Source organism: Plecotus auritus (genome assembly GCF_963455305.1).
Source record: "Plecotus auritus genome assembly, chromosome: 2".
In the NCBI taxonomy this organism is placed as follows: domain Eukaryota; kingdom Metazoa; phylum Chordata; class Mammalia; order Chiroptera; family Vespertilionidae; genus Plecotus; species Plecotus auritus.
Genome location: NC_137771.1, coordinates 146,036,210 through 146,108,298, shown reverse-complemented (window position 1 = coordinate 146,108,298; position 72,089 = coordinate 146,036,210). Strand labels below are relative to the sequence as shown.

At 40.5% G+C, this 72,089-nt stretch overlaps 2 protein-coding genes across 2 annotated transcripts in view; both read left to right on the top strand.

Annotated features, from left to right (window-relative positions):
- Window positions 1-18,080: 18,080 nt before the first annotated feature.
- On the top strand, window positions 18,081-39,189 carry TMEM45A (transmembrane protein 45A; the record flags this gene model as incomplete). The annotated part of the gene is made up of 5 exons (XM_080655172.1): window positions 18,081-18,270; window positions 19,566-19,778; window positions 22,135-22,319; window positions 30,395-30,540; window positions 39,096-39,189. The coding sequence occupies 5 exons, from the start codon at window positions 18,081-18,083 to the stop codon at window positions 39,187-39,189; spliced, it is 828 nt and encodes a 275-aa protein (XP_080511298.1).
- A 14,081-nt stretch (window positions 39,190-53,270) lies between these two features.
- The window catches only part of ADGRG7 (adhesion G protein-coupled receptor G7), a gene marked incomplete at both ends in the record, with an annotated part of 61,357 nt that continues 42,538 nt past the window's right edge, over window positions 53,271-72,089 (top strand). The window contains 2 exons of the mRNA XM_080654289.1: window positions 53,271-53,385; window positions 71,911-72,024. Of these exons, the coding sequence (XP_080510415.1) occupies window positions 53,271-53,385; window positions 71,911-72,024 (229 nt within the window). The remainder of the gene's footprint in view (window positions 53,386-71,910; window positions 72,025-72,089) is intronic.

Below are 72,089 nucleotides of genomic sequence, written 5' to 3'. Positions count from 1 at the left end.
GAATAGAGTCGTTTATAGTATTTTTTAACAATCCTTTTTATTTCTGTGGGGTCTGTTGTTATTTCACCTCTTTCATTTCTGATTTTGTTTATTTGGGTCCTCTCTCTTTGCTTCTTGGTGAGCCTGGCTAGAGGTTCATCGATCTTGTTTATCCTTTTGAAGAACCAGCTCTTGGTTTCATTGATCTTTTGTATTGTTTTTTTTTCTCTATGTCATTCATTTCTGCTCTGATCTTTATTATTTCCTTCCTTCTGCTCACTGTGGGCTTTTCTTGTTGCTCTCTTTCTAATGCTTTGAGTTGTTGAGTTAGATGATTTATTACCATTTTGTCTTGTTTTTTGAGGTAGGCCTGTAGAGCTATAAACTTCCCTCTCAGGACTGCTTTCATTGTGTCCCATAGGATATGCAATGTTGTGTTTTTATTGTCATTAGTCTCCAGGATGTTTTTAATTTCTTCTTTGATCTTATTGATAACCCAATCATTGTTTAATAGCATGCTATTCAGCTTCCAAGTGTTTGAATTTTTTGGAATGTTTTTATTGTAGTTTATTTCTAATATTATACCATTGTGGTCTGAGAAAATGCTTGATATGATTTCAATCTTTTTTAATTTAGGGAGACTTTGCTTGTGACCCAATATGTGGTCTATTTTTTGAAAATGTCCCATGTGCACTTGAGAAGAACGTATATTCCATGGCTTTGGGGTGAAATGCTCTGAAGATGTCAATTTGGTCCATCTGATCTAGTGTGTCATTTAGAATTGCTGTTTCTTTGCTGATTTTTGTCTAGAGGATTGATCCAGTGATGTCAGTGGTGTATTAATGTCTCCTGCTATGATGGTATTGTTGTCAATCTCTCCCTTGATATCTTCCAGGAGATTTTTTATGTATTTGGGTGCTCCTGCATTGGATGCATATATGTTTACCAGAGTTATATCTTCTTGTTGAATTGCTCCCTTTAGTATTATGTAGTGGCTTTCCTTATCTGTTATTATGGCCTTTACTTTGAGGTCTATTTTATCAGATATAAGTATCGCAACCCCAGCTTTTTTCTCATTTCCATTTGCCTGAAAAATGTTTTTCCATCCCTTTGCTCTCAGTCTGTGTGAATCCTTTGCTCTGAGGTGTGTCTCTTGTAGACAGCAAATATATGGGTCATGTTTTCTTATCCATTCAGCTATCCTATGTCTTTTGATTGGTGCATTTAATCCATTTACGTTTAATGTTATTATTGACAAGTACACGTTTGTTGTTATATTTTCCCTTAGTGTTTGTGTTTCTTCTTGCCTTTCTCTTTCTTCTTTTTACAGCAGTCCCTTTAGCATTTCTTGCATTGCTGACTTGGTAGTGATAAACTCTCTTAGCCCTTTTTTGTCTGTGAAACTCCTGATTCCACCTTCAATCTTGAATGATAGCCTTGCCGGGTATAGTATTCTTGGATTCTTTCCCTTGCTTTGCATCACTTTGTATATTTCATTCTATTCCCTTCTGGCCTGGTGTGTTTCTGTTGAGAAATCAGTTGATATTCTGATAGGAGATCCCTTGTAAGTAACTTTCTGTCTCTCTCTGGCAGCCTTTAAGATTCTTACTTTGTTGTTGGTGTTCACCATTCTAATTATGATGTGTCTTGGTGTCGGTCTTTGGGGGTTCAACTTGTTTGGGACTCTATGTACTTCTTGGACTTGCATAGTTTTTTTTCTTGCCAATATCAGGGAAGTTTTCTGTCATTATTTCTTCAAACAGGTTTTCTATTCCTTGCTTCTCTTCCTCTCCTTCTGGTATCCCTATTAAGTGAATGTTGTTTCATTTTGTGTTGTCCCAAAGCTCCCTTAGGCTCTCCTCTTGCTTTTTAAGTCTTCTTTCCAGTTGCTGCTGTGTTTGTGTGTTTTTTCCTACCTTGTCTTCTAATTCTCTGATGCGGTCCTCAGCCTCTTCTGGTCTACTGTTTAGGCCTTCCATTGTGTTCTTTATTGCAGCTATGTCGTTCTTCATCTCCTCTTGGTTTCTTTTCATGTTGGTAACATTCTCATTCAGCTCCTTATAGTTCTCATTGAGTTGTGTGTACTTGTCATTGAGTTGTGTGTATTTGTCATCCATCCGTTTAAACATCCTTATAACCATTACTCTGAATTCTATCTCTGATAAGCTGCTAGCCTCGAATTCATTTAACTCCCTTTCTGGTGGTTCCTCTTTTTCTTTCCTTTGGGGATTTCTTTTTTGTCTTCCCATGTTTTCCTGTAATGTTTTAATTGTAGATCCAATTGCTTTGCTACCAAGGTTCTTTTGGGGATGGTACTACTGGCATAATCTCTCAGTTTTCCTGGGCTTGTTAATCTAGTGTAGCTCCCTACTTGAGCAATTTGGGTTCTCTTGATCTAGGCCTGCGAGCTTGAGAGGCACAACTGTGGTGTCTAGAAGTCAGCCGCCATGGAGGGGAGTGTCCCAATTTTTGCTGTCTTGCACCCTTAATTGAAATCACGTGTGCCCAGCAGGGACTCACAGTGGCACCCAGGAACCGTCTATTGGGGTGATGGGGCTCAGAGGGCCTGCTCTCTGGAAAGGCGTGACTGTGGTGCCCAGAGTTCTGCAGTATTGGGGTGGGCAGACCCAGCTTTTGCTGTTGCACCTGTGGTGGATAGGCGCTTACTCCCAGTGGTGGCTCACAGGAGCACCCACGGTATATTTGCCAGTGAGGCACACTGAAGGACTCTGAAGGGCCCTGGCAGTGTAGCCACGCAATTGAGGTGCCTGTGGGTTGATATCCAGGATGAGTGAATTTAAAACTTCTACTGCTGGGGGGAGTGCACCCCCGCTTGTTCAAGATCGCACCCACGGAGAGATCACAGTGGCTCCCACTAGCACCCTGTGGGTAGATGGGCTCAGGGTGCCTGCCTGTTGGAACTTCACATCTGTGGAGGTGCGCTTGCTGGGCACAGAGTTCTGATGCACTCTGAGGGGTCCTGGCACTGCAGTTGAGCCGCTGGGGTGAATGTGGGCAGTTATCCAGGAAGAGGGAATTCAGAATTTCTGTTGCGGGGCTGCGCACCCTTGTCTGTGCAGAATCACACCCTCGGGGGCTCTCAGCAGCTCCCAAGTGCTGCCTAAGGAGTGGAGTGCCCAGCATGGCTGGAAATGCGTGAATCTGCCTGCGGGGCTGGATACTCACGAATCCGGAGTTCTGCCGCTGTGGAGGGGGAGGTTGCACTTACTGCTGCCGAGTGGTGCACCTTTGGAGGTGGAGGTCCCAGGGTCCGCAGGTCTGTGGGTGGGGCAGCAGGATTTTGGCTGGAGTGGCTGCTGGGTTGCAGGGCAGTTCCAAGGCCTGTCTGGTTGGTGGTATTGATGAGTTCCTAAAAAAGGCCGTTCTCCCCTTCAAGATGGCATGGGCTCCGTGCTGGAGTCCCGCCATCCAGGGAGTGCCCACAGTGGTAGTAGTCTCTCCTTGTCAAGAAGAGCCTGTCTGCCAGCCCCTGCTGCTCCTGTGAGATTTAACTTTCCCTCACTCACTCACACACACAACATGCACATCCACACACTCTCCTTTCGTACCCTCACTCTCTCACTTCCTCTCCCTCATCTCTATCCTGCCAGCCACCATCTTTTTCTCTCTAAAATGATTTTTTTTGCCTATTACTCTTTTATTAGATAGGATATAAAGGTTAAGTTGACTTGCACATGTGCCCTACACATAAAGCTCTCACTGGTGCCAATTGCACACATGTGTTTCAATCTGTCATTGCCGATGGTGAATTTGGTTGACACTTCTAGTTTAGAGAAAGGGAAAAATAGCAATATTAAAATATTTATTCTAATTAATTTCCTTTCAATGTGCACGAATTCATGCACCTGGCCACTAGTTGCTTAATAAAGTTATATGGGTTTCGTAGAATTGAATGTTGTTTATTGATAAAAATGAATAAACTACATGCAACAAGATGTATTCTCACAAACAGTTATATGGAATATATAAAACACATATAAGAATTCCTATAAAATATATATTAAGTTTAAAACTGGGTAAAACTAATATATAGAAATAAAAATCAGGATAGTGCTTAATTTGGTGAGAAGTATTGGTAACTGGGAGAGATCTCAAGGAGAAATTTTGATTTTCTTGTGATATTTAATTTATTAAAGTTTTCTATATGCGTGTTATATTTTACTAACAAGTAATTAAAATAAAAGATTATTTTAAGTGTACCATTCTATAATGCATTGTCTGTCATTGTGTGTTCACTATCCAAAGTCAAGTTTCCTTCATCACCATATATTTGACCCCCTTTACTCTCTTTTACCACTTTCCACCCCCCTTTCCCTCTGGTAACCACCATGCTGTTGTCTATGTCTTTGAGTTCTTGTTTGTCTTGTTTGTTAATTTGTTGCTTTCAGTTTTATATCCCACATATGCCTAACATCATATGTTCTTGACATTTTCCATCTGACTTATTTCGCTTAGGATGATATTTTCAAGACCCATCCATGTGTTGTAAATGCCAGTATTTCATCTTTTCTCTATGGCTGAGTAATATTCCATTGTATGTATGTACCATATCTTTATCCAATCATCTATTGAAAGACACTTTGACCACTGTGAATAATGCTGTAATGAACATAGGGATATATATATTTTTAAGAATAAATGTTTTAAAAACTTTCAGGTAGGTTGCTGGGTCATATGGTAACTCTATTCTTCGTTTTTTTGAGGAACCTCTATACTATTTTCCATAGTGGCTGCACCAATTTACATTACCACCAGCAATGTATGAGGTTCCTTTTTCTCCACCTCTCCAGCACTTTTTATTTCTTTTCTTGTTGATGACAGCCATTCAAACAGGTGTGAGGTGGTATTTCATTGTGGTTTTCCTTTGCATTTCACTAAACTAGCACTTCCTACGTGGGGAAGGAAATGTGATTTTGCTCCTTGGAACATTTATTAATATGTGTAGATATTATTGATCATTACAACTGGAGGAAAGTGCTGCCAGAATCTAGTATGTGGAGGCCAGAGATGTTGCTAAACTTCTTGGTACAGATAGTCCCACACAACAAATAATTCTTGGGCCTGAGATGTCAATAGTGCTGTTGAGAAATTCTGCCCTTGACCAGTGTTTCTCAAACTTTAATATGCATTTGAATCACCTGGGATCTGGTTAAAATGAGGATTCTGACTTGATCTCATGTCCCTAATGGACAGAACTGTACCTGGCACATCATGGTTGTTTCATAAATATTTGTTGAAAACATGGATAAATATTTAGAGGAAATGAATGATACAACAGGCAGCCAAGAGCACTTGCAGTCATTCCCATACATATCTCTGAGTAATCTTAGAGGCACTTATTCCAAAGAAAACTGAATTTCCTCTCAACAAGCCAGAAACTTGTCAAAAGTTTTCCTCAGGGAATCACAGCTGTCTTCAGGTAAAAAAAATGACTTCCTTTCTCTGATGTTTCACACTGTCCCTTCTGACACAGGGTGAGGATTCAATGATGAGTTATTTTGGGTGGTTGCCAAGGCTGGATGTGTGTTAGATGGATACAGTGGAAAAAAAAAATGTGGAGGCCCTAAACCTGGCCCCACACCTGAGCCTTCCCCAAGGGAAAAGGACTCAAATCAAATAAAATTGATGTGTGTTGGTGGCAGGAGGGAAGGAAGAAGTAGAGAACCAGAATAGGTTTTCAGAGGAAAATCAGATTAGAATGAATTTCACGGAGTAGCCTGCTGGGGAAAAGACATCCACCCATAGGCAATATGAAGCTGAAGGGTGGGGGAACTGGATGCTTATGTAGATTATAAGCCTATGAGCTTCAGAAATCAGAGATTTATTAGCCCTTGTTGGCAAATCATTTCTTTTCCCCTTATCCTTGACTCTCTGGGCTTCTATCAATTATCTTCTGTCTACCACCCCTCCACACACAGATGTCCAAGCCAAGCCTAAATTTGGAATTTGGCCCAGCAGTGTCTTTCTTTCCCAAGATAGTCCTCGTGGTCTTGGAAGCAATTTGCTTAGACTCTTGATACTTCTCTACTGCCTACTGAGAATGGGTTGTGGCAGGCAGAAGGGAGAAAAGGAAGGGGGAGGAGCAGGATGCAAGAAAGTGGGTAAAGAGAGGTGAGTCAGCCAAGGCCATGAGAACTGGGCTACAGAAGTTCTCTGTAGCTAGGACAAGGATTTATCCAGATGCCATTATAAATAGAGCTTCTGACAACAGCACTCCCCTGTTAGAAGGTATGATGTAAATGACTGTGTCAACACTGTTGATTCAGGTGTGGTCACTGCATTTTGCCCATACATTGCTTAGTAAGCTAGTGTGGGCCACTGGTTGCCTATGCCCCAAACCTAGACCACAATTACACAGATTTCTCCTCTGGACAGAGAGTGGGGACTGAGTTTGGGGGTCATGTCTCTGAGGAAACAGTTCATCAAGAATGATGACTATTCTGCATCTTCCCTGGGACCTCCAAGGAATTCAAGTTTGCTATGAGGCTAACAGAGTGATATCTGTATGTCACCAGGATGGGTAACTAAAGGGGTTAGAGGAGTCCCCTTTTCTGGACATCTTTAAATAGAAACTAGATTTTTGTATTATGGAATGGTTTTAAGGGTTCTGATACATATCACTGTTACATCTCTTCTTTGCTCAAAACATTGAGTTGCTTCTTATTGTCCATAGAATAAAGTTTAAACTTCTTAACTTGGCATTTTTTAAGTCCTCTATTATCTGGCTCTAAACCACCTTCCTAGGTTTTGTTTGAAAAGAAATTAAAAACAACTCAAAAAGCAGCAAACTAGAAATAGAATGAAACTTCCCCCATTTGATAAAGAATAGCTACACAAAACCCACAGCTAACATTGTACTGAATGGTAAGAAACTAGATGATTTCTCTTTAAGATTGGGAACAAGGCAATTATGTCTCCTTTAACCATTCCTATTTACATTATACTATAAGTCCTAGCCAATGCAGAAAGATAAGAAAAAGAAATGTAAAGTATACAGCTAGAGAAAGAAGAAATAAAACTATCCTTGTTTGCAGATAACATAATTGTCTATGTAGGAAACCCAAAGAATCAACAACAACAACAAAAACCTACTGTTGACCATAAGATATTATCACAAGGTTGCAGATTATAAGGTCAATATCTAAAAGTCAACTGCTCTTCTATATATCAGCAATGAACAGTTGGAATTTGAAATTAAAAACATAACACTGTATTAACACCACCCCAAAAAAAGAAAAGGAGAGAAAAGAAATACTTAGGTATAAGTTTAACAAAAATAGGTACAAGATCTATATAAGGAAAGCTATAAACCTTTAATGAGAGAAATAAAAGAAGATCTACATGAATGAGGAGAGGGTTCATGTTTATGGATAGAAAGAGTTGATATTGTTAGAATGTCAGTTTTTTCCACAACCTGATGTACAGACTTGATGCAATCCCAACCAAAATTCCAGCAAGGGGTGCGTGTGTGTGTGTGTGTGTGTGTGTGTGTTGACAAACTGGTTTATATGGAAAGGCAAAGACTCAGAATAGCCAACACAATATTGAAGAACAAAATAAGAGGACTGACACTACTCAGTTTCAAGAATTACTATAAAGCTACAGTAATCAGGACAGTTAGCCATTAGGGAAAGAAAAGACATTCATTTAGAACAGTGAAACAGAATAAAGAATCCATAAATAGACCCACATAAATATAGTCAAGCAATTTTTGACAAAGGGGCAAAAGCAAATCTGTAAAGAGAAAGGATAATCTTTTCAACAAATGATGCTGAAACAACTGTATATTCACATGTAAAATAAATGAATTAGACACAGTTCTTCTATCAATATTTTCACAAAAATTAAGTTAAAATGGATCACAGACCTAAATGTAAAATACAAAAGCTATAACATGTCTAGACGATAATATAGAAGAAAATTAGGATGACCTTGGGTATAATGATGAGTTTTTAGATAAAACATCAAGTACACAATCTATGAAAGAAAAAAAATGTAACTACATTATAATTAAAAACTGCTCTGTGAAAGACGCTTTTAAGAGAATGAAAAGACAAGCTACAGACTGGGGAAAAATATTGCAAATTATATCTGACAAAGGACTGACATCCAAACTATACAAAGAACTCTTAAAAATCAACAGTAAGAAAGCAAATATCCCAATTGAAAAATGAGCAAAAGGTCTGAACAGATACCTCACCAAAGAAGATAAACAGATGGAAAATTATCATATGTCAATCAAGGAACATCAAATTAAAACAATCAATGAAAAGTCACTGCACACACATTAGAATGGTGAGAATCCTGAACACTGACAACACCAAATGCTTGAGAGGATTTGGAACAATAAGAACTCTCTCTTTTTCATTGCTGGCAGGAATGCAAAATGGTACAGCCTTTTTGGAAGGCACTTTGGCAGCTTCTTACAAAATTATTCATACTCTTATTATATGATCCAGGCTTGTGCTCTTAGGCATTTATTCAAATGAGTTGGGAACTTACATACATGTAAAAACCTGCATATGAATATTAATAGAAGTCTTACTCATAATTGCCAAATCTTGGAATCAACTAAGATGTTATTCAAGCCCTGGCCAATGTAGCTCAGTGGATAGAGTGTTCGCCCATGCACCCAAGGGCCACGGGTTTGATTCCCGATCAAGGGCATGTGCCTGGGTTGCAGGTTCGATCCCAGGTTATATGCTGGAGGCAACCAATCTCTGTGTCTATCTCAGATCAATGTTTCTCTCTCTCTTTCTCTTTCTCTCTCTCTCTCTCTCTCTTTCTTTCTCTCTCCCTCTCTCTTCCCTCCCTTCTTCCTGTCCACTCTCTCTAAAAATCAATGGAAAAATATCCAAAACAAACAAACAAACAAACAAACAAACAAACAAACAAACAAACGGTCCAGTTATTCCCTATCCTTGCTAATACTTGATATTGTCAGTCTTCCAAAATTTTGCCATTCTAGAGAATGGTATTTGTTATTTTAATTAACATCTCCCAAATAACTAATTAGGTTGAATATTTTTCCCTGTGCTTCCTTGCCATTCATGTGTAAAAGTTTTAATTTTTGATGTGCTCAAATTTATTAGTTCTTTGTTTCATTATTTTGCTTTTTGTATCTTCTTTAAAAAATCTTTCCTATCCCAAGGTCAATAGGAACTTTTCCATATTTTCTTCTAAAAAACTTTATAATTTGATTTCTCACAATTAGGTTTTTAATTCACCGAAAATTGAATTTAGAATCTGGTGTGAGGTAGAGGTCTACTTTAATTTTTATCTATAACTAGAGACTTAATTGCAAAAGCACTTTTTTCCATTGAGTGGTTATTTGTATGTGTTTTTTTTTTTCTGCCACTTACCAACTTCTCCGAAATGTTGGGATTCCAGCTGTATTTTCTTTAGTCTCCTACTTCTGTGGTAGAAATGACTTCAACACCTCCTGTATGTTTCTGCTACCATGAGTTTATTCATGTTGTTCCTTATGTCTGGAGTGCTGTTCCCTTTTACCTCCACCTTTCAAAAGGTCCAGCTCAATGGCCCTTATAGTCTTCCAAGGTCCTATCGTATGTCTCTCTCCTGCCCCTAAATTAAAAGAAGGGGCTCAACACATAAAAATATTATTTCTATTAAACTTATTGGAGTGACATTGGTCAACTTGATCATATAGGTTTCAGGTGTGGGTTTCTATGTTACAAGATCTGTATATTGCACCATGTGCCCACCATGCAAAGTCAAATCTCCTGTTACCATATATTAGGATCCCCGTCTCCTCTCATCCCCTCCCCTTTTGCAACCACCACACTTTTATTTGTGTTCATGGGTTTTAGTTTTATATTCCACATATGAGTGAAATCATATGGTTCTTAGTTTTTTCTGACTGACTTGTTTCACTTAGCATATTTTCAAGGTTCATCCATGTTGTTGCATATGGCAGTATTTCATCCTTTCTTATGGCTGAGTAGTATTCCATTGTGTATATGTACCACATCTTTGTCCAATCCTCTATCGCAGGACACTTTGGTTGTTTCCATGTCTTGGCCACTGTGAATAATGTTGCAATGAACATTATTGCATATATATTTGCAAACACATGATTTTGAGGTTTTTAGGTATATACCCAAAAGAGGGATTGCTGGGTTGTATGGCAGCTCTATTCTTAATTTTTTGAGGAATCACCAGATTGCATTCCATAGTGGTTGTACTAATCTACATTCCCATCAGCAGTGAATGAGCACACCTCTAGTATTTTATTCCTTTATCATAAATCGTAGTTCATCTCTTTGGTATCACAGTCCTATGTGTTTGTCTTCTTTATCTGGACACACTGTTAACCCTTCCATGTTGCAATGGTAGACAGAATAATGTCCCATTCTACCTGCCATGTTCTAATTTTTAGAACTTGTGATGTATTACCTTACATGGCAAAAGGGATTATTTTGCAGATGTGATTAAATTAATCACCTGTCCCCTTAAAATTGGAGAACATTTCCCAGCTGAGTTACAGAAGCAATAGAAAATGAACATACTTGCTCACCATGGAGTCCCCAATAACTTGAAGCAGATCCTTAGATATATATGAAAAACTCAATCATTGTTCATTGACTTGAACCTGTGAAGCAGTATCAAGTGGAACTCTAGAATGACTTCTTTAGATTCTTACCACATCACTGATACTCATAGCATCTAGACTGCTGTCAAATGAAGTCCCTGCCGACGACTCAGCTCAGCTTTCCCTTTTGTTGGCAGCCCAGTCCACTCTGACTTTGATCATAGCATCCTATATAATAATCCTATATAATAAAGAGGTAATATGCAAATTGACCATCACTCCAACACACAAGATGGCTGCCCCCATGTGGACACAAGATGGCCACCACAAGATGGCCGGCAGGGGAAGGCAGTTGGGAGAAACCAGGCCTGCAAGGGAGGGCAGTTGGGGGCAATCAGGCCTGCAGGGGAGGGCAGTTAGGGGTGACCGGGACAGCAGTGGAGGGCAGTTGGGGCAACCAGGCTGGCAAGGGAGGGAAGTTAAGGGTGACCAGACCAGCAGGGGAGGGCAGTTGGGGCGACCAGGCTGGCAAGGGAGGGAAGTTAAGGGTGACCGGACCAGCAGGGGAGGGCAGTTGGGGATGACCAGGCTGGCAGGGGATGGCAGTTAGGCAGGGGAGTGGTTAGGGGGTGATCAGGCTGGCAGGCAGAAGTGGTTAGGGGCAATCAGGCAGGCAAGGCAGGCAGGCAGGCGAGCGGTTGGGAGCCAGCAGTCCCGGATTGTGAGAGAGATCCCAGGTTGGAGAGAGTGCAGGCTGGGCTGAGGGACACCTCCCCCCCCCCCCCCCCGCCCAGTGCACAAATTTTGTGCACTGGGCTTCTAATGGTAAATAAATACTCAGGCTACATACAAAGCTTCACCTCCTTTACATGTGCTGATGACTCAATGATAGAGAGTCCCAGAAGGAGAAGCCTTTTTCCTACAGTGTTTAACTTATTCAAAGGTTATTGATAAAAATTGTTTGATGGGCTAATCACAGATGTTTCCTAGTGTTTGCCTTTATAGGGGAACGGTTTGAGATTTGGAATCAGATATATAAGGGTTTTGGAATCTTAGCTCTGGTCTATACTAACTCTGTGACTTAGAGTAAGTTAGTAAATCTCTTGGCATCTCAGCTGCCACATACCTATGGTGAAAATAATACTTTCTTGAGTTGTGTCAAAGATAGAATAACTGAAAAGTTATTAGCACATACCAGATGTTTAATGAATGCTAGCTTCCTTCCCATCTCAGGTGCAACACTACTAACAGAACGTCCAGGCTCCTATTTACATTGAAGAGTTGATTACAGGCAGGTGATGCAACATAACATTTGTTCTTACTTTCTATTTGCCTCACCATCCATCATATTTTCAAGTTTACAGTTCTGTTTGTCATTCTGGATGTTTGGTTAAGAATTGTCCATGTGACATAGATGGTCTTAGTTATTTAAAGATTGAGATGGGTATGGTAATAAAAGACAGGATATAGAAGAGATCAAAATAAAATAAGACCTTAATTACATATGATAAAATAAAATAACTGGAATGGCGGTACCCTAGAATTGTTACTGTCTTGGGACAGAATCATATTATTACTCTGGCCTCAGGAGCAGCTGTTGAACCACTCACCTCCACCCAATATGAGCAAACACATCAGGTGCCAGGGTTTATGACACTGGACAGCTGACAAATGTCCTCTGGGGGATGGTGGTGGGGAGGTTACATTTAAATTTTTCTGTCATAGTGCTACTCTGCTTGTTTTCATATACTCTAAGACTTTGGTTCTCAAAACTCAAGAATACATAAAAATTAATTGGTGAGTGCTTGTTGAAATTTAGACTCCTGGGCCTCCCCCCTGCTGATGGATTCAGTAGATCTGAAGTGGGGCCCAGGAATCTGCATTTAAATAGCACTACAGCTGTTTTTTATACTGGTTGCCACCCAAGTCAGTGTTGTAGGGAGATCAGGTCCATGCAGGAGGTCATTATTCACTGACTATTTATTGAGTACTAACTAAGTGCAAAACATTATATGGGAGGGGCATGGCCCTAGCTCACCAAGCATTTAACAGACAGGATAACAGCTGCCTATTCTCAAGGTTAGTCATATTGTTCCTTTCTTCTTATTCCCAGTTCTCATTGTGCAAACCTCACATTGGCTTAGAATAATTTGTTCACTTATGTCTCTACCAGATTGTATATTCCTTGGGAGCAAGTGAACTTAATTATTGACCTATCACAATCTTTCCACCATCTTTTGTTATTCCTATAACTTTGGTTTTGGTCATGACTCCAGCCCGGGCACCTGTGGCAATCTCTTGCTTGAGGTACTGTACATTAGGAAATGGATTGTCTTTATAGGACTTGTCTAACAGGCTCTAGTATGTTCCCACTGCCATAACCATTTCCTTTGTCTTATGTTCATCTTGATGGCCTGGAGAAGAGAGCAATGATCACACATGCCCCACTGGCTTTCCTTCTCATAGCAGGTGGTACTTGCCTGAAACTAGTGGTCATGTGGGCGGGGTAACAAGGTGAGCCTCGTTGGGAAATACTATGGCACAAGTTTAGACAGAAAGGTATGATGCTCAAAAGGGTGTGGTCCCTGGATCCCCATTTATGCAGGAATTGTGACATTCTGAAGGCTCATTTGCTCAACTTCATTCCTGGAGACATGAGCACATTGGTTTAATCTCTAAGGAAGAAGAGCTTTAGATTGAGAACATTCAGTATCTGCTTTTCCTTCTTGAGACCAGAACCATTACAAATTCTGGGAAGAAGAGAATTGAGTTGAACTTGACATTGAGAAAAGTGTGAAGGTAAGAATAGTTTAACTAAGAAAACCTCAAAACAGTTGAAATTTGGGAGAGAAAGTGCTAGTATGAAATGCTTGAGAATCAAAAATATTTAAAGCTACATATGCTTACACACAATTTGCTTTGAGTGTTAAGGCAAATAGTAAAGTGAAGCTCAAGAAGTAGTTCAAATTGTTTTGGTGTATTAGAATTTACAGATGTGTTTTGGAGTATGAGTCATTAATTAAGATTTAGGAATACTTTATTTTAGTGGTGGCTCAAGGTGAAATTTTGGTTTAAGTTTTTCTCCATGGTATTTATTTTATGTTGAAGTAAGCTACTTGGTTAATTTCACCAAGAAAACTCTAGAATATTTTTTCTCAGATCTACTTTTCTCTTTCTGTGCACAGGCCTAGTCTGAACTTCATGTGACTGTAATACTGAGAATTAACACCTAACACCCAATTTAGATCTTGGGATTTAACCAATATTATCTCTAAGTGCCAGAGTTTTAAAATATTTCCCTTTTGGTATTGAATGAGGGTGTGTGTGTGTGTGTGTGTGTGTGTGTGTGTGTGTGTGTGTGTTGGAGGGGGGCAGTCAGAAGAAAAGGGGCCAATATGGATGGGTGTCAGGAGTTGTATCTCATCTTTAACCCAGAGGATGATGTTTGGTGTCATTAGGAGCAGAGGGGTTTTTGGATGGCAGAGGAGTATGCATTTTTAGGATGAACTGCAGTTAGGAGTCAGGGATTGAATCTTGTACTCTTGTAGGCCTGGAAGAACCATTTTCCCTTTGTGAGATTATAAGTGGTGAGATCAGGCAGTGAGGATGTTGAAAAAGTACCTTTTTGTTTCCTTGCCTGGAGATTTCCCCTGGGGTTTCTGCTGGCTGTCCGGCAGTTATGTTCTGCTTTGTGGGCGAGGTATACCCTTTGTTCTCCTTCCAAGGGGAATGTGTCAGTGCTTTGGATTAGGATCTAATCAAACTCTGGAGTACTTGGATTTTACAAGTAATAAGTTTTGTCTACAGGGAATAATAAAGCAGGGAACAAAAAATAGATATATGGGTAATGGTGTCGTCTAGGAGATGACACGGAAGTGATATTTGAGGAGTTAAGCAACTTTTTCTTTCCACATTGAAAATGAAGTAAAATGAATGTCATTTGCAGTGCCAGGAGCAACTGGGTCTGTTGGGTCAAGCAAATATAGCAAAACTGATATATATATATATATATATATATATATATATATATATATATATATATATATCTATATATCTTGATTTCAGAGAGAAAGGAAAAGGAAGAGATAGATAAAAACATCAATGATAAGAGAGAATCATTGATCGGCTGCCTCCTGCATGCCCCACATTAAGGATCAAGCCCGAAACCCAGGCATGTGCCCTTGACTGGAATTGAACCTGGGACCCTTCAGTCCTCAGGTTGACGCTCAATCCACTGGGCCAAACCAGCTAGGGCTAGCAAACCTGTTTTGACTTCATTTTGTTTGGGTCATTTAAACAGAAAATGATTGAAACCATCATATTGTTTTAGATTAAAAGGTTAAAGATACAGAAGTTTATAACTGAAGTAGAGATAAGAACTAATATCCCCTCTCACTCTGATCACTTCATAGCCCTCTTTAAAAAACCATTCAACTACTTAGTTCCCATTCCCTCCTTATCACATCCTAATGGCTGTGTTGAGATAGACTGGTTCGCTCATTACATTGAGAACTGGGTACCTTGATAGGTATAAGAGGGCCTCTCTCCTATCTTGGCCATCAGGGAGGATCCCCCAAGCGGATACAATTGAAGGGGCTATGGGAAGTCAGCCAAATTTGGGGTATGGGATGGTAAAGCAGTAGAGGCAATAGGTCTCAATAACTAATTCATTTTCAGGGATATAGGTATACTCTATGGTGATTTTCATATTTTGAATTTGAGCAAGTGTGTGAATGGTGGTTAACCAAAATGGTTAACTGGGGAAAAAATGATTATCTGGCAGCGGGTGTGTGGATATTATGATCAGTTCAAATTTGTGGTATGTTGAGTAGGGATATTTTTAAATAAATGACCCACTATCCAGGTCCAACGGGGGAGTAGAAAGAATAGATTTATGGTTCCTGCTTTCAAGAAACATATTCTGTAATTGCAAACAAGAAATTAAATAGCCACAGAAAATTCCAGTAATCCTCTACAGCTGAAGAAATGTTATAGATTGTACATGAATAAGAACCAGGAGAATTTTATGGATGCTTCTTGCTTTTCAGCAGTTAGTATCCAAGTAAAATTTTTTATCTGGGTTTACTTTTGTTTTACTTACGTAGTCTGAGGTGGATTGAGAATAATATGTGCTTGTTTAATAATACTGTGGCTTAGTTGCATTAGAGTAACTCATTTTAATTTTAATTTTACTAGGTAGATTCTGTTATTTGTCCAATGTTACTGAAGAAAAAACTGAGGCACTTAGAGGTTAAATAACTTGCCCAAAGTCAGGTAGCTAGTAAATGATAAAGTTGGGATTCATTTCTATTATGTCTGAATCCAAAGCCTCTTCTCAGTTTTTTTTGAAAATCCTATTTTGATCTGTAACTATATCTCCTGTTGTGTAAGTTATTTGAAAACTTTATTTAATGATAACATTGTTTAGTCATTCTCGTAATTTTGGACATAAATATTGTGTTTAATTTGGTGCCTACATTTCCAGTTATATTTTTAGGATACATTTCTAGAAGTGGGTTCCTGTAAGGCTCCTTAAAAATGTATCAATTTTCCCCAGAAAAGCTCAAATAATTTACAATCTGCATGTATTTTTAAAATTCCACATAGAAGTATGTTTCAGTCCCATAGTGTTGCCTAAACCAAGACAAACAGGAGAACTCAGGAACATTATGATGAAGATGGTGGTTAGGATAATGAATCATAGAGTGTTAGAGCAGGAAGGAACTCCAGGTATTACCTAGGCCAGTGGTCAGCAAACTCATTAGTCAACAGAGTGGCAAACTGCGGCTCGCGAGCCACAGTTTGCCAAACACTGACCTAGGCCATATTTTCTTTTATTAATTAAGAACTAAGGCCCAAAGAGGTTAAGGACATGCCCCAAACCATAGTACTAATTAGAGTCAGAGTTAGGAGAAGAGCCCGTACTATGTGATCTATTGAGTTGGAGTCTCTTGGATGGTTCACATGGCTCAGGATGTGCTGAAATGTCCATTTGGGGTGTTGAGTAGATTTTCAGAGAATTTTATCATCTGAGTCAGTTTCACAGTCCCCCTTGACACGTCACAGTTGTGTCAGGGGGATGTGGAAGTAACCCAAAGGCGTCTGCCCTGAATTAAGAGGCCCAATATCCACCCAGGGAGATAAAGAACTCTGCTGGGTGAGGGGAACACCAAAGTCCCCTTTCATGGTAAGATCTACAAGGCTGAGTCTGGACTCTCTCTTCCTTATTCCATAGATGGTATCATACATTTGAACAAAGGGCTGCCCACATAATTCAAAACTTTCACAATTCAAAACTGATTTTCTATAGCGCTGACCAAGAATGGAGAACATTTCTGTTTATTATTGCTTCAACATGCAGCAATTTACAATGGATTTGCCTTGGTATCTATCTGGGTTAACAGCTGGGTTAAGCTGTTAAGCCTCAAAGTTTCAATGACTTGGCACAATCAAGGGTTGAACAAAATCTGAAGCGGGCTGGTTGGCCACCCTCTATGTTGCAGACATGCCATGTCAAGGTTGCCAAGACAGGAGAAATTAAAGGAGTCAGGTAGGCTCTTACGTGACTCAGCTTGAAGGTGTAAATGCCACAGACCATTGGCCAGAACTAGAAACATGGTTCTGATTGAATTGGAGGAAGGCTGGGAAAAGTGTGGAGGAGCACACAGATGTTTGATGCACACTGATGGTCTCTTCCACACATTTGATTCTTGATACTTTGAAGTTACCTATAAAAAATTTGTAGGCAATTTTATATCATTTCAAGTTTTAAACATTAAAGTAAAACTTTCATATTACTTTACTTCACATATACTTAAGAAATCCTTTTGGGCTTCCTGTTAAAAACCACAAAATTTTTGCTTAATAGTTGTGAGATTTGGGTAAATCTTTTAACTTCTCTAAACCTGTATCCAATTTTTTTGAAGTAAAAGAAATTTTATTTTGAATAAAATACATATCATTAATTTTAATTTTCATAGTGCATAGTGTATGTAAGTATATAAGGAAAAATAAACATTAGGGATACCTATGGATTGAAGTATTTGGGTGAAGAAGACTTTCAATATACCCATGAACAGGCTTAGAAGCATCACAGGACAGTATCCATTAGAATATAATAAAAACCATGCAAAAATATAACCAAATCATGGTGAGTAAGTGCAGTCAGTACAAATTATAGTTTCTTGGGTATAAAAAGTTATATGTTCTTTGGATTGAAAAAAATAATATATAAGTATGTGGTATGGACAATCTCTCATTCATAGGTATATTGTAAATACTAGATTAGAGATCTCATGTAAAACACTTGGCACAAGGCCTAGAACAAGGTAAATGTTCAAAGACTGAGAAATTTTCTTCTTACTGGTATTATTGATATTTCAGTGGATTTATTACTGTTGACAGTAATATCATTTCCTTGGAATTAATGGTGTATCCATAATCATCAAAATATAAGGAATAAGTGATATTTGGCTAAGTTCTGGAAATAAAAGGTTTTCATCTTCTGTATGTTCTTATCTTAGTAATCATGGGGAGTTTCAAGGGTCATGCCCTCCCCGGAACCTTCTTCATCATCATGGGTATTTGGTGGACTCTAAAGTGCATTCTGAAGTATATCTGCAGAAAACACAAGCGGACTTCCTATTTTGGCTCCAAAGCAGTATTCTATCGAATAGATATTGTGGAGGGAATCGTCATAATCGGCATGGCTTTAATTGGTGAGTGGACTATTGCAGTATTCTGTTTTCTCCTTTTGGCTATTTTCACATGCAAAGAGAAGATTTAATATCAAATCAAGAAATTGCTAACAGTGAATTTTTACTTTAAGATATCTCTGAACACATATTCTAATTGTAATTTCTATCTTATATAATTATTAAAAAGGTGATACTTCATATTTATACAAAGGTTTATTCCTTAATAAGTTAGTCATGGTAATTAACTTTCCTCCCCACTCAGGGTTAATTTCCTTTATAGAATTAGCTGGAGCCTCTGAAATAATTTTATACCAAGTATTCTGATGCCTGAGAGAGTAAACTTCATCAGAAAGCATTTTTCAAAATGACCTCAAAGTAATCAAGGGATCATAGGAGAGCTTCAGTAATAATCATTGTTAATAGTATGTACAAAGGGATAGTCTGAAGAAGCCTTGCCTCATGCACTCATTCTTTCTGTGTGATTTCTAAATTAGAGAGGGAGGCTAGGTCTGATGACTTCTAAGGCCTTTCCATTGACTACATGATTCTGTGAAAATGTTCTGTGTTTTTAGAATTTTACTTCAGTTTCTCCTTTATGATGGGCAAAACCTCCTAATATTCCCTTGGTTTTCTTCATGCTTAATTCATGGCCATAGCTCTTTGCTATGGCCATCAAATTCCAGAGCAACCATTTCCCATTAGAGAAATTTCCACATCAAATGCTATAGGTTAAGAAATAAAACAGCATTTTTAAGAAAGTGCAACTGTTTGTATAGCTGACTTGACCATATGCCATGTTTGACTGTGCTTTCTTGGTTATCCTTAATTGGGGGAAAGCTGAACTCTAGCATTTTTATGCTAAACCAAGCACAATTCCCTACTTTGTGGCAGCTACCCAGAGATACAGCGGGTAAGAAGGAAGTAATCAGCCGCTGTGGGACTGATCTTATAAATCGAATCCCAAATCATTCAGGATTCATTTAGTCATCAGGTTAAAGTAGGGACTAAAATTATCAGTGGAGCTGATCATGAAACTAAGTAGAACTAAGATCTTTAGCATTAAAGGTCTGAAATAGCTGTTTGACTGAATTGACTATCTTTAATTAAAAGTGATTATCCAAACCAATATTTGAACCTCTGAAACAAGCCTAAACCACCAGTGCTCAGCTCTTAGGCAACAGCCCAGAAATAGGAATTAATGTCATTTAAAAGAACACTAGATTGGACTAAGCAGTGGGCTAATCCTCCTGCATCTTCCTGCTTTCTCGGTCAAGTTATGAAGAGACTTACTAAAATTTTAATGTGTTCTTCTACAGGTATGCTTGGGGAACAGTTTATTATTGGAGGGCCCCACCTGTCCTTGTATAACTACAAAGAAGGCCGGTGGGTCCAACTCCTGGGTTGGCATCACACCACCATGTATTTCTTCTTTGGGCTGATGGGCGTGATGAACATCCTATGTTCCACCATCCGTTCACTTCCTACCTCTTTAAGCAAGTTAATGTTGTCAAATGCCTTATTTGTGGAGGGTAAGTATGAGTGAGTATTTTTCTATATCTTTAACTACTTTTGGACATTTGACTAGCCCTTTATAATAATACTAGAGGACCGGTGCACAAAATTCATGCACAGGTAGGGTTTCTAGGCCTGGCCGGCGATCAGGGCCAATCGGGGCCTAAAGGTCCCTGCGGGGTCGGGAGAGGAGGCAATGGTTGCCAGGCCAGGCAGGGAAGGAATGGATGCCAGACACTGATCTGCCACTGTGTGGTTCCCCACCTCCCCCACTCCTCCTTCCCTCGCTGCTGCAGTGCCACAGTGGCAGGCGGGTAGCGGGCTGATCGGGGCCTGCTGACTGGGTGGAAGGACAGGGCATGGGAGGTTGGCTGCCGGCCCCAAGGAGGGAGTTGGTCCTTGGTCCCCCCTGGGAAAGGGGCTGCGTCCGCCGCCACTCACACCTGGTTTCCCGTTCCAGCCTGGGGCTTGGCCCCGATCAGGCTATCAGGGCCTGCCCACTGTAGGGAGGGACCACGTGAGGTTGGCCAGCCGGGGAAGGTTAGCTATGGAAGCGCACTGACCACCAGGGGGCAGCTCCTGCATTGAACGTCTGCTCCCTGGTGGTCAGTGTGCATTTTAGCAACTGGCCATTCGGTTGTAACCGTTGTTTAGGCTTTTATATATATAGACTAGAGGCCCGGTGCATGAAATTCGTGCACATGGGAGGGTGTATGTGTCCCTCAGCTCAGCCTGCATCCTCTCCAATCTCGGACATCCCTCTCACAATCTAGGACTGCTGGCTCCCAACTACTCGCCTTCCTGCCTGCCTGATTGCCCCTAACTGCTTCTGCCTACCAGCCTGATCACCCCCTAACCACTCCCCTGCCAGCCTGATCGATGCCTAACTGCTCCCCCGCCAGCCTGATTGCCCCTAACTGCCCTTCCCTGCCAGCCTTGTCACCCCCAACAGCTCTCCCCTTCAGGCCTGGTCCCTCCCAACTGCCCTCCCCTGCAGGCCTGGTCACCCCCAACTGCCCTCCTCTGCAGGCCTGGTCCCCTCCAACTGCCCTCCCCTGCTGATCTGATTGCCCACAACTGCCTTCCCCTGCTGGCCATCTTGTGTGTTGGAGTGATGGTCAATTGCATATCACCCTTTTATTAGATAGGATTCCTTTAGTATCTTGGTGCAGCCTTGGTCCATGGGGTTACCAATTTGGGCCATGGTGAACTATTTGATGTCCTACGTGGGATTTCAAAGATTCTCCCTTTCCACTGACTCAATTAGTAAAGCTGAACAAGCACAATCATTCAAAGTGCTTTATCCACATTTCACATCAAGAACCATCTGCCATAGTTATCTCTGGGTTATCCTGGAGATTATCATTATTTTGGCTTTTAAAAGTGACACTGAGCTCAACGTAGTGAAACATGAATATCCTAAAATGAGGAGGCACAGCAGAGTAGCTTCCACCACCTACTAACTAGCCTTTTTTATATTGGGATAATAACAGTCCACCATTACATGATAAGTAGGGTCCAAAAAACTCAGTCACATAAAAATATGAGGTCCTGTTTTTGATAGATGAATGAAGAACAACATTTTTTGTTCCGTTGGTCACCCTGTTACTGTATGGGGAAAAACTGAAAACAAGTGTTTAGTGATTTGTTTTCATTTATTGTTATTTGTAAAGAATGAATTGATTGTGGAACTAAAAAAAGCCCCAAATTATCAGGAGGCAGTCATTTCCCAACTCCCCACCTTGCCTGCTACACGTGAAGATAACTTTGGTCAACCCCTCTTTGAGAACAAGGGCTAGGTAAAAGGTGGACACCAACAACCTGAGTCTTATTATCTCAGGGTGTTATGATATCTTTAAGAAACATCTTTTCTTCTTCATCGAAATGGAAAAAAGATGATGAAGCTAATCTTTCCATGGGATTAAACAATGTAATTAGCTATTAATTCTTGGGAGCTTCCAGAGCACCTAGTGATTTATGTATGTATTTGCTTCCTCCAATAGACTGAATTCCTTAAAGCTTTGTCTCATTCATCTGTGCACTCATCCTAATTTCTGCTCCCCACACTCAGCATGGTTATTATTCTTCCTCCTGCATTGAAGATGCTTTGAGATATAGTTAGTTGAAAATGTCATGCTGTGTTAGAGGAGAGAATAAAGGCTGGGGAGGGGAAAGGAGTGTTAAATTTAAAAAATTCCATTCTGAAGAGATAGCAATGACTCCTAAAATGCCATTATTATGGGAAGCTGGGAAGCAGCGGGAACCAGATATTTGGAACAAATGTATGTACGTGTAAAATTCTGTGGTGGGGGAGAGGGAGGAGAGAAACTGGTTTCATTAAAAAAGACTAACGATTTTCCCCCTCTCTATCAGCTTTTATTTTCTACAACCACACCCATGGCCGGGAAATACTAGACATCTTCGTGCACCAGCTGTTGTTCTTGGTCATCTTTTTGGCAGGCCTGGCTGCCTTCATGGAGATCTTCTTACGCGCCAATATAACCTTGGAGCTTCTCCGTACGAGCTTTATTCTGCTTCAGGGGAGCTGGTTCTGGCAGGTGAGTTGGAGCCTCCAGTTCATGTACCGGTGTCTCCACTTATGACCTCCTCTCTTTGTTTGGTGGGCATGTCGCTCTGGAACCCAGAGACTTCCTCCTGTGTGCTAGCTGCCCTGAGAATATGGGCCTCCAAGAGCAGCCCTGGTGGGAGCAATGACAGAGCAGCGGGGGCGTCCGTCTTCATCACACACCTGAATATGCACCATGTAGGAACTCTGAGCTGGTGCTTTTAGTTGGAAGCAATTCCTTGATGCTAAAACAACTTACAGCCTGATGGGTAGTAAGCTCTAGAAAAATATGAAAGGCATGAAACAGTTATTTATTGAGAAACAATTAAGGGCCAGCCACTGTACAGGACTTCCACACACATTGTTTCATTATGTCCTTACAATGACTTCTAAGTTAGGTATTACCATTCCCAACGTAATCCGATAAGGGAGGCTCAAAGAGACCAGGTTACTTTCCCAGGATCACAAAATAATGAAACTGGCATCTAAATGTGCGTATCTGACGCCAATCTCAGGTTCTTTCCATTTTACTCTGTCAAACCCCTAACCTTGGTGTGTTGTTGAAAAATTGTATTCCAATCAGTGAATATATATTTTATAGAGAATGAGAAATCATAACCCAATATCTATATAGGGATGTAAAGAAAGTCTGGAATGGATGGTAAATGTAGTTTAATCAGGAAAGACTTCTTCGAAGTGATTTTTAGTCACCAAAGAGCAAGGATTTGGGACCATGAGGTTATTTCAGGAACTTGAATTTCCCACAAGGAATGAGAAAAAGGCACCTCAGGCAAGGGGAGTGGAACATCCTGGTCAAAACAGGGAGTAGGAAAGATGTGATATTTAAGCATGTGGGGGAGTAGAAAGGCTGTTTGAGCAGAAGTTAGTAAAGAGAGGCTACATTTAAATGTTATTTTGAAGAAAGAACTATATAGGAAAAGTAACAAATGTCCTATAATGTGATAAAATTGATAATTGGTGAATTTAACAAGCTTATATACAGAAGTTTGTTTGTTTTTAAGATTATTTATCATCTGTTGGGAATCTAAATAGAATGGGATATAAAACACTATTATGCATTTTAAATCTCCTGGATGGACTGTTGTATCATGTGCATATATTATTACCTATTTACAAATAAAAATAAGTTAAAACAATTTTTTTAATCCTCACCTGAGGATATTTTTCCATTGACTTTTAGAGAGAGTAGAAGGGAGAGAGAGACAGAGAGAAAAAGAAACATCGATTGGTTGCCTTAGTACATGCCCTTGGCCGGAATCAAACCCAGAACCCTTCAGTACGCAGGCTGATGCTCTTTCCACTGTGCCAAACCAGCCAGGGCTAAAAAAAAGTTTTAAAGAGATAACTTCTGGTCAAGATGACACAGTGAGTTTATACGTTAGTGTATTTCTGTTCCAAATAAATAACAATGACAGATGCAATATCAAAACTACTTATAACATAAAAAATAAGTTAAAAGAAGAAAATAAACAAACAAAAAATAAGAAAGTAAAAAAATACCTAGCTGTAATTAAATAGTATGAACAAAAACAGAGCAAGCTCCCTTGTGCACCAGACACAGAACAGAACTGCCCAGCAGGAGAAGTGCTGGGCTGCAGGCCTATAGCACACAGTGATGGTTGGTGATTTGGTTCCAGTGGAACTAAAATAAAATAAAATAAGGATTCCTTTTAAGGTGAGGAATGAAGCCTGGCTTTGGAACTCTTTGTGTTGTTAATACCTGCTATATTCCTTAAAATTTTTTTTCAATTAGAGTTGACATTCAATGTTATTTTATATTGGTTTCAGGTGCACAGCACAGTAGTTAGAGTGACCAGGGGTCCTCAAACTTTTTAAACAGGGGGCCAGTTCACTGTCCCTCAGATGTTGGAGGGCCGGACTATAGTTTAAAAAAAACAACTATGAACAAATTCCTATGCGCACTGTGGGCCCAGGACGAGACGGCTGCTAAGCAGGACAGGCAGCGGCACCGGGCGGGCCGGATAAATGTCCTCAGCGGGCCGCATGTGGCCCGCGGGCCGTAGTTTGAGGACGTCTGATAGACAATCATATGCTTTACAAAGTGGTCCTCCTGGTATTTCTGGTACCCATGTGGCATAATTCATAGTTATAATATTATTGACTATATTACCTATGCTGTATTTTATATCCCCATGATTATTTTGTAAATACCAATCTGTACTTCTCAATCCCTTCACCCCATTGATATCTTTGACAGATATTTCTGAGCTGGTCAATTTCTCCTTATTTTTGTGTTTTTGCTTTGATGTTATTAGACTGTATTCACTTCTCTCTTTTTTTAAGTATTTTTTGAGATGAATGCTTATTTATTTGCAGTCATTCTTATTCTAAAAAAAAACACTTAAGATTATAGATTTTTCTCTACACACTACCATAGCTACCTCTCTTAAGATTTGACACGTGATAGTTTTCATTCTTGGGCAATTTGAATGTTGCATTTTCCATGTGCTTTCTTCTTTAATATCTGAGTTATTTAGGAATGTAGTATTAAGTTTCCAAAAATACTTTTCTTCTTATTAGTATTCCTTTCCAGTTTAATAGCTTTGGGTCAGAGAATGTGCTCTCTTTGAAATGTGTTGAAACTTCCTTTAGGACATAGCCCAATGTCAAATGTTCCATGTATTTGAAAAGAAAGTGTATTCTGTCCTTTTACTACTTCAAGTTTGTTAAAGAGTTAAGTGTTCAAATAAAAAAGTTAGAAAGTAAGACCAAAAGGGGAAACTTATAGAGAGTTGAAGAAAACAATAATAAAGATAAGAGCAAGATTAATTAAACTAATTAGTGTTCCAATTATAATTAATGATTAATAATCTTAGGGAGGAAGGTGTGAGCTGTCACAACTGAGAGTTTATTGGTTTAATGTATCTTTTGGCAGAAAAATAATGCTTTCTTATATCCTCCAAAACTTTTCTGAGGAAGAGCTATGAGGTTGAGGACTTTGGGCATAAATCTGGATTATTTAAAATGTTTTCTACCTATCAGTATGTCTAGACTAGTTTCTTTTTTTCCCTGGTGGCCAGACTAAATAACATGTGAAACCTTAAGGAAAAATGAACATTTAACACCAATACAAACACACACTGGCAGGAAATGAAGGTTTAGCCATACTAACTCTCCCCAACATTAGATTCCTCTGAAAGTGAAAAAAAAAAAAAAAAAAAGGGTCTTGAGACTTAGGTGAATTTATTATGCTTCCATGTTCTGTTGCAATGTGTGATGTATGAATGCTTATAACCAAACTGTCTCTTAAACTAATAATATTATATAATGATTTACTTTCCACTATATTTTTTCTCTTGCTACTTCTCCATGTATGTTTAAACTAGTGCATAAACAGTGTACAGACAGATTAGAGAAAATGCACACCTAGACTCTTGGGACCATAAGACTCATATAAACAAAATAAAAAAAATGACAGAGAAGTCACCACAGACATCACAGATATACAAATGACCATACTAGAATACTGTGAAAGACTATATGCCACCAAATTCAATAACCTAAAAGAAATGGATAAATTCCTATAAATATATAACCTTCCTAGACTGAATCATGAATTGGAAAATCTAAATAGACTGATCAATAGTAAGGAAACAGAAACAACCATAAAAATTCTCCTAAAAAGGCCCTGGTGGTATGGCTCAGTTGGTTGGAGGGTCATACCATATAGGGAAAGGTCATGGGTTTGATGCCTGGTCAGGGCACATACTCAGGTTGTGGGTTCCACCTCCGGTTGGGGTATGTACGGGAGGCAACAGATTGATCTCTCTCTCTCTCTCTCTCGGTCTCTCTCTCTCTCTCTCTTCCCTCTCCCTTCCTCTCTCTTTAAAATCAATAAAAACATATCCTTGGGTGAGGATTTTTTTTAAAAAAAAAGGCTTTCCCTTAAAAACAACAATAAATCCTTCCCCAAAATAAAAGTCCAGGAGCAGATGTCTTTACTAGTGAATTCTACCAAACATTCAAAGATTTGTCACCTGTCCTTCTCAAACTTTTTTGAAAAATTGAAGAAGAGTCAATACTTTCTAACACATTATATGAGGCCAACATAAACTCTGATACCAAAACCTGGCAAGAATAGCAGGCCAATATCTCTAATGAATACAGATGCAAAAATCCTAAACAAAATACTAACAAATCAAATACAACAATACATTAAAAATAATATGTCACAATCAAGTGGGGTTCATTCCAGGGGCACAAGGATGGTTCAACATACACAAAATGATAAATGCACTACACCACATTAACAAAGGATAAAAATCGTATGATCTTATCAGTAGATGAGGTAAAAGCATTTGGCAAGATACAACATCCATTTATGATTGAATCACTCAATAAAATGGGTATAGAAGGAAAGAACCTCAACATAATAAAGGCCACATGTGACAAACTCTCAACCAATATCATACTCAATGGTGAAAAACTGAAAGCTTTTCCCCTAAGATCAGGAACAAGTCAAGGATGCCCACTCTCAGAACTCTTACTCAACATAGTGCTGGAAGTCCTAGCCAGAACAATCAGGCAAGAGAAAGAAATGAAAGGCACCCAAATAGAGAAGGAAGAAATAAAAGTGTCACATTTTGTAGATGACATGATTCTGTATATAGAAAATCTTAAAGACTCCACCAAAAAACTACTAGAAACAATAAACAAAATACAGTAAAATTGAAGGATGCAAAATCAATGTACAAGTTCACTGCTTCCTGTATACTATCAATGAAAATTTCTGAAAAAGAAATTGAAAAAAAAACCAATTCCTTTTGCAATTGCATCAGAAAAAATAAAATATAAAGAAATAAACTCGCTGAAACCGGTTTGGCTCAGTGGATAGAGCGTCGGCCTGCGGACTGAAAGGTCCCGGGTTCGATTCCGGTCAAGGGCATGTACCTTGGTTGCGGGCACATCCTCAGTGGGAGGTGTGCAGGAGGCAGCTGATCGATGTTTCTCTCTCATCGTTGTTTCTAGCTCTCTATCCCTCTCCCTTCCTTTCTGTGAAATATCAATAAAATATATTTAAAAAAATAAATAAAGAAATAAACTTAACAAAGGATGTGAAGGATTTATATTTTGAAAATGACAAAGCATTATTCAAAGAGATTGAAAAAGACACAATGAAATAGAAAAATATTCTGTGTTCATGGATTGTAAGAATCAACAGTTCTAATGGCCATATTACCCAAAGCAATACACAGATTTAATGTAATTCCCATAAAAATCCCAATGTTATTTAAATATATATATTTTTGACATAAATATATGTCATCTGTGATTATAAAACATATATATATTGATTTCAGAGAGAAAGGAAGAGGGGGAGAGAGAGAGAAACATCAATGATGAGAGAGAATCATAGATGGGCTGCCTCCTTCACAACCCCTACTGGGGATCTAGCCCACAACCCAGGCATGTGCCCTGACCGGAAATTGAATTGTGACCTCCTGGTTCATAGTTCGATGCTCAACCACTGACCCACACTGGCTGGGTCGAATGTCATTTTTGAAAGAAATAGAACAAAAATAATCAGATTTGTATGGAACCACTAAAAACCCTGAATAGCCAAAGCAATCCTGGAAAAAAAAAGAATAAAGCTAGAGGCATCACACTCTCTGACTTCAGACTATACTATCTATCATCTATCTATCTATCTATCTATCTATCTATCTATCTATCTATCTATCTATCTATCATCTATCTATCTATCTATCATCTATCTATCTATAAACAAGTAATATGCAAATTAGCTGGGCATCACAACCGGCTCAGGAGGAGGCTGCATCACCACTGCTCATGAGGAGCTGCGTGCGCAGATGGGCGGGAGGGGATTGCGTGCCGCCCCCAGCCCCAGCGGACACACACCAGGGGTGGGGGCGCGCTCCGAGTGGCCTTGGATCAGAGCACGCCTCCGGTGGGTGACAGCAGTGGCTGCAGTGAAGCAGCCCCTGTTCCAGATGCCTGGTGGTGGCTGGAGCAAAGCAGCCCGGGTCCCGGTGGGTGGTGGCGAGGCAGCCCAGGTCCTGGGTGCCGGAGGGAAGCCGGTGCCGGCAGCCAGGGGAAGGAAGGCCTGTTCTTGCATGAATCTTCATGCATCAGGCTTCTAATAAAGCTATAATAGTCAAAACATGATTGGTACTGGCAAAACACAGACCACTGGAACAGAATTGAGAGTCCAGAAGTAATACATTTTGAAATCAGTATGCATAAGTCTTACAACTTTTTTTCCCCAAAGTTGTTTTCATTATTCTTGGTCCTGTGGAATTCCATATGAGTTTTAGGATCAGCTTTCTATTTCTGCAAAAAAGGCTATAGGGGTTTTCTTTGTGTATTATTGCCATCTTAACAATGTTAAATCTTCCAGTCCATGAACAAGAGATGTATTCCCATTTATTTAGATCTTCTTTGATTTCTTTCAGTGATGTTTTATAGTTTTCAGTCTATAAGTTTTGAACCTCTTTTATTAAATTTACTTCTATATTTTATTCTTTTCAATGCTATTGCAAGTGGGTGGAACTGTTTCTTTCCCCCATTTAATTCTGGGTTGCTCATTGCATATGGAAAATACATCTGACTTTTGTACATTGATTTTGTAAACCTGCAACTATGCTGAATTAATTTAGTAGCTCTAACAGTTTTTCTTGGTGTGGATTCTTTAGAGTTTTTAATATTTATATATGTCATCTGTGAATATAGATAATTTTACTTCTGCCTTTGCAATCTACATGTCATTTATTCTTTTTTCTTGCATGATTGTTCTGATAGAATTTCTAGTATAATGTTGAATAGAAGTGGTGAAATCAGACATCTTGTCTTGATCTTAGGGGAAAAGCGTTTAGCCTTCATCATTAAACATAATGTTAGCTGTGGGCATTTATTTATTTTAAAACCTTTCTGTACTCTAATTTTTTTTAAAAAAATATATTTTATTTATATTTTACAGAGAGGAAGGGAGAGGGATAGAGAGCTAGAAACATCGATGAGAGAGAAACATCGATCAGCTGCCTCCTGCACACCTCCCACTGGGGATGTGCCCGCAACCAAGGTATATGCCCTTGACCGGAATTGAACCCGGGACCCTTCAGTCCGCAGGCCGACGCTCTATCCACTGAGCCAAACCGGTTTCGGCACTGTACTCTAATTTTGAAGTAACCAAGTGAAACTGCACAATTTAGAAACCTAAGCACATTCTCTGAATGTCCACCAATCCCCAGAGATGATTACTATGCATACTTGAAATTGATCTTTAAATGTCCTTAAAATTTTTTTTTCAAGAATATGACCTACTAGTACTGTCTATATTACTAAAACAGACAATAAAACCTGATATCTTCTCTGTATATTTCAGACTAGAGGCCTGGTGCACAAAATTCATGCACAGGTGGGGGTGTGTGTCCCTCAGACCAGCCTGCACCCTCTCCAATCTGGGACCCCTCAAGGGATGTCCGACTGCCCGTTTAGGCCAGATCCCACCGGGATCTGGCCTAAACGGGCAGTCGGACATCCATCTCACAATCCAGGACTGCTGGCTCCCAACTGCTCGCCTACCTGCTTGCCTGATTGCCCCTAACTGCTTCTGCCTGCCAGCCTGGTCACCCCCTAATAACTCCCCTGCCAGCCTGATTGATGCCTAACTGCTCCCCTGCCGGCCCGATTGCCGCTAACTGCCCTCCCCTGCTGGCCTGGTCGCCCCTAACTGCCCTCCCCTGCCGGCCTGGTCTCCCCCAACTGCCCTCCCCTGCAGGCCTGGTTGCCCCTAACTGCCCTACCTTGCTGGCCCAGTCACCCCTAACTGCCCTCCTCTGCAGGCCTGGTCCCCCCCAACTGCCCTCCCCTGCTGGCCATCTTGTGGTGGCCATCTTGTGTCCACATGGGGGTGGCCATCTTGCATGTTGGAGTGATGGTCAATTTGCATATTAGCTCTTTATTATATAGGATAATGGGAATTATCTTGGTTACCATTCCTGTTGGAACCAAGCATTTTAAAATGTGGCTGATTATTTTAATGTGTGCTTTTGTTTTAAATTGCAGATTGGTTTTGTCCTTTATCCTCCCAGTGGAGGTCCTGCATGGGATCTACTGGATCATGACAACATTATGTTTCTCACCATATGCTTTTGTTGGCATTATGCATTCACCTTTATCATCATTGGAGTGATTTATGCTTTTGTCACCTGGTAAGTTAGTGATTTTTGTTCATGGAAGTTCTATTCCTTGATATATGATCAACAAGGCTTAATAGTATGAACTTAAAATTATAGGGGATTTCATTCCTTAGCATTCCACCAGACAGGGTAATATAGAAAATTATCTGCAAACATGGAAATTTCCAATACAAGGCATAAATGCTGGCTTAAAGTTAGAATAGCTCAGCAGTGTCTCTGCTGTGCCTCTGACCTATGACTCACCTTTCAACACACTCTTGTGCACCTCTGTGCATTTGCATATGCTCTTTCCTCTTATGCATGGCCCTTCCCACACCTGTAGTGACTGAGCCCTCTGTTTGCCCAGGTGCACATCAATTATAGCACTTCCCAAGCTTGGTGTCAATTATAAATATATATATTTTTTATTGATTTCAGAGAGGAAGGGAGAAGGAGAGATAGAAGCATCAATGATGAGAGAGAATCATCAATGGGCTGCCTCCTGCACACTTCCTATTGGGGATCGAGCCCGCAACCCAGGCATGTGCCCTGACTGGGTTCATAGGTCGACACTCAACCACTGAGCCACACCGGCTGGGCTCTTTTTTTTTTTTTAATGAATAGTTTGTTGATTTTCGGAGAGAAAGGGAGAGAGTGAAACATTGATCAGAGAGAAACACTGATTGGCTGCCTCCCGCATGCCCCCTTCTGGAGATTGAGCCTATAATCGGGCACGTGCCCTTGACTGGAAATTGAAATGGAAACCCTTTGGTGCACTGGACAATGCCCAACTGATAACACACACTGGCCAGGGCTGGTGTTATTTTTTTGACCAACATGTTTGTCTCCTATTAAATTTGAGTACCTAATTTGACATTTATTCTAATACTAGAGGCCCAGTGGACAAAAATTTGTGCACTGGTGGGGGGGGGGGGGGGGGGCTCAGCCTGGCCTTCCCCCTCTCATAGTCCGGGAGCCCTCAGGGGATGTCCTACTGAAGGCTTGGGGAGCGGGTCTAAGCCCCAGTCTGGCCTCCCTCTGTGGGAGGCGACCAGCCTACCAGGTGCCACCCCCATCACCCCCTCGCTGCTGCTGCCACTGCTGGCTGGGGGGCCGTGGCTGTGAGGTCTGAGCCCCAGGCCTCGCAGCTGCCAGGGCTCATGGCTGCCTGAGCTCATGGCTGCCTGAGCCTACAGCCCTCGCAGCCACCACCATGGCTGTCTGCCTTTGGCCCTCACAGCCACTGTGGCTTTGCCTGGAAGGATGTTCGGAAGACATCCGCTCTAATTAGCATATTACCCTTTTATTAGTATAGATTTCTAAAAGTAAGATTCCGTACATGATTTTACAAGGACCCTGATACAATGTTTTATGATGGGTGAGGAGCAATAGAGCCGATTGATAAGAACACATATTCCTAGTTCTGTTGTTATCAGCTATCTTACTTTGGGCAGATTAGTTAACTATAACAAGTCTCAGTTTTTTTGTTCGCAAAATGGGGATAAAAGTAGTACCTAAATAAGACATGCATTTAAACTGTTCAGGCCATAAGAGCTCAATGAAAGTTATTCTTATTGTTCTTGTTCTTTTTGCTATTCTTCTTATTCTTGTTCTTCTCCTGTATAAAAAATGCATTAAGTATAGACTCAATGGGAAGAGACAGGTAATTTAAGTACAGTGCAATAAGTAGAAATAGTAGAAGAAAGCACGACTGGAACTCAAAGGGGGCCTCCTCACAATTGAGAATTAAGCTGCAGTTTGAAGGATGAGTAGGACCAGGAAGGGGTGAACATGGGTCCTCTCTCCAAGGTAGCTAATGCCAAACCACAAGTGGCCTGGCTGATCCTAGTTACTAGGCATGCAGCCAGCAATACCTCATCCTTTAGACCTCAGCACTGATCGAAATGTTCTTTATCTGCAGCCTTTATTATGGTAGCCATGAGCTTTCTACTCTTCTCTCTAGACTTGCCCCCCTCCTCCCCCTGCCCCATCACGTGTCCTGCTCTATGCTTCTTTGAGTTTCTGAAGTAGCTTTCGTGCTGGTTCTCTGTGTAAGGAAACCATTAAGAAAAGGTCTCCCAGATGTCTCTGCTAGGCTTTGGGTCAGCCCACTTTGATCCGTAGTTGCCTCTTTAAGTGCTTTGGGTGCTGGGAAATTTTATCTTCTCATTGACTAATGTCTATGAGTCCCATCCCATTCCCCCAAAGCTTGTGCATGAGCTGGTTGTTAAGGCTAGCTCTGCTATTGAGTGAAACTTGGCTTCTTCCTCTGTTGTTCTAGGCTGACATCTGGGCCTCATCTCCTTAGGGGCTGGGCAGCCTCCAAGATCAATGCCAACATTCAGGGAACCTCTCTACTGCATGTCAGCTCCCTTTCAGAGCCAAAAGAAGACTACTGTCTTTTCCTGTTTCAGAAACCTTCAGACCCTTAATAATTTTCACATCCACTTACAGTTCTCTAGGAATGCCATGTTTATTTTTCAACCTCTGCCTCCCCTCCCTTTAACCTTTTGACTTTGTAGTTCCCTGTACCTGGCATATCAAATTAAATGCCAATCTCTTCTACAAAAACTACTGTGATTATCCTAGCCCTTGCTTATCCCCTTCATGAGTTTTATATCATTTTAGTCTCTGCCAAACATTTGAACAATTGTGATCTTGTATGATGTTTGTGCTTTGCTCATGTTAGTTTTAGCTGTTAGATTGTGTTGCCTTGATGAAAATACCTTCTTCATATTTCTCACAGTTCTTGGCACACTGTCAAACATATAATAGGTGCTCAATAAACACTTAATCTGTTTTAATAGATCTGTGTCAGAGTTATTTGAATACAGGCTTCATTTGTTTGGAAATCATGTTTTACATGCTTTTCAGTTTTGTTCTCATATTGCTCTTAAAAATATAAGACTGGGAGCTCATGTTCTGACATTTTGATATAAACTTAAGCAATAGCTTAAAAAATATCATGAAGAGTCAGTACCGTACTGACTTGTAGTGAGGTCACATGGCAGGCTAATTCAGTCCTGTAATCATAAGGCTCTTTGAAAGTCTCATTGTCAGGGTTTGACTGTGGAATAGTTTATGACTTGGTGAAAGGTGATGGATTTTCAGGACATTGTATGTTTGACATAGCACAAAGATTACCATGGCAGCAAAATGGAGTTATGGAATCCCCAGCTCTACCCCTCCACCCCCTCCCCCCCGTCCAAGTCTCTGAAAAATGAAGCTGTACTTCCCAGTTTTCCAAGACAAATAGTTCAAAGATTGCTTCATCCAGTCCCATGCCTGCAGTCTTGATTATGACAGCTCACAGAAGAAACCTACCTATTTGGAAATCTTATTACATGTTTTACTGAATTTCATATTTATTTTTAAAAATATGTTTTTATTGATTTTAAAGAGGGGGAGAGGGATAGAGAGAAACATCAATGATAGAGAAACAGCAATTGGCTGCCTCCTGCATGCCCCCTATTGGGGATTGAGCCCACAACCTGGGCATGTGCCCTAACTGGGAATCGAACTAGGAACCTCCTGATTCATGCGTTGATGCTCAACCACTGAGCCATGCCAGCCGGCTAACTCATATTTAAACACACCTGTTGCACAGAACTATTTCAAAAGCCCTTCTCTATGGGTTGAGAAATATTGCCCATTTTTGAAACCGGACAACTGATGGGACGGGCTGCCTGTCACTACTTGAGCCAATTAAGCATAGACAGGGTTGAATCATATATGAGCATTTATTCCAATAATGCTGGCAGTATGGGAGAGCAGCAGGTCCTCCACAAAAATCTGCTCTTCAATCCCCTATAAGCCAGCTGTTCATATTGATTAGGACAAATATTACATGGGAAAGTAGGAATTACAGGCATGGGGAAGTAAGCAAGGAGGATTGGGGGCAAGACTCCATTTTATTTATTTATTTATTTTTTTTGCAACAAGGTTGTTAATCTTTCCATGATATTAGGAAGTTCTTGAATGAGAACGGACTACATTCCAAGGTTGACACCCAGGTCCAAGGCTGATTGCCAAGTCCAAGGTTGACTCCCATGTCCTAGGGATGTTCAACTCCTAGCCAGGTTAGAATGTCCTTTCTTCAATCAGAACAAGGCAATCATAGTTAATAGAGCATGATTAATATTCTATTTTTGACTCTAACATTTTCAGGTTGGTTTTCCAGGCAATGATTCATGTGAGCTATTTTGAAGAACAAAATATAGATGACACAATGCCAGGTATATGATAATTTGACTTCTGGAAGTTTGATTTCCAGATAGATTCTGGAAGTACACCCAGAGTCTCAGCTCTGCTCTTCTTCATATTAATCCAGAGGAACATATGCAAAGAAAAGCCCAGACACACCTTGACTGTATTTCCCTGAATTTGCATTATTCCAGGAACTAGTAATTATTTGCACTTCATCTTCTTACGCCATCCCTCAGTCTGTCCCCAGTGGCCATTTCTGCATGTGCCAATACCTAGAGCTACAGGGTACAGATAGAGCCTATTTCAAGTATCTGAATATTCATCTTCATGGCTTGAAGCTATAGCAGATACAATCCAGAGAGGAGGAAGGGGGAACAGGAAAAATCAGTAGGGTCTGTGTTAGCAATTAATTTGTAGTAAGTAGCTGTGTCTTTGTTTTATTTTTTACAAAAGTTATCAGGAATAAATCTAAGAATAAATTAACTAATTAATGCATTTCATTTAGCATGCGTTGAAGTTGTACAGTGTAGAAATAACTGTGTGGGTTTTTTTAAATGACACAAATGCTGTCCCAGACGTTAAGACTATTAGCCTTTTATGAGAACAATGCCTTGAGGAGTTAAGGATATTGGAAGCAGCATCAATTGTTAATTAATAATCAAGACAAGTGATTTTGAGTTTTCTTTGGCTCTTAATGAGTCAACAGATATTACTAAATACTGCTCAGTTGTTGTTATGTATTGGAGGAATTAGTGTTGAATTGGAGGTGACTGAAGAATTATGAATTATCTATGAATAGGTGAGTGATATGAACTCCTGGCAGATTGCTTCAAAGGCCATTGATTTATCAAATGTGTGTTGAGCCACCATTATGTGCCAGACACTGTTCTAGACTCTGCTTGGGATTAGGGCAGTAAGATGAGGTCTCTGCTCTTATAAACCTCATATTCTGGTGGGATCCAGAGCACAAGTAAAGACAATGCATATTGATAAGGGCAGGCCAGACCTTCATTAGAAGAAAAAGAAAGGCAGATAATAAGGGTAAAGATGCAGATAGGCTGGGGAAGTTTTTCATAAAATGAGAATGATTTTGATGATTTAGTTTATCAAGTTTGCTTGTATATTCCCATGTATTTCTGGAAGTTAAGTACATTTTATTGATATGGTCACAGTACAATGTCTTTACAAATAATCCTGCACAGAAAAAAACTTTTTCTAGATCTTAATACATCAGAGAAGGGGAGAGACTGCTGAATTTCTGCTCCTAAAAACCTTAGAAACTTCCAATGTCAAAAATTATAATTGCTGCTTTCCCCAATCCTGCAGATTCTCTTAATCTATGAAAACAAGGGTGGAGTGCACTTCTAACTTGGACCACAATGTGCGGTGGGCATCCTGTGGCCTTCACAAAAGCAACTCTCTGAAGGCTTGAGTAGGGGCTGCAATAAAGCCCAGGTTTGACATGGGGAAGGAGATACCTTTATGCACTTCCTTTCAGAAGAGGGCTCCTACTTATAATACACAGCTGGGTGCAGACTTGGAAAAGCTTGGCTGAGCTTGGTTTCATAAGGCTTCCTACAATCCAGAGATTGTCTTGTTTGTTTTAGAAATGATAAAAGTTCTGAATAATTAGGCATCTTCTGATGTGTAATCAAATCATGCTGTGCATTCAGAGGCTACCCTGGATCTGTTTGCTTATTATACCTTACTTTAATAATAAAAAACCCCCACAATTTTTAACTGATGAATGGAGTGGATCTAGATTGTTTTTTATTATAGTTGATTTCCAGTTTTATGCCACTGTGATCTGAGAAAATGCGTGATATGATTTCTATCTTCTTGAATTTGAAGAGACTTTGCCTATGTCCCAACATATGGTCTATCTTTGAAAATGACCCATGTGCACTTGAGAAGAATGTATGTTCTGTGGCTTTAGGGTGAAATGTTCTGAAAATGTCAATTCCATCTGGTCTAGTGAGTCATTTAGGATTGATGTTTCTTTGCTGATTTTTAAAAAATATATATTTTATTGATTTTTTACAGAGAGGAAGGAAGAGGGATAGAGAGTTAGAAACATGGATGAGAGAGAAACATTGATCAGCTGCCTCCTGCACACCTCCTACTGGGGATGTGCCCGCAACCAAGTTACGTGCCCTTGACCGGAATCGAACCTGGGACCTTCCAGTCCGCAGGCTGACGCTCTATCCACTGAGCCAAACCGGTTTTGGCGCTTTGCTAATTTTTTGTTTAGAAGATTTGTCCAATGGTGATAGTGGGGTATTAAAGTCTCCTACTATGATTGTATTGCTGTCAATCTCTCCTTTGATATCCTCCAGGAGTTTTTTTATGTATTTGGGTGCTCCTGTATTGGGTGCATATATGTTTACCAGAGTTATTTCTTCTTGTTGGATTGTTCCCTTTAGTATTATGAAGTGGCCTTCCTTGTCTCTTGTTATTTCCTTCACTTTGAGATCTAATTTGTCAGATATAAGTATTGCTACCCCAGCTTTTTTTTTATTTCAATTCGCCTGAAAAACCTTTTTCCATCCCTTCACCCTCAGTTTGTGTGTGTCATTTTTTCTGAGGTGGGTTTCTTGTAGACAGCAGATATATGGGTCTTGTTTTCTTATCCAATCCGTTACCCTATGTCTTTTGATTGGGGCATTTAATCCATTTACATTTAAAGTTATTATTGATAGGTACTTAATTGGCACCATTTTTATTCTTTACCCCTGTGTTCCTTCTTCGCTTCCTATTTTTTTTTTTTACAGCAGACCATTTAGCATTTCTTGCATTGCTGGTTTGGTGATAATAAATTCCCTTAGTCCTTTTTTGTCTGTGAAGCTCCTGATTTCACCTTCAATTTTGATTTATAGCCTTGCTGGGTACAGTATTCATGGATTCAGACCCTTTCTTTGCATGACTTTGTATATTTCATTCCATTCCCTTCTGGCCTGATGAGTTTCTGTTGAGAAATCAGTTGCTAGTCTGATGGGGGTTCCTTTATAGGTAACTTTCTGTCTCTCTCTGGCTGCTTTTAAGATTCTTACTTTGTCGTTGGTGTTTGCCAATTTAATTATAATGTGCCTTGGCGTCGGTCTTTTGGGGTTCATTTTGCTTGGGACTCTGTGAGCTTCTTGGATTTGTGTGGGTTTTTTCTTCCCTATATCAGGGAAGTTTTCTGTCATTATTTCTTCAAACAGGTTTTCTACTCCTTGCTCAGTTTCCTCTCCTTCTGGCACCCCTATTATGTGGATGTTGTTTTGTTTTGTGTTGTCCCAAAGTTCCCTTAGGCTCTCCTCCTGCTTTTTAATTTTTTTTTCTAGAAGCTGCTTTACTTGGGTATTTTTTTCTGCCTTGTCTTCTAGCTCACTGATGTGGTCCTCTGCTTCTTCTAGTCTACTCTTGATGATTTCTATTGAGTTTTTTACAGCAGCGATGTCATTTTTCATTTCTTCTTGGTTCTTCTTTATTTCCTCTTGGTTCTTACTCATATTGTTGAATTTGTCTTCCATTCTTTTCAGCCACCTTATGACCATTTCTCTGAATTCTTTCTCTGAGAGGTTGCCTGCCTCCATTTCATTTACTTCCTTTTCTGGTGATGCCTGCTTTTCTTTCATATGCAGGCTGTTTCTTTGTCTCCCCATGGTCTTTCTTCTCCGGTGTCTGGTTATGTAGTTCTCTCTATCCTTACTTCTTTAAATCTGTGGTGCACGCAGTTCTTGGAGTGATCCCCTCGCCTGACTTTTACTTTTGTGTGTACCCCTGTACTCAGTCCCTGTTCCGGGGTGCCAAATGTAGGTATTTCTCTTTCTGTGTCCAGTGCGGCTAGAGAGCAGGTCCAGTTCCTGAGTAGGGGTGGCTGGGGATTGAGAAATAAAAGAAAGAGACAAGGCACAGAGATAGAAGGAAAAAGCTGGGACTGGGTGGGACCACCGTCCTCTTCTGATGGAGAGACAGGGACAGGGACCCAGAGTGGATCTAGAGACATGGAAGCATGGAACAGAGTGTGGAATCTTGGAGGGAAGGTGAGGGAGGGTGGGTGGATGGGAGGTAATCAACCAAGGACATTGTATGCATATATCCATGGCCCTCTGACACAGACAATGGGATGGTGAGGGGCTGGGGCGGGGAGCGGGCTGGAGGGGGGTCAATGGGGAAAAAAAGGGGACAAATGTAATACTTTCAACAATAAAGAATTATTTAAGAACAATAAAAAAATAAATAAAAATTTCAGGTACATCTAAAGCCAAATAAAAGTGATTTTCTCTTGGGGTGCCTCTGCCATTTGCACAAATAATTTGGAGTTTGTTACAAGTACGTATTGCTCTGGGTTTTTAACCTTAAACAACATAACGTGAAATGCCTTTCATTCTTCTCAGGTTGGTTAAATCTCGACTTAATAGGACCTGCCCCTCAGAAGTTGGACTCCTGAAAAATGTTGAACGAGAACAAGAATCAGAAGAAGAGATGTGATTTTGATGGGCATCTAGTCTTTTTGGATGAACTTTTCTTTTTCTTTTTTCTTTTTGCATTGTTTTTGTTCATGGTTTTGTTTCTTGATCTTTTGTTTGGCTAAGGATGATTCTTGGTGTACTGGTTGTATTTTGAATTTTGTTAAAGTATTTGAATATTAATGTTTTATTTTAGGTTTGAAATTACTTTAGATGATAAGGTCATTTTGCACATCAGCCTTGGTATTCAGGGCCTATAGTGACTCTTCCAAGGTCATCTAAAGTTTGATGCCCATGATATGACAGACATTTGTTTTATTTGCGTTATACATATGCTTAAGGTTCTTGGGATTGCTACCATTTGTACTTGTTAAAAATGGGATTACACTTGTTTGTCTTGTTGCAATGAGAAATAAATGAATACCTCAAATCTTTATTTTTATTATTCAACTGCACCCCACCATTATATCATGAAGAAAATGCTGTGTGACACTGAAATTCCCTTTTTGATGAGACTTGTCTTTCTGTAACACCTGATTTCTCCTCTAGGAAAAGTGAGCCAGAGTCTTTCTGAGTTGTGAACTCTGGGAAAAGATGAAAGGGATGATCCCTGGAACATATGGTTGCAAAGCCATAAGAGACTGGGAAAGGAAAGTCATGATATTTTCTACAGAGTAAAAAGTCATCAATAGCATAGCGTGGCCACCATACCTCCCCTCTGCTGCAATAGTTGAGGGGTTAAGACAAGGAATAGCCTTTTATGGAAAATCTGGGTAAAAAGTCAGAGCCCTTGCATAGTCTGTGGGCTAAGTAGAACTCAGTGGAGAGTCAAGAAATCTTGTTTCTAATTCTGGCTCTACCATTAACCAACCTCTAGAGCTTGAGCAATCACCATGTCCTTCTCTCTAAAGTAAGGGAATTGAATTGGATGAATCATGGGGCCCTTTCTGAATGTCACATGTTATAAATCTAGAGTCTCTGAGACAAAATTGAAGCTTGGAGATAGCTAATTTTGTACAATGTCAATCTCTGCCATGACAGAAAAGGTAAGGAGGGCTTCAGGAATCCTTGAGAGATGACTCAAATATGGAGGAAAAGAGGCAGCCTCATGGGCAGCTGAAGGTGAAATGTGGGCAGTTAAATCCTGCAGGCTCCCTGGCATTCCAGAAGCACTGACAAATCTAGGGGGCTGCCCCAGTCTGGTATGATCACAGTGACACTGCAGAGGAAAGTGAATGGATTGTTTAGGTCAAAGAACTGGACACATTCATTTTTTAAAATATTAATTTGATTCAGTCATTTAAAAATTTTCCTTTTCAACTAGCAAATATTTCTTTCTGCTTAAATTATCCTATATAATAAAGAGGTAATATGCAAATTGACTGTCATGCCCTCACAAGATGGCTGCCTATGACCAGGCAGGAAGGGGGGATTAATGAGGGACGACCAAATGACTGAACAGCAGGCTGCATGGGGCAACCAGGCTGGTGGGAGGGCCATGAGGGGTGACCAGACTGGTGGGGGGGGGGGCAGTTGGGAGCAACCAGGCTGGCAGGGGGGGCAGTTAGGGGTGACCAGGCCAGCAGAGGGGGCAGTTGGGGGCTATCAGGCTGGCAGGGGGGCAGTAAAGGGTGACCAGGTCTGCGGGGAGGGGGGCAGTTAGGAGCAACCAGACCAGCAGGGAGGGAGCAGCTGGAGATGACCTGGCCAGCAGTGGGGGGCAGTTAGGGGTGATCAGGCAGGCAGGCAGGTGAGCGTTTAGGAGCCAGCGGTCCAGGATTGTGAATCGGGCCTAAACCGGCAGTCAGACATCCCCTGAGGGGTCCCGGATTGGAGAGGGTGCAGGCTGGGCTGAAGGGACAACCCCCCCATGCACGAATTTCGTGCACTGGGCCTCTAGTTAGTTTATAAAAGTGATTAGAAAGATGTGTGCTATCTTTGTCTCCCAGGAAAGCATTTAGGAAGGTCTACACAATACAATATAGAGGGTGATCATCTATAGCTCACTGTTCTTATATGCTCTTGTTCTGAGTGTATTAATGAAAGAACTGAAAAAATAAAGGTTATTGAATAAATGAATAACTAATTTCAGATATTTGTTATTCCTTCTATACACAGTAGCTTTTCTATTAACCAGTTTTCAGATACATTTATTTTTTTAATGTAATGGTTGAAAACAATTGATGTGGGTCTATTTAAATTAATCTGAAAACTTGATTATTATTTTACTGTCAAATTTAATACTCTACCAACAATCTTAGTTTACCCTGTAAATATTAGTGGAAAGGATTATTTGCATTCTTGAGTAGGCCCTGAGCATTCCTGGTGCTAGGCTGGATTTAGATATAGGGCAGCTGCTGTTGGCCAAGTCTCTGTCTGTTACCTGGGTCCCAATCTGAGCTGGGCCAAGTCACTGTCTGTCACCTGTGTCCCGATCTGAGCTGGGCGTGGGAAGCAAAGCAGCCATGGGGGCAGGAGACCTCCCTCAGATGGGGTGAGGGTTCAGGCCCCTGCAAGGTTGGGGGGGTGAGGGTCTGTGCCCCACCTCTGTTGACCCCCAAGTTCTCTCCTGATGGCCCCTCTGCAACTGTGCCTGTCTTAGGTTGTTCCTTCCCTGAGGAATCTTAAAGACTGATCTTGAACAATGCAATAAAACCTACTGCATTTCTGGAAGGTGAAAGGCCCACATGTCATGGTCCTCAGGAGATCATGGCCTTCTGCCCCATGGGTGTCCTCCATCTCAGGAGTCTCTTCTAGTCTGCCAAGTTTCTATGACTTTGGCAACTTTGTGTTTCAAAAGAGCGAGCCATCAGAATGATGATAGGATTAAAAAGTACAAATTCATAGTTATAGAATTGTCACAGTGATGTAAAGTACATATAGAACATAGTATAGTCAATAATCCTATATAATAAAGAGATAATATGCAAATTGACCATCACTCCAACACACAAGATGGCCGCCCCCATGTGGTAAAAGATGGCTGCCCCCATGTGTACACAAGATGGCCACCACAAGATGGCAGGCAGGGGAGGGCAGTTGTGGGTGATCAGGCCTGCAAGGGAGGGCAGTTGGGGGAACCAGGCCTGTAGGGGAGTGCAGTTGGGGGCAACCAGGCCTGCAGGGGAGGGCAGTTGGGGGCAACCAGGCCAGCAGAGGAGGGCAGTTGAGGGGGACCAGGCCAGCAGGGGAGGGAAGTTAGGGGTGACCAGGCCTGCAGGGGAGGGCAGTTGGGGGTGACCATGCTGGCAGGGGAGGGCAGCTAGGGGCAACCAGGCTGGCAGGGGAGGGCAGTTAGGGGTGACTGGGCCAGCAGGGGAGGGCAGTTGGGGACAATCAGGCCTGCAGGGGAGGGCAGTTAGGGGTGACCAGGCTGGCAGGGGAGGGAAGTTAGGGGCAATTGGGCTGGCAGGGGAGCAGTTAGATGTTGATCAGGCTGGCAGGGGAGTGGTTAGGAGATGATCAGGCTGACAGGCAGGAACAGTTCGGGGCAATCAGGCAGGCAGGCAGGCAGGCAAATGGTTGGGAGCCAGCAGTCCTGGATTGTGAGAGGACCATTGGACATCCCTTGAGGGGTCCCAGATTGGAGAGGGTGCAGGCTGGGCTGAGGGACACACCCCCCATGCACGAATTTTGTGCACCAGGCCTCTAGTATTGTAATAACTGTGTATGGTGTCAGATGGGTACTAGCTTTAAAGTTATAGAAATGTCTAATCATGGGTTTATACACCTGCAACATATAATACTGTATGTCAACTGGAATTTAAAAATAAAGAAAGAGAAAAAGGAAAAACAAGAGTGAGCCATCAGCTGAAGTTACATGAAAATGGCATTGCTGGTATCTAGACCTCAGCAGGAACTCTAGGAATAATTATCATGAACCAGATTAAAGCTAGAATATTGAAAACTGATAAATGCAAATATTCCAACAGTCTTTATGAAAAAGCAGAAATGTCCATTCCTCCAGTCTCTGCATGGAGAGAATATGAGTGAGATGCAACCCCGTGAGCTATCAGAGGTTCAGTTCTAAGTCTACAGTCTGGGGCTTTCTGCTTCTAGTCCTTGAAATCAGCAGTATTTGAACACCATTATTATAATTTTACTAGAGGCCCAGTGCATGAATTCGTGCACAGGTGGGGTTTGTCCAGCCCGGCCCCAATCAGGGTGGGTTGGGGCCAGGCCTGTCAGGAGGAGGAGACAGTGAGAGGTTGGCTGGTGGGCTGCCCCGATCAGGGACTGATTAGGCCAGGCTGGGTGGTGGGAGGGGCCAAGGGCAATTGGGTGGCAGGCCCCACACCTGATTTGAGTGGGGGGGGCCAATTTGGGGTGGGGCTGGACATGGGGAGGGGCTGTGGGCTGGCACCACCCCCGGATGGGGTGCGGGGGCCGATGGGGGTGGACCTGGCTGGGGGGAGGGGCCACGGGCTGATGGGGTGGTGGGGGCCCATCGGAGGTGGGGTCCACCAGCAGGAGGGGCCGCAGGCAGTTGGCCTGCTGGCCCTAGCCCTGATCAGGGTTGGGGGCAGACCTGGAGTAGGGCTGGGCAGAGGGAGGGGCTGTAGGAGGTTGGCTGGCTGGCCCCACCCTGTATTGTGGTAGGGGGGGCCATCAGGGGCGGGGCCAGCTGTGGGGAGGGGCCGAGGGAGGTTGACCGGCTTTCTGGTCTCTGGCTTTTTATATATATAGATGGAAGCCTTCACAAAGGAAGGAGTTGAGGAGGGGTGCCTTCCCTTACTTTTATTTGTATTTGATCTCAACTCTTCCAAAAATCTGAGGTCTCAATTCCTGAGCTTTTTGTAACCCTACTTTTGAGGGTATTTCACACTTCATTTGCTTGTATTTGATTGTGTTTAAAGAAACTCTTTATATATTCAGTGCAAAATCAACATTGGCTGTTGATGTGATACCAATTCCTCAGTAATTTCCGTAACCTCCAATCTCTTTTGCTTGGGAAACTCCAGCCTCTGATTGCATTAACTTCTAGCTCCTTGTTGAAATGGGAGGTTGGGTCATGGCCATTCTTATCTTCATTTTGTCACAATAGGGCTCATTAGTCAAGGCTGTATTTGCAATAAGGTAGTGCAAGAGTCACTGCGGACTACAGGAGCAATCCATAAAAGCCGTGAAGTGAGGAGTTCTTCCAAAATGCAAGAAGCCAATAGATAAAAAGTATAAAAGAGAAGTTCTTACGCATAGAGAATAGATCCAGAAATTCTATATTCTGACTAATGTGAATTCCAGATGGAGAAAATTGAGAGAATAGAGACAAGTATGAAGTAAGAGAAAAGAAGTTTCCCTAAGTAAATAGCAATAAAGGAAGATTTTTGCTTTAAGCTTGGAGAGACATGCCGTGAATAGAATGACTGGGTTTCTGGCTACAGTAGTAAAAATGAAAAAAACTTAACTTTTCTACTAACAGCTCTGAGATTGGATGCCAGTATTTCTCAGGCTTTAAGGCATTAGTCTTAAAGCAAAAATGACAAATCTTTGTTCATTGCATGTATGTGGGAGAAATTAATGTTTCAGGATTCTCAGAATCTATTCTGAGAAGGGGGATCACTGGGTAAAAAGACAGTTTCATTTTTAATTTTTGAGGTAACTCCATACTACTTTCCACAGTGGCTGCATTAATCTGCATTATCACCAACAGTGCATGAGAGTTCCCTTATCTCCACATCCTTGCGACACTTTTCTGACAGGTGTGAGGCATATCTCATTGTGGTTTTAATTTACATTTCTCTGATGATTCCTTCATTTTGTGGTGTATGACATGGTGTGTGACATTAGTGACGTTGGGCATCTTTTCATATTCTATTGGCAATCTGTATAACCTCTTTGGAGAAGTGTCCATTCAGATCCTTTGCCCATTTTTTTTTTTAATGGATTGTTTGTTTTCTTGGTGTTGAGTTGTATAAGTTCTTTATACATTTTGGATGTTAAGTCTATATCAGATGTATCATTGGTGGATACGTTCTTACATTCAGTGGGTTATCTTTTCATTTTGTTTATGGTTTCCACTGCTGTGCAAAAGATTTTTAGTTTGTTGTAGTCCCATTTGTTTATTTTTTCTTTTGTTTCCCTTGCCTGAGGAGACAGAGCAGAAAAATTATTGCTACAAGAAATGTCTGAGATTTTACTACCTATATTTTCTTCTAGGATTTTTGTGGTTTTGAGTCTTATATTTAAGTTTTTAATCCATTTTAAGTTTATTCTTGTGTATGGTGTAAGAAGGTAGTCTAATATTTTTGGGCATGTATCTTTCTGATTTTCCCCAACACCATTTATTAAGTAGGGTATCTTTATCCCATTGTATATTCTTGATTCCTTTGTTGAATATTAATAAAAGCATGGGCTTATTTCTGGACTCTCTATTCTATTCTATTGGTCTATATGTCTGTTTTTTGTTTGTTTTTAAATATATTTTTATTGACTTTAGAGAGGAAGGGAGAGGGAGAGAGAGAGATAGAAACATCAATGATGAGAGAGAATCATTGATCAGCTGCCTCCTGCACACCCCCTACTGGGGATTGATCCTGCAACCTGGGCATGTGCCCTTGACCAGAATCGAACCAGGGACCCTTTAGTACACAGGCCTGACACTCTATCCACTGAGCCAAACCAGCTAGAGCCAGACATCCCTGTCTTTTTCCTGGTCTTAAGGGAAACACTTTTAGTTTTTGCGCATTGACTGTGATGTTGGCTATGGGTTTGTCATATGTGGCTTTTATTACATTGAGGCATGTTCCCTCTATTCCCACTTTGCTGAGAGTTTTTATCACAAATGGGTGCTGGATTTCATCAAATGCCTTTTTGCATCTTTTGATATGATCATGTGATTTTTATCCTTCATTTTGTTTATGTGGTGTATCATGTTTATTGATTTGTAGGCACTGGTCTTACACCCCCAGAATAAATCCCACATGATCATGGTGTGTGATCTTTTTAATGTATTGCTGGATTGGTTTGTTAATATTTTATTGAGGATTTTACCATCTATGTTTATCAGTGATATTTTCTTTCTTTGTTGTTTCTTTATCTGGTTTTGGAATTAGGATAATGCTGGCCTCATAAAATGAACTCGAGAGTCTTCCCTCCTTTTGAACTTTTTGGAATAGTTTGAGAAGGATAGTTATTAGTTCTTCTTTGAATGTTTGGTAAAATTTACCTGTCAAGCCATCGGGTCCAGGACTTTTGTTTGCTGGGATTTTTTTTTTTTTTTGTGTGTGTGTGTGTGTGTGTTTTTTAATTATTGCTTTAATTTCATTAGTTGTTAATCAATCTATTCAGGTTTTCTGATTCTTCCCGGTTCAGTTTTGGAAAATTTTATGTTTGTAGGAATGTATTCCTTTTGTCCAGATTTTCCAATTTGTTGGCATTTACTTACAATCCCTTATATTTCTGTGGAGTCAGTTGTTATTTCTCCTCTTTCATTTCTGATTTTATTTATTTGTGTTCTCTCTCTTTTTTCTTAATGAGTCTGGTTAAAGGTTTGTCAATCTTGTTTATCTTTCAAATAGCCAGGTGTTGGTTTCACTGATCTTTTGTATTGTTTTTTATACTCTATTATGTTTATTTCTGCTCTTATCTTTATTATTTCCTTTCTTCTACTCACTTTGGGCTTTGTTTGTTGTTCTTTTTCTAGTTCCTTTAAGTGTAAAGTCAGATTGTTTATTTGAGATTTTTCTTGTTTCTTGAGGTAGGTCTGTAATGCCATAAATTTTCTTCTCAGGATTGCTTTCACTGTGCCCCATGGATTTTGGGTTGTTATGTTCTCATTTTCATTGTGTATCTTTTGATTTTTTTCCTTGACCTCATTTTTAACCTATTCCTTGTACAGTAACATGTTTTTTTTAGCTTCCATGTCTTTGTGTTTGTTTTAGTTTTTTCTTGTGATTGATTTCTAGTTTCACACCACTATGATCAGAAAACATGTGGGATATGATTTCAATCTTCTTAAATTTATTAAAACTTCTTTTGTGTCCTAACATGTGGTGATTAGAGGTTCAACATAAGAATTTTGAGGGGACACAAACATTCAGTCCATAGCAGAGATACAAGAGAAGGATCACCAGGACAGAGATGACCAAGTCACATCAGTCCTCCCAGCATATGATATCTTTTCTACTCTCCAACCCCCAAGAAATGTGTCTGAATTTATTTCACATCTGATGTGCCAACATTATGAATAGCCAGGCTGAGTACTGAAGATCCTGTATATTAGGCTTAACAGCTGAAAAACCGAGAGCAATGATGCTTCCCTCTAGTGGTGAAGCATGGAAACACAACTCAAGCTGAAGCAGCAGGTTCACTTAAAGAAGCTTCCATAACCCAAGCAACAAGTCAGACCACAATGTTACAGGTGGAGTTTTGGGTTATTATTATTTTTAAGTCTTAGATTCTAATTGATCAGTGTTATAATACATTGTGCCCCACCTCTACATTCATATGTTGAAATCCTAATCTCCAATAGCTCAGACTGTGATCTTTATTTGAAAATAAAGTTGTTTGTTGTAGCTAGAATTAGGTTAGTTAAGATGAGGTCATACTAAAGTAGGGTGGGCCCTAATGCAATATAGCTGGTGTCCTTATATAAATGGGAAATGTGGACACTGGCACACACACAGGGAGAGAGCCATGTGACCACAAAGGCACAGAGTAGGGTGCTGTCTACAAGTCAAAGAAGGACAAAGATGCCAGCAAACCATCAGAAGCTAAGTGAGAGGGCTGGAGCAGAGTCTTCCCCAGCACCTTCAGAGGGAGGATGGCCCTACTGATAGTTGATCTTGAACTGCTAGTCTCCAGAATTGTAAGACATTAAATGTCTGTTTTTGTTTTTTTTTCTTCCCTGGCTGATTTGGTTCAGTGGATAGAGCATCAGCCAGTGGACTGAAAAGTCCCAGGTTCAATTCCAGTCAAGGGCACATGCCCTGATTGCGGGCTTGATCCACAGTAGGGGGCATGCAGGAGGCAGCCAATCAATAATTCTCCATCATCATTGATGTTTCTCTTTTTCTCTCCCTTCCTCTCTGAAATCAATAAATATATATATTTTTAAAATTTTCTGTTTTTTAAGCCAGACACTTTGTATTATTTAGCAGTCATAGAAAACTAATACATACATTATTTTAATATTAGTTTTAAGTTTAATGTTTTAGACTTCAAAATACAGCCTGTGTTTGAGCTAAATGTGAGGCATGAAGATATCTCCCAAGTTTTATTACCAACCATAAAGAGTATTATTATCACTGTGCAGCCTGGTGATAACTTGGCTTGGCTACACATTTTGCTGTTTTATGGCCTCATCCAGGTTGGCAAGTTTTCTTAACTGGTAATTCCAACATTCCTCAGGTAGACACTTGCAGAGTAAACCATTTATCGACTAGTGACTTCTACATTATCTGTGGTGTGTTTTAACATTTTATATGCCTGCTCTCTCAATAGATCACAAAATCCTTGAGGGTCACACACTATTATTAAGCTTTCTGGGGATTAGGAGCCTTATCTGGAAAATGCGTGATGTGTGTTGCAAATAATCACTGTATTGGTCAGGATGCTCCAGAAACAGAACCAAGGGGATAGGTAAATAAAGATGTATTTAAAAAAATTGGCTCATGTGATTGTGGAAGTTAGCAAGTCCAAAATCTGCAGGGTAAGCTCTTAGGCTCCTAAGAAGGCAGGCTGGAAAAGTTGATGCTGCAGTCTGAGTCCAAGACAGTCAGCTGGCAGAATTCCACCTTCCTCAGTCTTTTTTATTAAGGCCTTCAGCTACTTGGATGAGGGTAATTTGCTTTATCAAACTCTACAGGTTTAAATATTCATCTCATTAAAAAAATACCTTCACAGAAACATCTAGAAAAATGTTTGACCAATAACTAGGTACTATGGCCTACCCAAGATGACACATGAAATGAAACATCATAGCCCCCAATGAATTCTGCCTCCTTAAATTCATCTATTTTTGTAGCCCCCTTTACCATTGAATTTGGACTGGTCTTGTGATTTTCTTTGATCAATAGAATGTGGTAAAAGTGATACTGAGTAGATTCTGCTCCTAAGTCTTAAGAAGTCTTCCAGCTTACACTGCTGGAACCCCGCCTCCCTGTGAAGAAGGCTGTTGTGTTGGAAAGGCTTCAAGGAGGTGACGGCCTTGGAGGAGAAAAAACCATGAGGTAGAGAGAGGTTCAGCCAAGTTGGCCTTCTATTCACCTCAGCTGAGACCCTGGACATGTGAGAAATGCCATCTCGGATCCTTGATGCTCCAGTAGAACTTCCAGGTGACTTGGCTAAATGATCATGTGGTACAAAACCATCCCTGCTAAGTCCAAACTACCTGACTTTGAGCAAATAGATGGTGCTGTGTTTTAAGTCACTAAATTTTGGAGGGGTCTGTTATGTAACAATAGATCATTGGTATTTGCACCAATGATTTCTGTCAAATATTCTAAATGGAGAGATTTAGGATTCAGAATATTATCTTGTTAAGGTATAAATAATAATGCTAGTTTGTGCAGGACATTGAAAATATCAACTCATCTTGCCTCAGATAAGATATTATGATTTGATGTTCTATTTTCAGAAGTACTAGTGCTTACATGGGACTCGTGTCTCTTGACTGAAGCTCTTGTCTAGTTACTATAAATTCTGGATTTGCCTTTCACCTGAATCAAGCTCTCTAGAAGGAAAGGAAGAAAATAAAATTACTTCCTACACTATACTTCTTAACGTAACTATATTGACAATTTCCTCTTTCAGTCTTGACCATATACTATGCCCATCAGCTCAGATTTGGGGGATGTTAAAGGGAAGAAATAAAAGAGGAAAAAATAGGATAAGAAAGATATAAGAATCAAGTCAGAAGAGATGAAGAAAGGAATTGGGGTTCTCTGGAGCAAGATGCAGAAGCAAATTTAAAACTAAAAGAAGAATTTGAGGGTTCCTTTTTTCATCTTCTGGGGTACAGAGAGGTTAATTCAAGTTTACATTAATCAGGGTTTAATGGGTACATATTTTAGTTTCATAGCAACAGACTTCTGCTAGTATTAAGTGAGTCATTTTTCACAAACAGATGCTAATTTTCCTTCCATGAAGCAATCAGCCCTGGAGATCCTATCTGGAACACCTGGCTCTGGGGAGTGTAGGCGGCACCTGAAGAACAAAGGCATGTGGGGTGAAGTGGGAAGGCACAAAAAAGGTCAGTAACCTGGTTAAGAAAAGCTTTTTTGATACCTTTCTCCCTGCCCTTCAGTGGCAACCAGGTAGAAAAGAGGGTGGTAGGGTTGTATAAATATACAAATAGGTGAGTTAAAGGTTTCTGAGTTCTCAATAATGAAGGAGTAGCAAATGCTACTGGGAGGTTTTCCAATGGAGAAATTCAGAGGCTCATTTTTAAGGTATAACAGGTGGGGAAGTTGATATTGGCTTTTGTCTTCAATATCATGGGAGGTAAGGTAAGCAGGTTTCTGTGTACTTAACTCTCCACTGGGGTCACAGTTCAGATGATAGGGAAATATCGGCATATCAATAAGATATTAAGGGTTCCATTCCAGACTACTCTATTAAAGCCAGTATAGTAATAAAGCAAGTTGTAATCCTTTTGCTGGGAAAGGGTCTTGCCTTTGGTTTATAAAAAAAAATGCTACATCTATAAAGTGCTATACAGTGAAGTGCAATAAAATAAAGGTGTGCCTATAAAAGGGATTTCAGAACTTCTTAACACTTCTGAGTATAAACCCATACAAATCTGGTTAAATAAATGAATAAGATAAATAAAAGAATAGTAGTTTCACAGGTGACAAAAATATGTGTCTTAGCATACTTATCTGAATGTTTGGCAATCTTTAAAGCCATGACATTTCCTATAAATATTAACAAAGGAATTTCCTATTGCACAAAAAAGCAATTTAACCTCTTGCTATTTGCTAGTTTACTGCAAACTTGATTCACTCTCTTTGGAGAATTACCCAAACGGTGGTTACCAAACTGCAGTGGGCATCACGTTGGAGGACTATTTAAAACACAGATTGCTGGGCACACCTCCAGAATTTCAGATTCAGTAGTTTTCCCATTTTACTTAGTGGATTATAATCTGTTAAAAGCATTATTTATTTTGATGTTCAAATTATCCTTCATTTGGCAATGGAGAGTCATTTCATGCTGGATTCTGTGTCCATTTGATATGTACCCATCATTCCTTGAACATGTCCTTGCTTTATGGCATAAGATATTCTAGACTCATTTTGGATTTTCTGTGCCCTAGTCTGGGAATTAGCCATTGCCCCTGGGAGCCCTCTTCCTTTTAGTGGAAAATTATTTTTAGAAATCTGGGCCTCACGTGTGCTCATTGCTAATGGATTATCATTGCTTCCTGACCTTATGAATGACCAGAGCTAGAGAATATATGTATGCTTGCAATATATGACATAAACATGCACATATATAATTTTTTGTGTATTAACACACTTCTGCATCTATGTTTACTTCTATATTGTTTATATACAGGGTGGGACAAAAATAGGTTTACAGTTGTGAGTATGCGAAACAGTTTATTCTTATACTAGTGGCCCGGTGCAGAAAATTCATGCACGGTGGGGGGAGGGGGTTGTCCCTCAGCCCGGCCTGCACCCTCTCCAATCTGGGACTGCTGGCTCCTAACGGCTCACCTACCTGCCTGCCTGATTGCCCCTAACCACTGTGGCTGCTGGCCTGCTTGCCCCCAACTGCTACCCCTGCTGGCCTGATCACCTCCAACTGCCCGCCCCTCCCCCCCCCCCCGCCCTGCCTTCCCCTCCTGGCCTGATCTCCTCTAACCGCCTCTGCCTTGGCCCCCCACCATGGCTTTGTCCGGAAGGTCTCCCAGTCTAATTAGCATATTACCCTTTTAGTAGTATAGATTATTTATTAATTATTGTATTATTTTCCATATGAACAACTGTAAACCTACTTTTGCCCCACCCTACATATAAATATATTTATTGAGTGCATATTGAAATCTCTCTATATATATGGACTGGGATTGGAATTGGATATATACATAAATACAAACTCATGGATATATATATATATATATATATTACATCCAATGTATTTGGCATACATCCAATTCCAATCCAACACTACAGCTTTGTTTTTTTTAGGCACAATGGAAATTATTTAGTTCAAGTATTAGAAAGAAGAAGTAATATCACATTCCTTCCTTTGAAATACTCACCTTTTGAATAAGAAGTTTATAACTGACTCATGCATTCCTCTGACAGCCATCTTCCCTTCAGAATTAACTGCATACAGCTTTTTTCTCTTCATGTTTCTGATTGTTTTCAAATTCTTATGGCATTCAAGTTCTCTTCCTTTCCATATTTGTAACTCTCTTCTCCTAGAGTAAAGAACTTGGCTCCAATTATTATTATATGTTTACCTGTTTGATTGATCACCAGGAATGTAATCAATCTCCAATCTTCACCCCCATTCCCGTCCAAGTGTTGACACCCTTCTCTCCCTTCTTTTGGACTGACTCCCTATTTTAGATTGCCAGAGAGAGAGAGAGAGACAGAGAGAATTGTGAGAGAGACACATCAATTGATTGCCTTTCACATGGGCCTGGACCAGGGTCAGGGATCAAACCTGCAACCCAGGCACGTGCCTTTGACAGGGAATTGAATGCGTGACCCTTCGGTTCGCAAGCAGATGCTCTAACCACTGAGGGACACCAACCAGGGCCTCTCTAGGTTTCTTTTGTGTTGTTCCCTTCCCCACTTTCTTGCTTGTCAGGACCTTTACCCTTTGACCATGTTAGTTATTCCCTCCCCTTCTTTATTGCCTTGAGTTCTCTTTCTTTTTCCAAACTCCAATCACTTTTTTCATGTTCTCATTCAGTGAAGATGAGGAAATTGCAAGCAGAGAATGTACCTTTCATTCTGTGATTCGAACTGTATTCTCCCTGATTACCCTAAAAATATCCTGAAAAATGAGGATATCTGCCTGAAACGTCCCTAAAAGAAAAAAATTATTTTTATTTTTTGGAATAGTTTCTGATTAAACTTCTTGGCTTGAGAAGAAAAGAAGCTAGTTACTTTTCACCCAGGAGTGGATTTGTGGCTTGGCTTCCCCATGGCTTCCTGCCGTGTGTGTGACCTCAGGGTGCTGGTGGCCATCGTGTGCGGGCTGCTGACCACCGTCATTTTCGGACTGGGCATCTGGAGGGCTGTGGTCAGGATCCAGAGAGGTAATGTCGTCTTACTATGTTTAACTTAGAGCGAGGGAAGGCGTGGAGCCTCTGTCCCTGCACCTGCCACAGTACTGAAAAGTGCCGTGTCTAGGCTGAGGCTCCTGCCTCAATTCATGGCTGGGATATGGTTGTATGTACGTGACTATGTGTGTGTGTGAGTGGGCAAGGTGATGGATTACATGGTTGAATTGCCTCTTTTATGCTCTTTCAACTCCTGATTCAATGGAGAGGAGAGTAATAATTAAAGCCATTAATAACACAAGTTTGGATTTGTTTAGCTAAATTTAAGAAAGGAAAACAGTTATGGACACACACATACACACATAATCAAACATACATAGAATAAAATTTCATTTCAAGAAGGAAGTTTAAGAATGTTTCTCTAGGATTGTAAATAAAATGATAATATGGTTTGCACACGAAGTTCTCCCTTTTCAGGCATAGAAAACTACTAAAAAATTAATGTAATTTAGAAAACAAGTTTCCTGGTATTCAACAAATATTTTGTTAGTCACCTGCTATGTGCCAGAGCTGACCCACGGAAAGGGGGTGGGGAGGTCAATGATGTGTAAAACAATGATGTTAAAGGAAAGCCCCAGGAACTCTCAACAGAGGCTTTCTGCAATCCCGAGCTGTTCCCGTGGGCTGTGCAGGTTCTCTATGAGGGACTCACCCCTGGGTGTGCTCAGCACTCCCCTTTTGTAAGAAGTTTCTAATGAAACGGAGTAAATAAGGGTAAATAGCATCGGTCAGGAGAGGGCAGAAGGACAGGCGTCCCTCTGAGGGGGCAGCTGTGCAGGACAGAAGGAGCACAATGCGTGGCTGTAAAGATCCCCTGCAGAGACAAAGGGAGTCAGACACATTGGCTGTGACGCTGTGGTAGCTGAGAATAGATCTGGCTTTTCCCTTTCCCACCAAAGAACAATATTTCTAGACGACTGTATTCGTAGGATTTAGAAAATTAGCATGAGAAAATGTGTCAGAAAAAATCCTCAGTAAAATTTAAACTTGGGTAAAATGCTTTTGTTTGTGTGTTTAAAGTTTATAAAGTAGTTTAATTGAAGTTTAAAAAATGTATAAATCCTAGAGTTTGCTCCATTAAGGCTCCTAAATTTTTAAGACCTTATTTAAAGGTATACTTTTAAGAAGGTTTTCCTCTTTCCCTCCCTCTCCCTCCCTCCTTCCTTTCTTCTTATCTTTATGTGGCACCTACTTAAAAAATTTACATTAATTTTTTTAATTTAAATTTTTTATTGTTGACACTATTGCAGATGTCCTCCTTTTGCCCGCCTCCACCCAGCCCCCGTATCCCCTGCCTTGGTCCTCACCACACTATTGTCTGTGTCCATGGGCTATGCATATAAAGACCTCTACTTTTAAAGGGAAATTTGTGGTGACTTATAAAGGACACAGGTACAACAGAACCATTCAAACAAGGTCCAAAGTACGGAAATATCTTAAGAAAGAGGACAGGGTGGGGAACAGAAGTATATGAAAGTCAAAGCTAGGGGGAGTTGCTCAAAACAAATTTAGAACAAATCCCTGAGCTTCCTGACCGCTGAGCCCCAAACAAAGCAGAGCAAGAAACAAAAAGCCCATAGAAGCATCCCAGCCCCTCAGGAAAGACAAATGTTTCCTTGCTCTAAGCAGAATTTCGAATTAGCTTTTTATATAAGGACAGCCCTCAGTTTTTGGGTAAACCAAGTTGAACAGGAGGGGGTTACCACTATCATTTAAAGAGAAAGATTGAAAGACTGATACTCTTTACTGCTATATTCAGATTTTGTTTAGTTGGTAAATTTGGGTCTACTCCCTTCCATTCATTCCATTCCACTCTACTCCATCTCTTTCCACCTCATCTCATTCTCCCACCTTATTGAAAAAGTCTTACTATATGCTAAAAAAATCACATAACTTATTTCATTTAATCCTGACAACCACTTTTTGAGGCAGATATTGTATCCATGTTACAGATGGGGAAACTGAGGCTCATAGAATGTTTTAATGTTTATGTAGTTGGAAAGTGTTGGGTCTGGATTTTATTCTAACCATTCTGACTTCATTATCTGTGCTCATTATTCCTACACCATTCTGCCTAACTAGAAACAAGACAATGGTAACCCAATCAATTAATTCATCCTGGTGACTGCCTTTACTAGAAAGATTTCACACATTCGCACAGTCCCAATATCTACTAGCCATCAAGTAAACCACAAATGAGCTCATTTCTGTCTAATTATGCTGTATAAGTTTATCTTTTTTTTATTTTTATTTTTATTTTTATTTTTTTATTTTTTAAATAAATCTTTATTGTTCAGATTATTACAATTGCTCCTCTTTCCCCCCCCCCATAACTCCCCTCCACCCGGTTCCCACCCCACCCTCTGCCCTTACTCCCCCCACTGTCCTCATCCATAGGTGTATGATTTTTTTTTAAAATAAATCTTTATTCAGATTATTACAATTATTTCTCCTTTTTCCCCCCATAGCTCCCCTCCACCCATTTCCCACCCCACCTTCTGCCCTTACCTCCCCCCCACTGTCCTCATCCATAGGTGTATGATTTTTGTCCATTCTCTTCATGAACCCCCCATACCCCTTTCCCCCTGAGAATTATCGGTCCACTCCCTTTCTATGCCCCTGATTCTATTATATTCACCAGATTATTCTGTTCCTCAGGTTTTTAATTCACTTGATTTTTAGGTTCGCTTGTTGATAGATATGTATTTGTTGTTCATAATTTTTATCTTTACTTTTTTCTTCTTCCTCTTCTTTAAGAATACCTTTCAGCATTTCATATAATACTGGTTTGGTGGTGATGAACTCCTTCAGCTTTTTCTTATCTGTGAAGCTCTTTATCTGCCCTTCAATTCTGAATGATAGCTTTGCTGGGTAGAGTAATCTTGGTTGTAGGTTCTTGCTATTCATCACATTGAAAATTTCTTGCCACTCCCGTCTGGCCTGCATAGTTTCTGTTGAGAAGTCAGCTGACAGTCGTATGGGTGCTCCCTTGTAGGTAATTAACTGTTTTTCTCTTGCTGCTTTTAATATTCTCTCTTTGTCTTTTGCTCTTGGCATTTTAATTATGATGTGTCTTGGTGTGGTCCTCTTTGGATTCCTTTTGTTTGGGGTTCTGTGGGCTTCCTGGACTTGTAAGTCTATTTCTTTCACCAGGTGGGGGAAGTTTTCGGTCATTATTTCTTCAAATAGGTTTTCAGTATCTTGCTCTCTCTCTTCTTCTGGCACCCCCATAATTCTGATGTTGGTACGCTTGAAGTTGTCCCAGAGTCTTCTTACATTATCTTCAACTTTTTGGATTTTTTTTTTTTGCTTTTTGCTTTTTCGGTTGAGTGTTTTTTGCTTCTTTGTATTTCAATTCTTTGACTTGATTCTTGGGTTCCTCTATTCTGTTTCTGGGTCTCTGTATAATATTTTTTATTTCAGTCAGTGTATGTTTAATTTCTAGTTGGTCCTTTTTCATATCTTCGAGGGTCTCGTTATATTTATCGGCCTTTTCTAGGATATTCTTAAAAAGCCTTATAACCGTGGTTTTGAATTCTATATCCAGTCGTTTGTTTTCCTCCATTTCTTTCGTTTGTAATCTGATTCTTTGACCCCGCATTTTCACTGATTCCCTGAGTTGGTAAGGTAGATATTTGTGCTAGGTTTCCAATATGGCCCAGTGGGTCTGCTTCCCCAGTTAACCTGAGGTGGACACTCTTGGTGCACCCCTTTTTGGACTGTGTGTACAGCCTTGTTGTAATTAAGTCTTTATTGTTGTTGGTATCACTGGGAAGAATTGACCTCCGGGCCAGTTGGCTGTAAGGATCAGCTGTGTCTATGCTGGGAGAAGTTCGGTGCTGGAGACAGCCTTATAGGATTAGACTTGCCAAATTGCAATAGCCTCTGTGCTCAGCTTGGATGGGTTGGAGTCTCAGTTTTGGCTTCCTGTCAGCCTTGCCCTTGCGCGCATGTGCGCTTTCAGTCCTCCGCCTTCCCCAGCTCGAGTCTCCGCCTGAGAGTCCAGACTCCCCCCACAAGAGCGTGGGTCCCCAGGGGCTCACCTGGAACTGGGGTTCACTGCAGTCAGAACTGGGGCTCAGTGCAGTCAGAATCCTCTGACTCCCTTCCACTAGGGAAAGCCTGTGGCAACTTCAGCAGCCTTTGTGCGCACTGGCAAGCGCGCGTGCGCGCTTTCAGTCCTCCGCCTTCCCCGGCTCCCGAGTCTCCGCCCGAGAGTCCAGACTCCCCCCACAAGAGCGTGGGTCCCCAGGGGCTCGCCTGGAACTGGGGTTCACTGCAGTCAGAACTGGGACTCAGTGCAGTCAGGATCCCTCTGACTCCCTTCCACTAGGGAAAGCCTGTGGCAACCTCCGCAGCCTTTGTGCGCACTGGCCCGCGTGCGCCTTCAGACTTCTGCCTTTCCCAGCTCGAGTCTCCGCCCGAGAGTCCAGACTCCCCCCGTAAGAGCGTGGGTCCCCAGGGGTTCACCCGGAACTGGAGTTCAGTGCTGTCAGAACTGGGGTTCAGTGCGGTCGGAGGCTTTCTTCCCCCTTCCGCCAGAGAAAGTCAGCCAGGCTCTCAGCCGCCCTTCCTCTCTGCGCGCACAAAGCCCCTTTGCTGTACCTCCAATTCTCTGTGAGCTTTCCTCTTTCCTTCTAGTTGTAGAATTTTCACTCAGCCAGCTTTCCTGTGGTTCTGGATGGTGTCCGTTCTGTCTTTTAGTTGTAGTTTTGAAATTGTTGTGCGAGGCAGCAGTTTAGGTGTTTACCTATGCCGCCATCTTGGTTTCTCTCCTCAGTTTATCTTTTTTTTTAAATGAATCATTGGTTTAAATATCAAGTAAGTGTGTCAAGACATGGCCTTTAGAATGTCAATGATCTTCTGTGTTATACAGAAAAGGTTTTTATCCTGCTCCTATATCTTAACGTCTTGGAAAAGATCATGGTTCAGGGCTCTGGTCCTGATGAAATTGACAGTATTTCATGTGAGTAGATGAGACTTCTTTTAGGATTGCTAGAATAGTCTTTGGTATTCTTACAAGCTGCTGAAAACATTTTAATAATAGCTAGTTGCCCGGTGCACGAAATTAGTGCACATTAAAAGGGGATTAATTAGAGGAAATATTTTAATATTGCTATTTTCCCTTTCTCTATAATAGAAGTGTCAGAGATGAAAGAAAATTAGTAAAATGTATATGAAAATCTTACTCCTGTCAAGAGTTTGGGGTGCGCTGCTGGACCCACCCGCGGCACCTCAAAATCATGTGAGACCCAGACCCAGCCTGCCTCACACCCATTGGGCTAGATCCAGACCTGACCAACCCCACCCTTGTCAAGCCCTGTTGGGCAGGGGGTGCAGCCTCAGGTCCCCTGGTGCATGCCGGGTGGGGGGTGCAGTCTGAGGTCCTCTGGCCTGGTGCTGGGGCGGGAGGCATGGCCTGAGGTCCCCAGTAAAGCCCTGCCGGGTGGGGGGGGGGCGTGGCCTGAGGTTCCCCGTCAAGCCCTGCCAGACAGGGGGGTGCAGCCTTAGGTCCCTGTTGATTGCTCATTAAGGCTCCTTATGGGAAATTGGCCTCCACTGTGGGTACAGCCACCTTATGTTATGGAAATCCTGCCTCTGCTGTGGGCACAACCATCTTTGTGATGGCATAATGGTCAATTTGCATATTCTCTCTTTATTAGATAGAATGATCTATTTTTCACCAAGACATCATGACATTTTTGAAATAATATATATATATTTGAATATATATTAAATAATTATACTTATATACATATAAATAATATAGAAGTAAACACAGATACAAATGTGTATTGATCCATAAAAATACTGCCAAGTTTAATACTTTCTCTATTTATGCTCCCAGGAACAAGATGTCCTATGAATTTGAAGTTTTGTTTGGTAAAAATTTTTTCAAAGCTATTGGTGACTTTTATGTTTTCTAAATGAAACTCAAGGCTTAGAGTTCTTCTTTAATAATATCAGGTTGCCTGAAACTCTTCATTTAGGGTTTTACATGTTGTCTCCTTCTTTCAAGTTTAGATTTTAGGTTAAAGCTCACCTCCTCAAAGAGACCTTTCTTATCCACCTAGTCTAAGGTTTTCACTCCATTCACTCTCTTTCACATATATTTTTTCATAGCTTTAAAAAAAATAAATCCTAATTGTTCAGATTATTATAGATGTTCCTCCTTTTTCCCCCCATAGTTCCCCCCAACCTGTTTCCCACCCCACCCCCTGCCCTTACCCCCCGCCACTGTCCTTGTCAGTGTAAGGATTTTTGTCCAATCTCTTCCCGCACCCCCAACACCCTCTTCCCCGCAAGAATTGTCAGTCCATTCCCTTTCTATGTCCCTGATTCTATTATATTCACCAGTTTATTCTGTTCATCAGATTTTTTATTCATTTGATTTTTAGATTCACTTGTTGATAGATATGTGTTTGTTGTCACTTCGTTGTTCATAATTTTTATCTTTAGCTTTTTCTTCTTCCTCTTCTTAAAGAATACCCTTCAGCATTTCATATAATACTGGTTTGGTGGTGATGAACTCCTTTAGCTTTTTCTTGTCTGTGAAGCTCTTTATCTGACCTTCAATTCTAAATGATAGCTTTGCTGTGTAGAGTAATCTTGGTTGTAGGTTCTTGCTATTCATCACTTTGAATATTTCTTGCCACTCCCTTCTGGCCTGCATAGTTTCTGTTGAGAAATCAGCTGACAGTCGTATGGGTACTCCCTTGTAGGTAACTAACTGTTTATCTCTTGCTGCTTTTAATATTCTCTCTTTGTCTTTTGCCCTTAGCATTTTAATTATGATGTGTCTTGATGTGGTCCTCTTAGGATTCCTCTTGTTTGGGGTTCTCTGTGCTTCCTGGACTTGTAAGTCTATTTCTTTCACCAGTTTCCTGTCATTATTTCTTCAAATAGGTTTTCAATATTTTCCTCTTTCTCTTCTGGCACCCCATAATTCGGATGTTGGTATGTTTGAAGTTGTCCCAGAGGATCCTTATGCTATCTTCATATTTTTGGATTCTTTTTTCTTTTTGCTTTTTCCGTTGGGTGTTTTTTGCTTCTTCGTATTTCAAATCTTTGACTTGATTCTTGGGATCCTCTAGTCTACTGTTGAATTTTTGTTTATTATTCTTTATTTCAGTCAGTGTATGCTTAATTTCTGACTGGTCCTTTTCCATTTTTTTGGCATTCTCACTAAGATCCTTGAAGGTCTCACTAAGTTTCTCAGAGGTTTCTAGAAGATTCTTGAGTAACCTTATAACTATGGTTTTGAACTCTACATCCATTCGTTTGCTTTCCTCCATTTCTTTTATTTGTGACATGTTTCTTTGTCTTCACATTTTGGCTGTTGATAGAGTGGCCTTGTGTGGTAGGTGTCCTATAGGGCCCAGTGGCTCAGCCTCCCTAATTACCTGAGATGGACACTCTTGGTGCACCCCTTTGTGGGCTAGGTGCACAGTCTTATAGTTAAGCCTTGATTGTTGTTGGTATCACTGGGAGGAATTGAACTCCAGGCCAATTGGCTGTGAGGATTAGCTGTGTCTACAGTGGAAGAACTGCTGTGCTGGAGACACCCTTATGGGGCAGGACTTGCTTCAGTGGGGCTTTGGTACTCACTGAGTCTGCCCCTTGAGTGTGTCGCTTATGGATGTGAAGAGTTGTAATTTGGTATGGTCTCACACTGACCACTGGCTCTTGGATCTCCAAGGAGGTGCAAAGTCAGCCAGTGCCTGAGGCCACTCAGCATTAGTTACAGCTAGATTTGCAGATTCCTCCTCTTTGTTTGGAATTTGGAAATGCACTGGTGAGGCCCAGCTGTGAAGCAAGGCAGGCTACTGCCGCCAAGAGCCTTGGGCCTTCTTTTGGGAGCTTTTGAGCTCTCTGACCCAGCTGTAGTTTGTTAGGTTAGGCTGCAAAACGACAGGCCATTCATATGTAAAAGCCGCTGCAAACAGCTTGGGTGGGGTTTTAAATTGGGTGGGCGGGGTCTCAGGGAATCACCAGGGTAGAGCAAACAGCAATGGCTGCCAATCAGCCATCTCCACATCCCCACGTCTCTGTGTCCCGTGCCCCCACACAGGAACACCTCTGAGAGAAAGTTGCCCTCTCGTTGTGGCCCGGTGCCAGACAGTCCAGTTTCTCCCCGTATGAGTCTGGATCCCCAGAGTCTCACCCGGAACTGGAGTTCAGAGCAATCAGGAGCTTGTATCTCCCTCCCGATTGAAAAAAAACAACAGCACACCCAGTTGCCAGCATGTTTTGCATGTGCCTCAGTACCTCCACATCTCCGCACCTCCTACCAGTCTCAATGTGCTTTTTTCTTTCCTTCTAGTTGTAGAACTTCCACTCAGCCAGTTTTCCTGTGGTTCTGGATGATAGCTGTTTTGTCTTTTAGTTGTGGTTTTCATGTGGTTGTGAGAGGCAGCAAGTATAGGTGTTTACCTATGCCGCCATCTTGGTTCTCTCTTTTCATAGCTTTTATTACTTCATAATTTCGTACTTATTTGTTTGCTGGTTGCTGTCTCCCCATTTTTAGAATGAAAGCTCCTAGAATAAGTCAGGGACCTGACTTACTAATCTATTCCCTGTACCTAAACTGTACTTGAACTATAGTTGCCAAAGCACAATTGATGAGTAAATGAAAGAATTATGTAAAAAAAGAAACTGAACAAAGAATTGCCAAATAGCTATATTCAAAAGAGAAATAACAGTTGCCAATTCCTTGCGATTTGCCTCAAAATCTATAATAATAAAAGCACAATATGCTAATTAGACCAAACATCCTTCTGGACATCCTTCTGGACAACCTTCCAGATGAAGCTGGGGCTGCAAGGGAAGCCTGGGTCCTGGGTGCCAGAAGGAAGCAGGTGCCAGCAGCTGGGGAAGGAAGGCCTACTCTTGCACAAATTTCATGCATTGGCCCTCTAGTATTAAAATATATGTAATTCTGGATTTGTTTACATAGGTAACACAGACACTATTTTGATTTTCTTTCTCTGCTCCAAGTTGTGCAACATATTGACTATTTCTGAGACTCTGGCTTTGTTAAGATCTCTCCAACTGTGTGTGGCCTCTTTTGTTTAACCATATGATCCACAATCTTGGAGGAATCTTTTATATTGGAGCAAATCTAAGTTTTGACAACCCTCCAACCTTTTCTCATTGGGCATTCTTCATGGAATAGCACCCTCCTTATCATGTGTATTTTCAGAGTGATGCTCCATCTCTGCTGGAGTTGTGCTTCCAATAGTAAGCACCTTGTAACACAGAAGCAGCACGACTTTTCTGTCGCATCACACTTGATGATAAAAGTAAAATTAAAACATTATTAAGCTTTATTGTCTACCTTTCCATTGACATTTTCATTTTCCAACTTGAGCTAGGCCTGAGGAAACCATAGACAGATGTTGATGTCCATAATCATAAGAGTAGGGGATGTTTTCTTTTTTATTAAAATATATTTTATTCATTTTTTTACAGAGAGGAAGGGAGAGGGATAGAGAGTTAGAAACATCGATGAGAGAGAAACATCTATCAGCTGCCTCCTGCACACCCCCTACTGGGGATGTGCCCGCAACCAAGGTACATGCCCTTGACTGGGATCGAACCTGGGACCCTTCAGTCTGCAGGCCGACGCTTTATCCACTGAGCCAAACTGGTCAGGGCAGGGATGTTTTCTTTAACTCTTACCAATGGGAGAATATATTAATCTCATTACATATTAGCAATGCGAATTCTCCCTATTCAACCATATTCTATGCCTTTTCTGGATAATAGGAATTCCCGTTCTCTGCCAGCATGATTACCTTTACAGATGCTCTAGCCTTTATTCCCTATCACAAGATTGCTTATGTTTCAGGTTTTAGTAGGTTGAAATATTCCCAAGCCCCAAGGTTAGACTTTATAGCATTGTAATTCTTGCACAATAAGAAATGTATGTTGTTGGGAAGAGGTCAAGGAAAGTTTATTGATTCTCAGAAAATAATTTATCCACAGATACTTGGCTTTCATTTTACTGAATTACAGTACTTCCTCAAGAGACAAACTTGATAATAAATCAGACTCATGACTCTTCCTGGAGGAAAGGTTGCCTTTCGGGGTTAAAAAAAAAAAAAGATCCAGAGAAGTTTTCTGAATAGAGGAAGTTGGGTTTTAGGCAGCTGTAGATTAGTCTCAATCCCGCTGTTATAAATCTCTCTTTTGGTCTGTTACCAGTCTCTCTTCTTGCTTCTTCATATAACCACTCTCTAAATCAAGACAATAATTTCTATAAACAGAAAGGGAATTTTTTGAGGAATAAATCTTTTGTAATTGGCTTAGGGGCATGGATTATTTTAACACCAGAATTAGTGATGTTTAAATTGCTGATTGATTCCATTTTTAAAGTTACATTTTTAAAACAATTTTTATGAGTTTATTTAAGCTAAAGCTGATGACAATTGCCAGGAAGCAAGATCTCAAATGCTCCCTAAAGTAACTTCCCTTTTTTTTGTTTTGTTAATCCTTACCTGAGGATATTCCGCATGCCCCCCCCCCGCCCCCCCACCCCATTGATTTTTCAGAGTGGAAGGGAGCGGGAAAGACACAGAGAGACACACATAGACTGGTTGCCCCCTGTACTTGCCTCGACCGGAGTTGGAGAACGAGCCTACAACTGAGGTACATGCCCTTGACTGGCATCAAACCTGGGACCCTTCAGTCTGTGGGCCAATGCTAACCACTTAGCAAAACTGGCTAGAGTGCTTTCTTTCTTTTTAAAAATTTATTTTTGACAGTATTAGAAATGTCCCCCACCACCTGGCTGGTGTGGGTCAGTTGGTTGAACATTGTCCCATGTACCAAGATGTTGCTGGTTTGATTTCTGGTCAGGGAACATGCCCGGGTTGTGGGCTTAATTCACAGTAGGGGGCATGCAGGAGGCAGCAGATTGATGTTTCTCTCTCATCGATGTTTCTATCTCTTTCTCCCTTCCTCTCCCTTCCTCTCTCTCTCTAAAATAAATAAAAACATACTAGAAAACCCTTTCTCCATTTACCCCCCTCCACCCACAACCCACCTCCCAACCAACCCCAGACCTCCCCCACACTATTGTCTGTGTCCATGGGTTATACATATATTCATATGTGTTCTTTGTTTTATCTCTTTCCATCTCCTCCTCTCCCCACCCCTCTGAGATCTGTCATTCTGTTCCGTGCATTCATGCCTAAAGTCTCTTTCTTATATTAAGAGGCTGGGAGCTTGGCTTAGTGGAGTTTTCCTTGATTTCAAGATATTAGATATTTTTACTTGAAATTCTGAATACAACCAGCACCCAAGGGTCTTTGGTAAATCATGTTATTGAAGATCTACTATAGCATATGGTGGTGAAGAGTGTATACATTAGAGTTGTCGGGGGTGGGGGGAGGGGGGAGTATAAGAATAAGGGGGAAAAGTCTCTGGAGCCAGACTATCTGGGTTCAAATTCAGTGCCAGCACTTACCAGCTGAGTAAATTTGAGTACGTTCCTCAATAATTCTGCCTTAATTTTCTTATTATGGGAATGATAATAAACCCTACCTTTATAGGACTTTTATGAGGACTAAATGAGTTAATATATTTACAGGTTTAAGAAAATGTCTAGTACACTGTGATCACTCAATAAACGCTTGCTACTATTTTGAGTTATGAACTTTTAAATAATTTAGTGCACAGTTTTCTCCCCTCCCTGAATTATTCCTTGAATAGTTGCCATTGACCTAGATTGGACCTTTGGATTAAAGCAATTTATCAAACTGAAGAACTACAATAGGTTTAATCATTAAGTTCAATTGACTAGCTCAAAACAGGAACAGTCCTAAGAACTGCCATATCTTCCTGCATTTGTTTTTAAAAAAATATTTATATTATATTATACTATTGAGGAAAGTTTTATTAAAATATTAACCAGTTTATTGAAATATGTAAGTAGTTAATATTGAACACCCTTTACCTTCAGTAAAGATTATACACTTTATGTATATTGTTTTTTTCCCCACAGTGGATTAAACTTCCCTGAACATTGTTCTTTCATTAAGAGTAAACTTTATCCTCACCCAGATACTCTAAATTTTTGGACTTGGACAAATATCAGATGCTGGGTTTAAAACCCCTTAAAGACTCTGAACCAGACACTAGAGTTTCCTGATGGAAAGATATTTTCATTCCCCCACTTAATCAAACTAGACTTTTCAAAAGGGATTCTAATTTTGTGTAGTTTAGGAAAAGAAATGAAATTCATGTTTTTCATTTTGAAAAATTTTAAAAATATTTTGTTACTTTTTCAAGCAGTATCATGTGTCACATATGTTCTGCATTCAATTTTCCATTATGTGTAGTAAAAGTGTTGAAATTAGAGTTAATATTTCTGGAAATCTTACTTGTTACAATTTGAAAGTATGTAGGGAAATGTTATTAATATACAAATTTTATAAAAGAAAAATGCTACTAATAAATGTGTTCCAGTGTATGGGTTCTCAAGTAAAAGGAAGCTGATGCTCACCTGTTCTCCCTGTGGAAAAGGCAAGTACTGTGAAGAGGGCACAGGAGCACTTGCTTAGTAACCAAGAGATCTGAATTCTAGTCCCCACACAGCTATCAATTAATTACTGATTTGAAACAAGTTGCTCTTCATGTAAAATGTACTTTGTGTGTACTCCATATAGAATAAGGAAGTTGAGCTTATAAATAGCTAAAGTCACTTTTATGAGTCCATAATTCTAAAAATTAGTTTCTATACTAATAAAAGGGTAATATGCGGACAAAGCCACAGCCGCTGCGAGGCCTGGGGCTCATGGAAGCCATGGGCTCAGGCAGCTGCAAGGCCCAGGACTCATGCAGCCGTGGGCCCCGGTGGCTGCGAGGCCCAGGGCTCACGGCAGACATGAGCTCTGGCGGCTGCGAGGCCCGGGGCTCATGGCAGCTGTGGGCTCACAACAGCTGTGGGCTCAGTCAGCTGTGAGCCCCGGCATCTGTGAGGCCTGGGGCTTAGGCCTCGCAGCTGCCATGGCCAGCAGTCGCAGCAGTAGCAGGGTGATGGGGGCAGAATACTGCCAGGGCTTGTTTGTTTACTTTGATTTTTAGATTCAATTGTTGATATGTATTTATTGCCATTTTATTGTTCATATTTTTAATATATTTTTTCTCCTTCTTCTTAAAGAAGACCTTTTAACATTTCATATAATACTGGTTTGTTGGTGATGAACTCCTGTATTCCTTTCTTCCCTGGGAAGCTCTTTATCTGTCCTTCAATTCTAAATGATAGCTTTTCTGGGTAGAGTAATCTTTGTTGTAGATCCTCACTTTGTATTACTTTTAGTATTTCCTGCCACTCCCTTCTGACCTGCAAAATTTTTGTTGAGAAATCATCTGACAATCTTATGGGAGCTCCCTTGTAGGTAAATAACTGCTTTTCTCTTGCTGCTTTTATAATTCTCTTTTTGTCTATAACCTTTTGCATTTTAATTATGATGTGTCTTGGTATGGGCCTCCTTGGCTTCATCTTATTTGGGACTCTTTGCACTTCCTAGACTTATATGTCTATTTCCTTTACCAGGTTAGGAAAGTTTTCTGTAATTTTTTCAAATAGATTTTCAATTTCTTGCTCTCTCTCTTCTCCCTTCAGCACCACCACCATGTGAATGTTGGTATGCTTGAAGTTTTCCCAGAGGCTCCTTACACTATCCTCATTTTTGCATTTTTTTTTTTTTTTTTTGCTGTTCTGATTGGGTGTTTTTTGCTTCATTATATTCTAAATTGCTGATATGATTCTGTGTCATCTACTCTACTGTTGATTCCCTGTAAATTATTCTTTATTTCAGTTAGTGTATCCCTCATTTCTGATTGGTTCTTTTTTATGCTTTCTATGTCCTTTTTCATGCTGTTGAAGTCTAAGTTCCTTGAGCATCCTTATAACCATTGTTTTGAACTCTTTATCTGGTAGTTTGCTTGCATTCATTACATTTAGTTCTTTTTCTGGAGATTTCTCCTATTCTTTCATTTGAGACCTGTTTCTTTGTCTCCACATTTTGGCTGCTTCCATGTGTTTGTTTCTATGTATCAGGTAGAGCTGCTATGTCTCCTGGACTTGGTAGAGTGGCCTTGTGTAGTAGGTGTCCTGTAGGGCCTAGTGGCTCAACCTCCCCAGTCTCCTGAGCTGGGTGCTCCAAGTGTGCCACTGTGTGGGCTGTGTGCACTGTGCTGTAGTAGTTGAGTCTTGATCACTGTTGTCATCACTGGAAGGAATTTACCCCCAGGCCAATTGCCTGCGATCACCAGCTGGGACTACAGTAGAGGAGCTGCTGTGTAGGAGTTGACTCTACAGAGCAGGACTTATTTCAGTGTGGCTTTGGTGTTCTCTCAAGTTTGTCCCTTGAGTATATCACTCATGGAGGTGATAGGGCTGTAGTCTGGGGCTACTTAGCAAGAGGTTGGGGGTATGCAAAGGTTAAATACTACTTTAGGAAAATCTGAAACATGAGGCAAGAGAGGCTAGTTGTATAAAAAAGCCATTAGAAATGGCTTGCATGGGCCCACAAGTTGGGTGGAATGGAATCTCAGGGAGTCACCAGAGTGGGGCAAAAAGTGGGATCCTGGTTGATGGAGACTTAGATATGGTGTCTGCCTGTCAACCCTATGTGTGAGGGGGGAGGTTGGTCTCAGAAAAGGAACAACATTATACTGGAAATCCCAGCTAATTCAATAAAACAAGATAAAGAACTAAAAGGTATTCAGACTGGGAGGAATAAAATAAAATAGTCTTTGTTCAGAGATGACATAATTATCTATGTAGACAATCCCAAAGATTCGGGTTCTTTATTAATATAGGCCTATTCTTATTATTTATTTCCCCTTGTGTGAATTTGGTAGATTGTATGCTTAGAAGAAGTGGTCCATTTCATCTAAGTTATCAAATATATGAACAAAGTTATTTATAATCCTTTATTATTCTGTTAATGTTCATGGGGTCAGTAGTGATGATCCTTTTTTCATATCTAATTTTAGTAACTTGTGACTTCTCTCTTTTTTTTACAGTTATACTGACCAGATATTTGTCAGCTTTAATGATATTTTCAAATAACTAACTTTTGGTTTCATTGATTTTCTGTTAATTTTCAGTTTTCAACTTCCCTGATTTCTCCCCTAATATTTTACTATTTGTTTTCTTTTTTTTTCCTTTAGACTAAATTTAATCTTCTCTCTAGTTTCCTAAGGGGAAAACTTAGATAATTAATCTGATATTTTTCTTCTTTTCTAATACACACATTCAATGCTATAAATTTACCTATAAGCATTGCTTTTGCTGCATCTCACTTTCTTTTAACTTAGTTCAAAATATTTTAAAATTTTTCTTGAGAATTCTCTAACCCACATACCATTTAGAAGTATGTTGTTTAATTTCCAAATGTTTGTGGAATTTTCCAGCTGTTTTTCTGTTATTGATTTTTAGTATAATTCCATTTTGGTTAAAGAGATACTTAGTATGATTTCTATCCTTTAAAAATTTATTTATTTATTAATATTAAATTTAAAAAGTTTTAAAAATATTTGTTAAGGTGTATTTTATGGCCCGGAATGTAGTCTGTCATGGTGAACTTAAGAAGACTATATATTCTGACATAATTAGATGAAATCTATAATAATAAAAGTGTAATACACTAATTAGACTGGATGTCCTTCTGGATGACCTTCCAGATGAAGCTGGGGCTGAGACCTAACTATAAAATAAATAAGACCTAACTATAAAATAAAAAAAATATTTTAAATAAAAGACACAAATAGATTAAAAGTAAGGTGATGGGAAATTAAGGGAAAGTTGGAGAAGCTATATTGATTTCAGACAAAGTAGACTTCAGAGCAAGAAATATTATCAGGGATAATAAAGAGTGACATGTATAATAATAAAGGGGTTAATTCTTCAAGAAGAACTACCAATCTGAATATGTATGTGCCTTTTGATAGTCAAAATAAGTGAGGCAAAAACTGATAAAACTGCAAGAAAAATAGACAAATCTGCTTAACACCCCTCAATTAGTAATTGACTGGTCCAGCAATAAGAAAATCAGTAGATACAGTTGAACTTCTGGATGACCTTCCGGATGAAGCTGGGGCTGAGAGGGAAGCCTGGGTCCCGGGTGCCTGCCAGTGGCCAGAGGGAAGCCGGTGCCAACAACCAGGGGAAGGAAGGCCTACTCTTGCACGAATTTCATGCATTGGGCCTCTCGTATACGATAAATGTCAATTAGATCTAGTGCTTAGGCTTTTATATATTCTCATGATCTCTGAATGCATAATAATCTGGCCACTCAGTGTATATCCTATATAATAAAAGGCTAATATGCAAATTGTCCCCTCGACCAGGAGTTTGACAAGCAGGCCAGCCAACCGCCCATGTCCCCTCCCCCTGGCCAGGCTGACCAGACCCCACCCATGCACGAATTCATGCACCAGGCCTCTAATATATATATCTACACTAATGAAAGGGAAACATGCAAATTGACCATCACTCCGCTACACCCACTAGCCAATCAGGAGGGAATATGCAAATTAGAAGGAAAAAGATGGCGGCCACCCAGCTGCTCCAGGCACGGAGTGGCCGGGCGGGGCAGAACGCCTGCTATGAGAGGGAGGGTGGGGGGCAAAGGGATCTACAAGAGTGGCACTCTGGCACAGTGAAGACAAAGACTCTAGACTCGGGAGTCTGCAGCGAAGATGAAGACGGCAGACTCTGGCTGGAGTCAGCAGCGAAGACAAAGATGGAAGATTCCAGCCAGAGTCTGCAATAAAAGCAGCGAACACGAAGATGGCAGACTCCGGCCGGAGCCAAGGCCTGGGTCCCAGGTGCCGGAGGAAAACCGGTGCTGGAAGCCAAGGGAAGGAAGGCCTATTGCACGAATCTCTTTGTGCAAGGGGCCTCTAGTATACACACACACACACACACACACACACACACACACACACACACACACACACTGGGTGGCCAGATTATTATGTGTTCAGAGATCATAATAATCTGGCCACTCAGTGTATATATATATGACTGCTTGACATTGTCCCATATGTCCCTGAAGAGCTCTTTATTTTTTAAGACTTTTTTCCTCCCTGGAGTTGAGGGAAATTCACACATACACTTTGAGCCTTTCTTCTATATGGCTTCCTCCATTCTAGACTATCTCCCTTCAATTTCCAATTGTTATGGTAACCCCAAACAGGTTCCTTTCACACCTCAACCCATTAAGACTAGCTTTCTGCTGGATTTTCAGCCACGCCTGCTGTATGACTGGGTAGTGCCCTTAGTGGGAAGACTGTGTAAACTTGGAATATTGTTCACTTTTTGTCTGCTTTTCATTGTTATCCCATGTCCTCTAGTAATTTGTTGGTTTTACTTTTGTCCAGAGTTTAAAATGGTTATCTGTGGGAGGGTTAATATGGTACAATCTACTCCATCATTATTGGAACTGGAACTCCTCCTTCCTGTATTCTTAAGCTTAGTTAATTTGTTCATCATCCTTGTCTTCAAATTTAAAGACCCCAGTGTCCCCAACCCAAACTAACCAGTCAGTAGGTCGTAATAATCCTATCTCAGGTATGCTTCCTGAATCTATTGACACATAACCTCCATAGAGCTACTGCTTTAGATTAGGTCCTCATTTAACAGGTCTTACTTGCCTCAGTCACTTCCCATATTGCTTGAGGTATTGTCCTAAAAAAGCATTCCTCATTATGTTGCTCACTTGTTTCAGTATCTCTCTAAACTCCTGTAGGATTAAATCCACTTGGCTTGGTCTATACAACCACTCATAATCCAATCTATGTCCTGCTATTGCTCCACATAGAACCTGTGCTCCTGATATATTATGTTTTTCTCTGTTCCTTGGACATATCAGAACTTTCCATGTTTTTGTATTTTGTACTTTGCATCCTGCCTTCTTGAGCTATCCATTTGCATTTGGCTTTTCTAGATTTAGTCTTAAAATTCAATTCAAATAACACCTCTTCTGAAAAGTCTTCCTTGGATAGGTTACCTCTGCCCTCAACATCTCTCTTCTATATTCCTACAGATCTTACAAATTTGAGGGTCCAGTTGGTTGATCTGCCTACCTAATTTTATCTATCTATCTATCTATCTATCTATCTATCTATCTATCTATCATCTATCTATCTATCTATCTATCTATCTATCTATCTATCTATCTATCATCTGTCATCTATCATCTATTTAGCTAGCTATCATCTATCTGTCTTCTATATAATGTTTCCCTAAGTAGATTCTCATCTTCTTAGTCAAGGTGTTGTGTCTTTCAAATATGTTTTTTTTTTTTGTAGCTGTGATTTCTAGTTAGCATTCTTTACCCTGTAAAGATATTACAAAGAATATGTCTCAGCAATGCTACTCAAAGCAATAATTTTACAGATGGAAATTAAAGGTCACAAAACCAAAGGGAGATACCAATCAGCCACTTTATATATTATTCTGTTATTTGTTGTTTTTTTAAGAAACATCTACCTCCCCAGCAAGCACTTCTAAAGGGTACTGCAGGAATGGTGGAACCTGGCAAAATGGCACATGTCTTTGTCCAGAAGAGTGGAAAGGACTGAGATGTACAATAAGTAAGTTTTTGGGGGATAATACTAAGGTGTGAGGTTTAGGTGACTCTTGTGTTACTAAAGACAGC